We start from the raw sequence: 72,089 nt of genomic DNA, 5'->3' as shown, positions 1-72,089 counted from the left end.
ACTTAGGGAAATCGGTGCAGCAGCTGAGGGTTTTATTATTAAGCAGCAGTGAAACAATCTGAGTACAATCTGGATGTCGGATAATGGAAATCCTACAGAGAAAATATTGGCAGAAATCTAGTGAGGAATTTTCCTCACCCCATAGGCAATCTCCCAGCACAACTTGCCTTCAAAATTTTGACCCTCTGAGCCTCTGCATTAGCCTGCATATCTGGTTGGACGTCTAGCCTCATACTAGACTCTGATGAAGTTATTATGCCTTTTGCTGACATGAAATACACTTCTCTGACACTATGGGACTCCTTCCCGACCTCTGGAATTGAAAATGTTAATCTCTCTTAGAAAATCGACTTTGCCTCTAGAGGCTACTGTGTTGCCCCAGCATTAGCCTCTCTGTGGCTCTTCTGCCTCTCTGCAAATTCACTCACTGGATCTAGAATCCTTCCTCCATCTTCACTATTTATGTGCCTCTCTCATTGCTTCAATCTCTTGCTCTCTCTCTGGTAACTAATTGCTGCTACTCTAGAAATCGATCTGCTCAGAAATCGAACCTCTCAAGTATATTCTCCATCACCACATCGATATCCTCTTATAATCCTTTGTTGGAGCACCAACAGCCAAGATTAAAAATTAATCAATGGGTAGGATCATCTCTGGATCTATTTGTGTGAGTTTCTAGATGATTCACGCCTTGAATTAATTAGTACTGGTTAATTAACCATATTCCCTAAGTTTAGACTTGGGAAATATTTAAAAACTAGTTAGTAATCTAATTAAGTCATTTCTAGGTAGAATTTCCAGAAACGATTTATGGGTTTTGGATATCTCATGTATTCTAGCCTCTTCACAAAATTTCAAGGCTAGAAAACATATGATGTTATAAAAACTAACATAAAACCCTTGGAAACATATCAAATTCCAAATCCGAAGTTTCTGATTTTTTGAAACGACACAAAAATGTTTTTACAGCATTTTGGACAAGGATCCATTTCCATTTCGGAAACGGGGATCCGTGTTTCTATCAAATTCTTCAGGCGTTTCTGGTAACTTAGCTTTATAGACTTGTAAGGTAAGGAGGCAAAGAAAAAAAATCATTCTTCAACCCCCATTTTATTAAAAAATATTTTGTTTTCCTTTTATTTTATTTTGTTATTTACTAGCTTGCTGAAATTTCCCATCTTTCTAGCTTTTAAAACCCTTGCAAAAAAATCCTAAATTTAGAAAGTAACCAAGGGATAGATTATTTTTATTCTATGTGGATCACAAGCCATAGAGATCAGTGATCACTATGTCCATGAAATATTTTTCCTGGGCATATCCACTTGAAGGGATCTCTTCCTACCAATTTAACCACGAAGCCTGACCCCAAGAGTGTTGAGAGAATTGAACCTATGACCTCTTAATAGAAAAGGCACTTTAACAACAGAGACTCGACTAATTTATGTAACCCTTAGGGCTAGTAACCAAGGGATAGATATGTCTATTTTTCTTGAGTTTATTACGCATATTTTACATAGATATATCCAGTTTTTTGAGTGCATATCTGCAAGTATATATTGTTGTAGCAGAGTTCTAGATTGAACATTTAACTCAATAAGGCACTCAACAATACATTTTTTATGAGAAAAGAAATAGTTTCCATTTTTTGTTAGTACCACGACAGCCCACATGTATACTCACTTAATATTTCTCAAGGTTCAAAGCCAATACAACAATATTCATAGGCATGAAGCCAATGCAACTATATTTATCAAGGAATTATAGCTCATCATATCACTAACAGGGATTTGAACCTAGGTGAAGATAACACTCATTCAGCCCAATCACCCAAGATAACCCCAATTGACAACACTCAATAAGACATTGTATAACTAGTAGGTACATTTTGTTTGTCTTGTTTTAGGTTAGATTCAATTTCATAGCTTATACGTTAAATTTGTAAATTAGAATTGTTCATTTCAACCCTCTAAAAATTTGGTTATAAGCTTAAATGAATCTATAGGTTGCGTACCTAAGGTGTTTTGACCCCAAGTCCTCTAAAATTGAACTTTTTGCTTGCTAAAAAATTGCTTTTACTACAAGTCCAAGGCCTAAAGTTGGTCTAAATTGACCATCGTTTAGTGTTTTAGCCTCCACACTCCTAGATCTAAGATCTAGAAGTGTTCCAACACTTTTGGGTGGATTATTAAGGGTTTTATTGGCTAATTTTTATATTTTCTATAGAGAATACAATCCTGCTAAAAACAAGGTAGTAAGGAACAACCCCCTAACCGAGTGTTCAATCATGAATCACTTCTATAATCAGCTAGGATATCTAAAATACATCAAAATTTACTAGTCACATGCCATATCTAACACGATTTTGAGTATGATTGCTTGTTGTTAGTGATTTATTTGTTGCAACCTTGTAAAAAATAGGGCAATAAGTTGTTTTACATAACAACTCCATAACCAAGTGTTTAATTCATAAAAAAAGAATTACATATTTGGTTAGGTAATTGTCTATACACCAAATTTGATTGGTTGCACTATATTTAATCAAATTAGAGTGTCTCTCACTTGTTTAGTATTATTTTTGTTTATTTGTAGACCTATCAAAATAGTACAGTGAGCAAATTTGTATGGTAACTCTTCTAACCAGGTGATAAATCGTAAAAATAATTACATTTTTTGTTAGTATATTCTTAGTAGATTTAATTAGACTACTTACATGCTATATCTTTTCAATATTGGTGTACTTGTTTGTTGGTTTAGTACATTATTTATTTCAGATTTTTATAACTAAGCTAGCAAGCAAGTAGAATAAAACTCATCCCTTCAGCTATTAGACCCTATTATAAGGCATTAGTCTTGTAGTGGTTGGTTGCATTTAGTTCACAAGAAACCTCCCATATCCATGTGGCATGAGTTGGGCTTAAAGAGGGGGGAACTAAGAAGAGGTGGGAGTGGGCTTTTTTCTTGTGTGTGTTGAACATAAGGAATTATACAGATCTTCAACAACCCACTAAATGGATCGGTCACATGTTCTGGTGCCATTGTCGAAGATGAATATCTTCAAGCCCTAGTTGTACACGACATCACCTTAGTAATTTTCAATTTGTATTTGTATTTGATAAGATATTTCTTTTAAGACTAACTTTTTGGATCTCATTTGCCAACTAAACTTTAGAAAAAATATAAAAAGGTATAGTACAAAAAATTGCTCCCTAAGGTAAAAATTGAAGTAAATATTGTTGAATTCACATTTATGATTTTATGATTGGTAAGAATATTTTGAGCTTAAGAAATTATCATCCTATATGTCTGAAGTATGTATTCTAGTAAGATATATATATATATATATATATATATATATATATATATATATATATAGGGGGAGAGAGAGAGAGATTTATCATGCATTCCAAGATATCCTCATTCTCCTATTTCTAATTTGTGTATGCACATCCCTAAGTTTGATGGAAAAGCATGGTTAGCTCTAGATTTTTTATAATCCCTTATCAATTATATTGTAGATACTAACATTGCCTTTGAAGATTACTTAATAAAAGTCTTTGCATTGTTAGTGAAAGGGTATGAATCAAGGAGATGGTACAATATATTTGAGCCCAAACAAATGAAATCATTTCCTCAATGCATTAAAAATTGTAGTGGATCGATGGGTATGAAGAAGTTGAAGATATTTTGGTATGCAAGGGATATTTTAGGACGGGATTCATTATTTGATTATATATTATGGTGAGGATCCCTCTAATGATATTGTTTCATAGATAATGGAGAGAGACGATGCCTTTAGTTTCCCATCAAATTATGTCAAATGAAAATATGTTAAGTCTCGTGTGAAAAAGTTTGAGAAAATAGTGACCATAGAGGTTGTTCCCAATCCAATAACTCTTCTGACTCAAAAACTGAAATAATTTTAAATACCAATGAAACAAGCTATGAATAAAAGTCATTAATCTATGAAACAAACAATAAAACAAGATTAGATTGCATTGTGTCAAAGGCTCTTAGAGTTGGAAAAAGCTTATGCATGTGAAGAAAAAGAAGATCTCCATGAAGAAGTCCAACCATCTCCTCCCTCCCATGAGCCAAAAATTGATGATATGTGGACTTCTTATTTGAAATGCATTGAGGAGATGGATGAGACAAGTGGTAAACAGTATCCTATTGAAGAAGAAAATCAAGAAAACGTGTCAACAGAGTTGAATGTTTTTTTTTCAACAAGAGAATAGTAGTAAAGAATCCCACCTCTTTGAGGAGGATATATTGTTGGAATTGGAAGAATATACTTCTATTTTTATAGGCAAAGATGATGAATATTTTGAGGCTGAGAGTAATGAAAAAAAACTTTCTTATTTTCCCACCAGGATTCAAGAACCTCTTATTGATCGCTTTTCCTAATAGGGACCATAGTGAAACTCCTAGGGACTTATAAAAGTTTGCTTCATATTTTTATAGAGGTGGTACTCCTTTTTAATATATTTAGCTACTTAAAATAACTCAAAGCATAGAAATTTTATCATTCAACACATTAACCTATGTGTGGACCAGGTGGTTTTTCAAAAGAAATAAAGGAAAGGAAAGAAAAAAGCATAAATAAATATATCTCATTGATCATTCCATTGTGCACATACATTCACACAATATGAGGAGAAAATACTTGAAGCGGATTTATAGACATAATGTAAAGAAATGGTCCAAATTTTTAGAGAACTATAAAATAATTTCATTCATCCAAAGATCATAAAGAGTCATAAGAGAACATTCAAAAGATTTCACTGCTTATTTAAAATTCTAGAAACCAAAATGATATGTGTTCTCTGAAAATAGCTCTTTGCAATATTGTCTCTAATAGCCATTCAAGAAGCAAGGGACACAAATAATAATACTCATGAAATTAAGACATCCCCTAAGGGGAAACTATACTATAAAATCATATTCTTATGCATGTTTGTACTGTACAAATGGTCACTATATAAATGATATGTGGCCATAATAAAAGATGTCATAATTAGATTTTTGGTTCAAACCAATTCCTCGACATTCTCTGCAATATCTCCATGAATTTATCCTTAAATATTCATCCATGTTTTCACTCATTTCTCCCAATCTATCAATCTTCCTCTAGATTTCTATGTTTTGTCCACCACATTACATTTTCCATCACATAACTTAGATATTAAATATTAATCACAAGTAGGAGTTATCACTTCATACTCCTCCTCAATCAGTACTTGTGAATTGTTCAACCTTTTGCACTCTTCTTCTTTGGCCTTCTACTTTCATCTTCATTTGTATTGTGACTTTCAGCTTGTACCTACAAAACATAATTAATGTGTTTTTTTAGGTCCATATAAAAAAAAATTATCCACTATAATACATGGGTTGTCAGCCACTATATCTATCAATTCTATAAGGAACCTTTTCTTGGACATGGTTAAAGAACATATCTTCATACTTGTACCTTTAACTCCCCCTACAACATCATCATTCATCAACCTGGGTTCTTTGTCTTACCCATAATCATACCCTAGGTTTTCTGGATTACCCTTAACCACACAAACCTTAAGTGGCTTTTGTTTGCCACATCATGAACCATCACATCAGATCATTTCTAGCTTACCACAAACATACATTACATCAAATGGTTTCGAATTAAGGCTTTTAAGGCCTTTCTAGCCCTTTTCTTTCCATATCAATACAAACATTTCATTTCCATACATTGAATACATTAGGAACAATTAATCTTCTTAGGGATGTTGTTTTTCATGGATTCATTACATCTACATCTCAATTCTGAACATTATGAACACACGATACTATTATTTACCTAGCTCATGTCCTTTTGCCTATATCTACATCTTCCTTTTCCTTCTTCTTTTGCTTCTCTCACCTTCTTTTATACTTTCTTCTCTTCTATTGTTCCATTATGCCTCATTATTTTTGTCATTTTAATTTCAGGGGTCCATTCTCTTTATCCTGGTTTTCTTTCATCTCGCATCATCTTCTTTCTGCATCTTTCTTGCACTTTTCTCTCTTGTCTTCTGATATCATGAATTCTATTTATTTATCTCTTCCTCTATCTACTTCATTCATGGATTCTTCTTCTTCTTCTTGCATATTTTCCGTTGTTTTTTTTATTTTGTCATGAATCTACATCTTTCTCTCTCTTCTGAATGTGCTTTTGTCATTTTATTTCATAATTTTTCCATTGTACCTACATAAATTGTTTCTTGTAGGAGGGACACCTCCATCCAACAAGACATCTAAAATATTCTTCGTACATTTACAAGATGATAAAGTATGTTTATTGCTAGAGTTGACCAAGACCCAACAAGACACCTATGACCTTGATTTGGAAAACTTAATTGATCCACCAACGATATGACTTAAATGTTACATTACTTTGACTCCAAACTCTCAACTTTCTTATGCAATGATTTGACCAAATTTAAACTTGGGTATCAGGTAACACTAAAAATGCACCTTTAATGTTTCACCATAAACACTTTTAGCCCCTAAACTCGAATTCAACTTAGAATTGACTCCTTTTCATGACCATAAAATTTTGATATTGATAAAACTTCATAAATCGAGATAATCACCCAAAATCATTTCTAAGCATGCTTATTCTTATAAATTTTTCAATTTATAGTCCAAATATTTATAAACAAAATATTCAATCCATGACTCTCTTTAAGACACCCACTTTTATTTGTACATATCCCAAATATTCCTCACTTTAATGGATGACTAAGATCAAATACTTACCTTCAATTTCATATTTAAACTCTACACTACTCAATTTCATTTTACCAAACTAGTGAATCACCTTCAAAACAGATATCAATAATAACTATGGCACTTAGCACTCAGCCTAATGTGATCAGTGGGATGAAAATATCCAAAGTAGCACCTCTAAAAATGTACCCAATTCTAGATGTGGCAATAGTAACAATGGCACTTGTGGATTTAGTTATGATTTCAGGCTTCTTTCTTCATTCTTTATTGGTCTAGATCGATGCAATGACTCATAGGAAAACCACATAGTTCTATTTCAGGGGAGACACAAATAAGTGGTGCTCAAATCTTACCCATATCCATCAGACAGCAATTCCACTCAATCGAGCCATAAATCATCATCTCTCTATCACCATGATGTGAATGTACTTTGATCCTTTTCCTCTAGTATGTGCAAGAGAAGACAGATTCCCTCCACCTTGTGCTCCCCTCTTTTAAATCTTGTGTCACAAACACTATAACTTTGAGGCACAAACACCACTAAAGCATGGAACCTTCTCTCTACAATTATGAGGCCCCCAAGTTTGATCTCCTTGGGAAGTCTGCAATCCTATGGCATGTCTATCCTCTCTGTGATATGGTTATCATCGCCAACAATTTCATGGTCTAATGTTTCCTTATCTATGGTCTAATGGTACCCTTTTTTTTGTTATTTGATGCTTCTACAACCTCATGTTCTTTACAAGCCAACAATCTTCCCGATCTGTGACTTTAATGAGAAAATTTATCTTTATTGAAGCACATTTCTCCAATGCAATAATGAATATGGATTTTTACAATAGCTTATGGCTTCTATATACACTCAGGTCAATCTTAATCTTTGTCTTTCATGATCTCCCTCAACAGATCGACTTGCCCTAATTACATCTCATAATGTAGTAATACATACATTATTACTCTCTTTTCCAATAGATTCCACAGAGGTTTTCCAAAATTTATCCATTGTTCTAATGCTTCCATGAAAGTTCCAAAAAAAATTCCTTAGATGACTTCCACCTAGTGCCACATATATGAAAAGCATCACAACATAATTTGATATTAATGTTCTCAGCTCCTCTTAATGAGTATGCCAATACATATAGATAATTATTGACTTGGAATCACACTTTCGAGCACCTCAATAAACATTGAGAATGTAACAGAGACAATTTCTTCTATTCTACATGAAATTTATTTCTACAAGGACTTTGGCTCTTTCAATTTACAGTTGTCACACCATGCAAGTTAAAACTATAGTGCCCTTCTCTGGTTAACTGGCCTTGATATTACATTAGCCTTGAGATAGCCTTAGGGCTTATACTTTATTATTTGTGGACCTAAGGTCAAGGATTCAATTATTTGACTTTTACTATTATTGGATGTAATACTAATTGAAATATGTCATTTTGATGTTGTGATGATAACAGTTGTGATGGACTTGTTTGATGACTATGTCTAATCATATGATGGATTCATTATGATGTCTTATTTACATTAGCTTCTTGCTTACGATTATCGATTATGTTGATGATTATGTCATGGTGATGATTTAGCATACACAATTATATTGATGAATAACATTATGAATAGATATTACTGGTGATTATTGAGTGTGGCAAGATACCACCTACATACACTTGCATGTGTTGAGACAACGACCTCTGGTTTGATTGAACTACATACTATTGTCTCAAAAATTCAAAGTTCAAATTAATATTCTAATATGATTACTAATGGCATGTTAGTGGTTGCAGACATAGGTTAGTTTCTTGGTTGAACGACTTACACATGGGTGATAGGGTTGTACAGATAAATGGAACTGTATGGGAGGGATGGGACAATGTCCTGGATTTCACCCACTAGCACTCCCGTTGTGACTTGGGTTGAGATACCTTTGCCTTGAAGATCACAATGTCGTGGGGGCAAACGTCAGATTAGGTCGCTAATGAGGATTTACTAGGGGGTGCATTAAGGCAAATTCCCTGATCCTCGGAACCATTAATCTCACTATAGAGAGTGACATAAGAGAGAACAGTGGTCTCCATCGTCTTGCCCAATTTTTCCCCTAGTATTCATAGGATGCCTGAAGGACAAGCGGTATGGCACCCTTGGAAATTCATATGGAAGTTCTTGAAGGGAACAAACAACTTGGTCCCCTTGGCATCAAGAAGGAAAAGATGAAAGATAATTAGGATTTGATAATCATACAATGATGAGCACTAATTCACACCACGTAGTAAGAGAGGTATCAAAATCAAATTAACTAAATTAAGAGAAAACCTTGAGATAAAGTGAAACTAGGATGAATTATAAAAACTAGACCAATTGAGTAACTCTACCCTTCTCATGTTTTGAAAACCTTAGGTAGATAATGTGTATTAAACTAACTCCAAAGTATATAATTTTTCTAATAAGAAAAAGGGGAAGGGGACATAGAGTTAATTATAAAAATTAATCCAAGGGTAGTTTAACCTCATTAAGAAAAGAATGTGGTGTATGAAATTAAATAAAAATAATTTAAAATTAGAGAAATTTAGTTTCATGATAGAATCTCCATGTGGCAATAGCACAACACAAAGATCTCCATCTAAGAGTTCAACTTGAGATAAACTACGACATAGTTGGAGAACCAAATCTGAGACCTACTAGTTGACTTCAGTAATGAAGACAAAATAAGAAGTATAAAAGGGGGATTGAGATACAACTAGGAGAAGAAATAGGGATCCATGTTGGGGTGAGGTAAATTATGCTTTTTAATAATAATTTAAGTGAATAAATTAGTAGAGCCTTGGTGAGAAGCTAACACATGAATGGGTGAATAATCAATTTTTTAGATTAATAAAAATATTTTTTTTTGCATGAAGTGACAAATTTCACCTATGAAGCCTCCTATAAACGGAGAAATCTATGGAAGAGGGATCACTTTTTCCTTGTTGTTGAATGACTTGCATAATACTATTGTGATAGTGACTATTGAGTCTATAGTGAGTTTGGTGAAGTGGAAGCCATTAGATAGGGAACTCTTGAGCTAGGATTGTTCTCCTCCACTTGATAGTATTCTTCCTCTACTTTACAGCCCCATTGCAGCTCATGTGCGCCAATGGTTTTTGGGAGAGTTTATTGATTCATTTGATAAATAATAAAGAATTTGATGAGCTCCAACTTCACTGATCTGTTGGAAAATTAGAAAGGCAGAAATATTTTCTCTTGTTGATAATTACTTGTGATTTCTTTGAGTTATTATTATCTTTCTTATGTTCTTCTTTTATCTTAGTTCATCAAGAAATTACCAAAACCATAACATGAAGATCAAGGACACCAAATGTAGGCACATAACCAGGGTCAAACCCCTATATAGGGGAAAACCCAGTCAAGAACTCTTCCTTCAGTAATTAAAATGAGATAGACCAAGACCCTAGACCAAAATACCTTCCTCCTCCACCAAGTAAACTCTTCCTTCTGATAGATGATCTCTTCCAAAGTTACCAAGTTTCATCTTCTCAAATGCATCTTCAACCCAGAATTTTCGACCTCCAACTTCAGAACTTTGACCCAGCTTTAGGACTACAGTTTCGATCTAGCAACTTCAGTAGCTCCAGTCTAGTAGCTTCACACCTTCAACCTTGATGCGGTTTCGACGCAACTTCACAACTTTGATGCAATTTCCCATCTTCAATTCAGTTTCCCAGGTTTGATGCAGCTTCAGAATTTCGTTGCACATGAGTAGAAAGAGAGAGAGAGACCCAAAAAAAATCGATTCCAACTTCCTTCTTGAACTTCGCAGTTTTTCTGCTCCCAGCTATTTCAATTCGAACTTGTGTGAGATGAGTTGCTCCAATATATAGTGAGTTTGTGAGGATGACTTATCCTTTCAATAAAAACCTTCATAGTTTCAAAAGTTGAAAGTCCCCGAGTAAAAGGCTCTTTACATAACCCATCAACAATCATAACATTGATATCTATCTTATCATAGCATTTATATCCATCTTTTTTTTATCTTTTGGAAGAATCTATCTCATTATCATCTTTGAGTGTAGATATTTTCACTAGATTGATTTATTTCACTTTTCATGAGCCACCGAGTTTGTATTTTTAACATCCTCTTTATATTTCTATGTATCCTAGTCTCCATCTTGGGAGTGAACTTTTATGGACCCATCCCTTTTAACACAAACATCTATATTGTGTGTGTCTCTAGATAGTTTGGTCGAGAGCATGTTGTTTCTTTCCTTATTCACAGTTGAGTCTAACTACCAAATCAAACTTTTGTCCAGAAGTATCAAGGCCACACTTAGCCAACTCATTGTGAAGCTCTTGCATTTTGGGAGTATGTGCCATTGTCCCCGAGTCATCCGCTTTGGAAGTATTGGTATCTTTTTCATCTATGTCGAGGGATTTCTTATTTGAATGCTTATGGCTTTTCTCTCTGCCCATTGTTGAATCTGTATTGTCTTCATCGATGGAATGTTTTTTTTTTTACCGTTATTGTCTCCTGTTGAATCTGGATTGACTTCATCAATGTCTTTTTTTTTTACTCCTTTTATCCACATCCATGTCTAACGTCTTAATATGGGGAATCATTGCCAGCCTTTGATTTCAGTTCATCTATAAGCGCAACATTAAGTCGATATGCCAGTTCAGGCTTTCGTCCAGTGGTATCAAGAGCCACACTTAGGTGAGATTATCTTGAAGCTCTTGTGCTTTGAGTTTATATGTGGCTGATGGAACCGTCCAATTCATGGCAAGATTATGTACACTTGGGAGCTATTCTAAGTGTGATTTTTTTAGTTGAAAAAAAAAGGTTCACCCTTGACAATTCTCTCTACAGCAATTGCAATTTGTTTCTATAAATACAAAAAAAAAACTATTAGAAAAACCATGAAATTGCGTTATCCACTGGCACGCAGCTAAATGTAGCTATTTATACTCATTTCCCAAAAATATAGATTCAAGGGTATAAGGAAGTTAAGTGGCCGAGATTCAGGGCAGTGATATTACAGTAAAGTCTTGCAATATCTTTGTGATAATCAAAATTAGGAATGTGATTATCACATCCTACCATTTGAGCTTTATTCATTATAATCAATTAACAATCGACATACCCAATATCACACATATGAGTTAGCCTAAATTTTATTGTACAACCTGATAACTTCCATTAAGTGAGCTTATGATAGATGTATCAACTAGAACTAGATGTGACTTGATGTCGAATTAATGAGAACCACTTTGGAGATAAACTAAGCATTCTGAATTCAAGGTGTTAACTAAGAGTTTATGTCTAATACGTGAGATCAAATTATTAGTTGTCCTAGGTTTAGTGATTATCTAAGTGAGTGCAGTTACACTGCACATATGAGTTAGTCAGTGATAAATGTATTTAGCAATACATTCTGTGTGGAAAGGGTGTTCCTCAACCCTACGCTCATATATGTGAATTGTAATACATTGATGCAACTCTAGAATGGATTTCAATGATGGCCACACTGGTTAGAGTTTTACTGGTTACCCAACGATACCTAAGAGTTGCAGATAAGGATATATTTTTCATAATTATAATTATAATTATATATATATATATATATATATATATATATATAACCAAAACTTCCGTTGGATAAGGATATCGATAGTAATAAAGCTCAAGTGCTTTTAGTCAAATGGATCTCAAAGAAGATATAAAGATATATTTGTTACTTTCCTTTAAGGTAACACGACTGAGTTTAGATCACCAAATTAACTAGTCAAAATACAAAATGCATACTGAAGTTTATCTATCCACGAAAGGTCTGACCAAATGTTGCAAGTGTGTTGATCAAGTGATTGAGAGTCATTTTTGATACGTTTCTTATTTTCTGACCATTAATGATCAATGCACTAAGTTTTATTAAATCCAGTGGTGTCGTGAAGTGCTTTTAAGTTATTCTAAGACAAACAATGTTATCTCTTAGTTTCACAAATCCTTTTGTACAAGCCAATATAGGCTATAGCATTTTGGGTTCCAGATTTACTTTGAAAGAATAAAATTCACTTCCCTGGTCAGAGTATCCTTGTCTTACAACAATGCACCAATACTTCTTTCATCAATTCCAGAGATGGAAGAGGAACCACCTCGAAAGGGTGGAGGTGCACTGCTACTTAATGGGCTCCTTGATGAGATTAGCAAGTTATATGCAGTTTTCCCGGGTGGACAAGAAGAATCAAGGTCAATCCTTTTTTCCAAGCATTTCAATGTTGTTGATCCATTAACAATCTTGGACAAAGTGTAAACAAAGGTACTTTATTTGATTCACTTCCATATTTTTGTATAACATCTTAGTCAAATGCCTTTTTTCCTGGATGCCAATGACCAGAAAGAACAAGGGCATGCTCTTTGTCTTATTTTTCCACTTAAAATGTCATTTTATTTTTCAAAAAGACACATTATACAATTAATTATACTCCACTCGGTAACCTTTCCATTGTGAAGGTCTTGCCAATTGTCATCTAAATAAGTATATATAGACTTGGAAAATTGTCTTATGTCACTTGGTAAATTCATGTTTTTTTTCAATTGTTTTCCCTATTCACATTATTTGTGATTCCTTTCAATGTCTTATTTAACCAAATTATGGGAAAAACCACAGATTTTATAAAAATTAATAATCATAAAATGTAATATATTGTTGGGACCATTTATTTATTTTTGGAAATGGAAATGGATTAGTGAGATATCATGATTATAGAAGATCATATTGAAACATATCTATGTTGCACTAGTTTCTAGATTGGAGGTACCACGGTGGCACATGTGAATGGTTATCTTGAATGGTAAAAAGCAATTAAAATTTTAAAAGAAAAATCCAAAAACTTAAATAAAATGACTAAAGAATTTAAAAATTAACTCAAGCATGATGCATACACAATAAATATTGATACAATTTCTGATTTGTAAATAATAAATTAAAAACTAAAATGAAAATTTATTTTATCCAAAAGTTACTAGGTACAAAGATCAAAATGGAAAAATCCCGAAAATTGTAATGAAGTCTTTATTTGTAAGTTGGAGTGAAAAAATACCCAAAACGTGTGTTCAATCAATTATGATTCATATTTTCTCCATGAAGTTAGATTTGAAGGATTTTGTTTCCTTGTTCACTTAAATAAGTGCATAATCACAATTGCTCAAAACATGGGTAAATAATCTATTGTAGTTTCCCTAAAGATTGTGCAACCAAACCTTCATATTTCCATTTGATTGATGTAACAAATTCCATGTTCTTATTTTTATTTTGATGTTTTTTTTAAATATTTTTAGTTGTCATGCCAATTTGTCCCCTTTGGGGTCCATGCTTCGTTGACTAAGCATTGAAACAACCTTGTAACCTTGATTGGCAGGAACATTTCCAAACCTGGTTTGGAGCATAGTTATTGTTCCCAGTGTACTCATTGTCTTTCCTAGCCAACTGGTGATTTTATACCCATGCCAAAGCTCACTAGAATGTGGAAACCCTGACTATGAGCCCCACAAGGGAGTGGGTACACAGGTTCTTGGACTTCACTAAAAATTATGAATGTGAAAGTAGGGATGTTGTTTCAGTGATTATAATTTATAATTAAAATTCAACTTTAAAGTGTAACACTTGAGAGATTTGGTGCGTCAGTGCCATATTTTAATGAACAATAATAAATAGAAAACCATATTAATGACAGGAAAAAGTGGGTAAATTGAGGGAAAATGTTGTCCTGGTGTTGATAGCAAAAAATGACCATAATCAACATTGGGGAGATCACTCAGTCAGGACCCCAGTTAGGCCCATATCATTTTGGGATGGTGATTTCAACTAGTTAAATAGGTACAGTTACCCTTTGTCTAAAGTTATCCTAAATTAATGTTAATCTAATCTAACTAGTCTAAAATCTAAACTAACTCTAAATCTACCTTAAATTTCAATTGCTAGTGTTTAATAAGCTTTGTTTATACCAACAAACAAAAGGAAAGAATTTCCCTTTTGTAGCCACTTGAAAAAACAATCTTAAGTTAACACAAGGGCCCAACTAAGCCATGAGGAGTTTGCTCCTACGAAAGGAGAATTTCAAGAATGCATTTAACTAAACTAAATGCAAAGAATGCAATCTAGCCTAAATGTAAACAGCGCAAAGTAAATCTTAATCTATCTGGATGAGAAAATATATAAAATTATTCTTAATTAAGAGCAAAATAATGAAAGGGGAAAGGAAACAAATTGAATATAAAGTTTTAGATGTTATAGCAAATTATAGAAAGAGTTCTTAAAATTTGTAGTAGTTCAAACATATGTGCAATAAAGATGATTTCAATAAGTAGTTATTAAAACACTGCATGCATATACTTAAATTCAATTATTAACAAATGGATTTGATAGTAGATTAGTTATCATATTAAAGAAGTAGTTCGTATAACACAATAACCATTTATACAAGACATGATCATGATTTACTGATAAATAATTATCAGTAAATGCAAGCAAATCTCTTCAAATCCAGTATAAAAATCTAATTAAAACCTATTCAACCCTACAAAGATAGCTTTCAGAACAACAATTAGGATAAGATAAATGAGATTAACAACAGTGTGCACATTAATTAATTATTCATATACTAATTGGAATAGAATGAAATCAAAATTGAATAATAATGAAAGAAACAACAATAAATCTGGAAATCTAATACAAGCTTATGCAGACATTATTAACTCCAAAAGTTTTCTCTTATATAGTCCTGCAAATCTGGAACTCTTTCGGGAAGCAGACTTGCAACAGTGCAAAATCCTCTTCCTATCAGAGATCTAACTCTAAAATTCTATAGAGAAATACTCTCCTGCTACAACACTGCAATCGAAGGTTTCTCTACAGAATTCTCCCCTTTGATAGGTTGCAGAACAGGTTCCTTGCTTACAACAGTGAAATCAATTCCCTCTCCTATAGTCTGCAGATTGATCCCCCATTTCAGAACATTTACAATCCTATAAATAACATAAGAAATCCCTTCTCATCAATCGGTTTCTCCTGCGATTGTAACTAAAATCACAATAATAGGCACATGATTTGATTGTCGTGATTTTCAAAAAGTACTAGGGAATGTAATTGGGAAGGACTTCAAAAATTACTTGTGAATGTAATTGGGATGGACAGATGCATAGTTTCCCACTGATTGAACCACTGATTGCAACTCGGTTCTTTTGTTACAATCAGTACACAATCTCGTGAAGATAATATTCTATTTTTTCTCTTTTTGGTCTGGAGTCTAGACTACCATCTCTCTCTGGTCTATGTGAGTTCACACAAACAAATAAACAAACAAACAAGCAAAAATCTCCCCAATTAGTGTTTTTAGTAATGGTTTTCAGAAATTTTGCAAAAAAATTGGGAAATTTGGGTATAACTGTCAAAACTTAGGATTTTAGGTGCCTAAGAGATTTTTGATAGTGTTAAATATATTTCCATCATAAAAAAAAAGTAATTCAAACACTTCTATGATAATAAAAAAAAAATGAAAAAAATTAATCACTAAATTCCAACTAAGATAATTTTCCAAGCGAATTTGACATGTTTATACACTATTTATAAACTATCTCAGGTGTGTGAAGTATAGTTTCATTTCTAATGGATTTGTTTTTGTATTGCATGCTTGACCCTTGTGTTTCATGGTAGAGAGTGACTCTTGTTTATAGCTTTGTCATAAGGACGTTGTATGGCGATTATAAACTTCTGTGAGCTAACCCAAAAACGATTTGTTATGGCATTTAGGGGAGAGACTTCTATTGTTACAGGGACCAGTAGTTGTTATAGTACTGGTCCCACACAACCATCAAAACATGACAAAAAAAACATTCATAATTAAAACATAAATAGATAATATTAAGTTATATAAGTTATTCAAATATGTCCAAAATGGACCTATATATTGATTGGGCTTACATCTGTCCAACACTATCCTTTACTATGACAACTTGACAAGACATATTTTCCCAAGTACCTCCAGATCTATTTTAGAAAAAAAGACAGAATTAACAAGCAACTACTAGCCTCCCATACTATCCAACATGACACATATCACATCAGAACAACCCCAGTAACTATAAACTGGAGCAGTTATGCCCGAAGTTCATTGCTACCTGCACAAGAATATAGAATGTATGTGTCAGCCATAACTTCATATATGTTCATCAATGCAACCTGCTCAAAGCAATAAATGACACCAGCACACAAGATTCGGGAATTAAACATGGGATTCAGGAATTAAACACAAGAAAACACAAAGGAAAGCACAAGGATCAACCATAAGATTTTATCAGCCATTGGATGACATCCAAATCAATCCACAACACACATTTGAATTTGGAAAAAATCAATCCATGTCAATCCTCCCTTCCAACCAAATTCAACAACAGAAATATATAAAACCACCTCACAATTGCTTCATAAACTTTCATTCTACTCATCTGCGGCGAGATTCACTCAATCAGATATTGTGCAGATTGTAATGAGGTTGGAATAATTCAAGTATTTTCTTTCTGTGTTTTTACATCTTCCATTAATTTACAGTATAAACTTCATTTTTTCCTTTAGTTCATTTTGTTATTTTTAATCTTCCAAATCTTCAATTAATTTACCATATGAAAAAACTTTGTGTGCAATTTAGCTTTTGTGTGTGAAATTGCATACAAAAAACCATAGCATCTGAGTCAACGCAGAACAAATTAATCATGCCCAACATGTAATTTAGCTTTTGTGTGTGAAATTCGGCTTCTGTGTCATTCAAATGTTATACAAAAAATAATCCATCACATTTCGTCTTTGGTTACCTAAGAGAAAAATGAGGCTCTCTGAAGAGAGATATCTATCAAAGAAGTGGAAGAGGTAGTAAAATCTATGCCCCGGAACAAGGCTCCTAGACTTTCCAGTAATCTAACACTTATTTGGTACTGAATCCATAGAGAGCAACATAGGATGAAGCTCTATTATTCTCCATTAGATATGTGCATCGATCATAAGGTAATCCCACTTGATCTTTGAGAGAACGACCTTGTCATTCAACACAACTCAATAAGTAGTTGATAATATGTTGAAGTTAACAATTCGGTCAGCCTTTTCATTAGTATAGAATTTATGCTCCCGACGAACCTACATAACCTCCATCTTTCACTCATGTATACAGTATAACTAGACGTTGATGAATTTTTAAAAAATCAAGAATGTAGCCTTAGGAGACCATTTTATTTCATAACTGTCACCTAGGCATGGATTTAGCGTTTGGTATAGGCAATAGAAGAGATTTGAATCCTTAATGATTTTCACAGTCTTCATAATGAACAATCTTCTGTCATAACCTTGCAGGCCTACTATTCAATAATCGAATATGTTATCTAGCAAGGAATGTGTGAATCAAGGAGATTGAAAACCATCATGAAATCTCTTGATGTTACCTTCTACATTTTAGTTCCCAAAAAACACAAATTCAAGGGCCTCGCAGATTTTTATCATTGCTCCATGAAAGTTAATCTACAAAGTAATTCTAGACAAATTCTTACTTGTTGGTTGTGTGGGAAATTATGCCACCTAAGAAATAGATGCCCACAAGGAGAAGCCTCCAACAGAGTTAAAGGAAAAGCATCACAAGAAAGACTTTAAATGATCAATGAAAAGGTAGAAAGTTCACAACAGATATTCTCTGCTCACTACAATAGGTGTGGCTCGGACAGACAAAATAAAAATCACTGTTTGCATCATCTTTTTCATATTAAAATAGAAAAAGTCCATGTTCTAGGTGAATGATGTTGTTCTTCAAGTATAGAAACTTCAAACTTTGAAATAGATTATGAAGATAATATCTAAACGATTCAACAAGAAGCCATGTTGATTACTAATTATTGTTCTTGTAAATATCTCGATGTTTGTAACTGCAATATTGAAAGCATTAATTGCTGATGAGCCCCAAATTTGGTAACATTTTGGGCTCATTTGGCCTAACCACCCTTGCTCAATCCTTCATTTTTCATAACTTATGCATCATTTTTTTAGTATGTTTATGTCATTTGTACGAATAAGGGCAGTCACTATTCCTAGGTGGCTAACACGTGCTCATTTCAGGTTTTTTGACACATGTTGGAGCAAAACCGAGCAGATAAGGGCTAGGAGACAGCCAAGATGGGGTTGAGGATTCGTAGGAGGGTTGTCCACGGCATTAAATAGCCTTCCTCGGGATCTTCACCCCCAACTCCGAGCTCCAAAAGCCACCACAACCGGATCTAGAAGGCAGCCAAACAGATTTTGTGGAAGCAGTTGTTCACTCCCAGTTTGGTCAGCCAAGTCCCATAGATTTAGGAGGCCAGCTTGGGGCCTCGTGATGTATAAATGATAAGGCTTCAGCCTTCGAAAAGGAATTTTGGAAAAACTATTGCACATTCTGCACTACGAGCTGCCAGCTCTGTTTTTCCTCTTTTGTAGCCATCATTGGCATACCTCTTGACTTATGATTATTATTTTTTAATGAGAAGCAGTCAGATTTAATCCTAGCTCTGAGCTTCTAGAGGAGCCATAGCTCTCGGGGTTGGGCCCAACTTGAGAGCCTAGGGCCTCCTTCTTTGTATTGATATCTTTCCTTTTAGCATTATGATTTTCTTTACATGCATTTGAAACGTAGGTTGTTGAGTTAGATTTCGTTGCGTGGTTAAGTAGGTCGTTGTTGAAAGATAGAGTTGCTTCAGATGTCTAGAATAGAGTAGTGAGATAAGAATTGATAAGAGTTCCAGAAAAGGGTTGCCTGCACTCTCATTTTCACCTCTTTCTAGGGGCTGGAATTGCAGAAAGTGCTACCCAACAACAACACTAGTTTGCTTACTCATGAAATCTTTGGTGCAATGTTTCCATTTGTAATAGTTATTCATGCGTTCAGACCTCTTGGAATGTTTCTTTGCTTCAGTACTGTACATGGTTCTCTTTAGAAATAACATTGTTGTTTATTGGTTTCATTAACAGTTAGGATAGATTAGTTAATATTTTGATCATGTGCAGGGCGTGGATGATTTGGTTAAGTTTACACTGTGCGATGCATCTTCATCACCCTCTCGCCCATCTAAGCTTCGTCCAAGCCAACTGCTCATCTCCAAATTAGATCCCTCGTCTCACAACTACTCTTTTGCCCACGTCACCCTACCTTCTTGGCCTTCCATTTCCTCTGCCCTCTTTAAGACAAGCTATCTTTCCACACCCTCTCATCACCTCATCTCTCTGTCACTAAGTCATTACAAACCCCTCTCCTACCTCCCTATCCATCCATGCAGCCTCTTCCACTCACCCATCATCCAAAATCCAATCGTAGAACATCCTGTAGGAATTGCTGAACATCCTGTAGAAATTCTGAAACATCCTGTAGAACCCCTGCAGACTTCCTGTAGAAGCTCACAAATGAGGTTTCTTGATATCCAAACTTTGTGAAACTCTCTGGAAGGGTGTTAGGGACTCTTTAGACCCCCTCTGAACCTTCCCAACCTTTTCCAAGCCTTTTTCCTCCTTGATCCACCTCTGCACAGTCAAAATAGTTAAAAGCACATGCATGATAATCCCAACAACTTAATCAAAAATACAAAAAGACATTTTCTTCAGATAGAGGTAGTATAGACACATGTATTTTACCTTCATAGAAGTAATGGCATCTCTTTCAGTAGTTTGCATGCTCTCCTTTGCGTCAGTAGGACTAGCTGGTAGAATTAGGGTTTGCATTTCCTTTTGACTTTCAGTTTCCTTTTTGCAATTAGATCAGCTTCCTTCGAGTTAGCTTTCATCCATCAATTAAAAAAGCTTCTTTTAGAGCTCATAGAAGTTGGCTTAAGCTCCTAGTGTACTTGTGCCAGCTGACCAAGTGACAGCTGCGGCAAGAGCTAGTACTTGTGCATACAACACCGTCGCTTCCAAGTTTGTTACGAACTACCGGGTTGATAAGATTAAAGAAGGGAGTCCCGGGAGTTGTAGCATTATTGCTACAATACTGGAGCCCACCATATTTTTGGCGCCGTTGCTGGGGAAGCGTCAGAGTATTGGTGATTGTTGCTTTTCTTCTATTTTCCTACTCTCACCTTCTGCTAAGTAGTTTATTTCATTTCCATTCTGCAATTTCCTTTCCGCAAAAGTAGCATAGACATTTCCTGCTTTCATAGATTAGCATTTCAATTCCGCAATTTCATTTCTGCAAGCATAGATTAGCATTTCAATTCCGCAAGCGTAGCCTAGAGTTTCATTCGTGCAATTTCATTTGAGCAAAATAGATTAGTTCTTTCATGCTTTCATTTCAATTCCGCATTTCCATTTCAGCAAGATAGTTAGTTGCAGTTCAATCTATTTTAGTTTTGCAGGTACCATAAAAAAGAACAAAAGCAATCAAAAGTCTTCCCATTTCATGCCTCGTAGAAATCAAGATAAAACAGGCAAATTCTTACCCAACACCCCCACCACGTCACTGAGTCACCCTTCTCTCTTCTTTGGTGACAGTGATCCAGAAGAACCTATAGGCGAGCCTCCTGAGATATACGAAGATCCTATAACAGAAGAAGAGTTAGAGAACACTCCATCTGAAGCCATGGCTGACAATAGGGGAGAAGATGAGAGAATAGAAGGTGCCTTCCCCATCCGAGAGACCAATGGAGACATGAAAATGAAAAACATAAGCCCCTCTGCTTTACCTCACTTCCATGGACTGACTACTGAAGACCCTGATACCTTCCTGTTTGAGTTTGCCGTCCTTTGTCGAACCTATGACTACACCGAAGATGAGCAAAAACTGAAACTCTTCCCCTCTACCCTTAAGGATGCAGCATTACGCTGGTTCATGGGCTTACCTGGGAACAGTATCACCACCTGGGCTCAGATGCAGCAAGCTTTCAATACCAAATACCGGGACTACTATAGGTCCAAGGAAGCCAAGGGAGAAATCTTTCGGATGACCATGGGGAATGATGAGTCTTTAGAAGATTACGAGGAAAGGTTCCAACTTAGCTATAAACGGGCCAGGTGCACACTTGACCCTAAATCTCTCAAGTTGGTCCTACTTCGAGGAGTCCCTGAAGACCTCTTAGATACCCTTCACATGCTAGCTGGAGGAGATATTTACCAACTACCTTATGAGGATATAAAGACCGTGTTTAGAAACCACTCTAGGGCAGCCCGGAAAAGAGGTAGAGGAAACCTCCTCTCAGCTAGTATTCCTTTCTCCAAACATGAGTTTGCAAATCAATTAGAGGACCTCAAGAGTGAGGTGAGACAAACCATTGCCATGCAACTTGATACATTCCGAATCCAGCAGAAGAAAGAGGAAGCTGAGAGGGCTTTGGCTATCTTCTGCCCTAGGTGTACAAGGAAGCACCCTAAGAACGAGTGCCCATTACATTCGGTTGAGGTATGTTTCGTTTGTGAGGAGGACCACCCCACAAACCAATGCCCAACCTTACCTGGGCTTAAAGCCATGTACCAAGGAACGGAGGCACCCACTGAACCACTCTACTTCCTCAACCAAAGGAGGCCACATGGACCTAGACCTTACCAACAGGGGATGCAAGGGACATCCCAGGCCTATTATAGCCCCAACCAATCTGCTCCTATGCCTTCCTAGGGTCCCCCTGCTCATCCTTCCTGGTCTGTGCCTCCCCCATGGTCTTACCCACCTCAGTACCATACTCAGCCCACTACTCATTTGTTTCACTCACATGCCCAGCCGCAGCCTTAGTGGAATGCACCTCAACTGGGGTGGAGGCCCCAGTACAATACTCCTCCCGCCATTTTGCCTCCACCACCAGCTCAACCACAACCATTACCTCCTGCTCCTCCAAGACAACCCCAAATTCCTGCTCAACCGAACCCGAACCCCAACAATCGACAGGCCCAACAGGTATATACTGGGGAAACAACATGCCCTACCTATGCTGTGGAGATCCAGGAGATCAACCTGCGATTTGGAAAGACTCTTCCGGATCGTCAACCTCCTCCCCCAGAGGACGAGGAAGATAAACAGGAAAGTGAACCAAAAGCCATTCCACCCTTTCTTGTGAGACTAACAGCAACCACACAACCCAACCCAGAGGAGGATGAGCTTCTGGGAGAACTCAAACAGTTGTGTGTGAGAATACCACTTCTCCAAGCCATCAAAGATGTACCGATATACAACAAACTGGTTAAGGAAAAGTGTTTCAGACACCCAGGCAGGCGAAAAAGAGACGCCTCAACCATCAATGTCATAGGACAACTGTCTGATCTTATGTTGGGGCAAGTAATCTGCCCAAAGTATTTGGATCCTGGGAGTCCGGTAGTTGATGTCCACATCAATGGCACCATCATACCACACACATTGATTGATTTGGGGGCTGCCATTAATGTGATGACCAGAGATACCATGCTCAAACTCAACCTTCAGGGTTCCTTGAGAAAGACCTCGACAGTCCTGTAACTAGCAAATCGCTCCACCGTGACTCCCGAAGGGATTGTAGAGGATGTCTTGGTCTCGGTTGAATCTTGGGAATACCCTGCAGACTTCTTGGTTCTTCAATCGAAGGCAAAGCTTACTGGATACCCCCTTATTTTTGGAAGGCCTTGGTTAGCCACTGCGGATGCTTACATAAGCTGTCGTGCAGGAAACATGACCATCAAAAATGGTCCTATGTCCAAGCAGCTAGCCCTATACCCTCCTGCCCAACCCTTATTAGAGCATGACTTACCACTTTGGTTGGAGGAAGGAGAAGAGGATGAGGTGTACTCTGCACCCTATACACCACTAGGGGAGGCCCCCCAACCGAGGATGATTTGATTGAGACCTTGATTCAGAATCCACCTCCCAGTGCATTGTCCTTAGAGGAATTGGTGGAGGATGCCCAAGCCAGCACCTTAGTGGACCTTTGTGTGACCAACCTAGTCGCTCCCAGAGTCAAAAATGTGGAGTTCGGCCCCGAGAGAATGTTAAATATCAGCTCCTCTCTATCTCCTTCCCAGGAAAAGGAGCTGTGTAGTCTGTTGGCCAGTCATCTAGATGCTTTTGCTTGGAGTTATAAGGAGATGAAAGGAGTCCATCCTTCGGTCTGTACCCATCACATCTACATCAAAGAAGATTGTAAACCGGTTAGGCAACCCCAAAGGAGAATGAATCCATCCCTTAAGGACATCGTCAAGGAAGAATTGCAAAAACTGTTGGATGCCGGATTCATTTACCCCATCTCAGATAGCAAGTGGGTGTCCCCTCCGGTGTTGGTTCCCAAGAAAAAAGGGAAGTGGAGAATCTGTGTGGACTATTGAGAACTTAACAAAGCCACCAAGAAAGACCACTTTCCTCTACCCTTCATAGATCAAGTGTTGGATGGACTGGCGGGAAAGAAGTTTTTCTCTTTCCTAGATGGGTTTAGCGGGTATAACCAGATCCAAATTAGCCCAGAAGACCAAGATAAGACCACCTTCACTTGTCCTTGGGGTACCTTTGCTTACCGAGTGCTTCCCTTTGGACTATGCAACGCTCCTGCCACCTTCCAGAGAGCTGTCTTGAGCATCTTTTTTGAGCTGGTCCATGATTCAGTGGAAATCTATATGGATGACTTCACTCCTTATGGGTCCCACTTCCAGGAAGCATTGTCCAATCTGGGAAAAGTCCTAACCAAGTGCATTGAGATGAACCTGTCCCTTAGTCCTGAAAAGTGTGAATTCTTGATGACTGAAGGGACCGTGCTAGGACATACCATTTCTCGGCAAGGGTTACAGGTGGATCCTAACAAAATTTCTCTCATCAAGAAGGTTCCACCTCCTCAGAAGGTAAGAGATGTTCGAAGTTTCTTAGGTTTAGCAGGGTATTATAGGAGATTCATTAAAGACTTCAGTAAGTTAGCCTCGCCATTGTTTGGCCTCTTGGCAAAAGATGTTGAGTTTAATTGGACTGACGATTGTCAGAAGGCTCTGAATGAATTAAAGGATAAGTTGGTGTCCGCCCCAATCTTGAGAGGTCCAAACTGGGCCCTACCTTTCCACATCCACACGGATGCCTCGAACAAAGCCATAGGGGCAGCCTTAGGACAAGTTGAACAAAAACTTCCATACGCCATATACTTTGTTAGCAAAAACTTATCCAAGGCAGAACTGAATTATACTGTAACTGAGAAAGAATTCTTGGTCGTGGTCCATGCACTGAACAAGTTCCGACATTATATCACTGGCTATCAAACATTTGTACATACTAATCATGCTGCAATTATATATTTAATGAATAAACCTGATGTGAATGCTCGTATTATTAGATGGTTACTTTTGTTGCAGCAGTTTGATTTGACTATCGTTGACAAACCAGGTAAAGAAAATTGTGTTGCTGACTTCTTGTCTAGATTGGATTTACCTGCAGGTGAGGATGGGACAGTGGATGACCAGATGCCAGATGAACATCTGTTTTCTATCTCCGTACTCTCTCCATGGTTTGCCGATATAGCAAACTACCTTGTCTCCGCACAGTTCCTTCCGCACCTATCCTCAAGAGAGAAGAGCAGAATCGTAAGGAAGAGTGCCTCATTCACTTGGATTGGGGGCAACCTATTCAAGCTTGGCCCCGATCAGATCTTAAGGCATTGTGTAAGGGAGGAGGAAGTCTTTGATATCCTCCTAACCTGTCATGACGGGCCTTGTGGAGGACATTTTGCAGCCAAAAGAACTTCCTTCAAAATCCTATAGGCAGGCTACTATTGGCCCACACTTCATCAAGATGTCAGAAGGTATATCAGCCAATGTGACCGATGCCAAAGGATGGGGAAACTGACTCCAAGGGATGAAATGCCTCTCCAACCGCAAGTGACTCTTGAGCCATTTGAGAAGTGGGGTATGGATTTTGTGGGTCCAATCAATCCTCCTTCGAAGCAAAGGTCTTACATCATTGTGTGCACAGACTACCTGACCAAGTGGGCAGAAACCAAGGCAATCAAAGCAGCGACAGAAGAAAAGGTGGCCGAGTTCTTAAGAGAAAACATCTTCTACAAATTTGGCTACCCAAGAGAGCTAGTCACTGATCAAGGAAGCCAGTTCACCTCCAACTTAATTGAAGAGCTACTCGCTCATCACAAAATCAAGCATAGGACTTCCACCCCCTATCATCCTCAAGAAAATGGGCAGGTGGAAGTCACCAATAGAGCATTGGAAGGGATCTTGACTAAGGTGGTGAGCAGTAGTAGAAAAGATTGGGCAGATCGCCTGGTTGAGGCCATGCGGGCTTACAACACCACTTGGAAGACCACAACCGGCTTCACACCTTATGAGTTGGTCTATGGGAAGAGAGCTTTGCTGTCAATTGAGTTCGAGTACAATACCTTGAGGATGGCAACTCAGCTGGACCTGGATCTCAGCCATGCCCAACAAGAAAGGTTATTGCAGATGAATGGGTTGGACAAGCACCGAATGCAGGCCCTTCTCCACTCAGAAGTGGTTCAACTTCAGAGGAAGGTATAGCATGACCAACACCTCAATGACAAGCAATTTCAGCCGGGAGATTGGGCGTTGTTGTATGATTCCAGGCATAAGGATTTCAAGGGGAAGCTGAGAACCAGATGGCTGGGACCATATGCAGTGGAAAAATGTAATGAAAATGGGTCTGTTCTTATTCGGACCATTGATGAGGAAGCCATCCCCATGCTCGTCAATGGGCATCGACTAAAGATCTACTAAAAACCTCTTTCAAGGCAAGAATTCATCAAAACTGTGGAAAAATCAGTGCTGGTCATAGAGAAGGGTTTTGCCTCTGTTTTGGCCATACCATGAACATTAAAAAAAAAATGTATATAATAAAGATCCTTGGGTGAAAACCTTTCTGAGGCTCCCAAGGCAGATGGTAGGGGTGAAAACCTCATTGAGGCGTCCCTGCTGTCTTTCTGAAAATGTTTGAATAAAAAAGACCCTTGGGTGAAAACCTCTCTGAGGCGCTCAAGGCAGATGGTAAGGGTGAAAACCTCACGGTGGCGCCCCTGCTGTCTTTCAAAAAAAAAAAAAAAGGAAAAAAGGAAAAAACGAACAAAGAAACAGGAAAACAAGTTCAAGATTTGACAATTCATGCAGGTTGCAGGTATTCCATGCAGAAAAAGAGGTCCCTCAACTCAAGGACAAGGGTCCCTACTATGCTACCAGGTGGCCTCACCAGCACTCCCTCCAGAAACACTCATCTCTTCCAAGGTCTGGGCATGATTTGATCACAGTTTAGCCTTCTACGGGAAGCTACAGGACTTTCTACAGGAAGTTCTGTATTTCTACAGGAAACTTCCTGTAGAGTCTTTGGACGGCCCAGGACCGACCGTGTGGGAGAATTTGAAGCCCGAAGTCCAATACGGAGGCATGCAAGCCAATTTTTTTCTCCATCACCCGCTGCTGTCGCCTCCTCCTACCACCCCTGTTGCCATGCAATGGAAATACCTGCACAGTCAAATCAGAATGTTGGATTCTTAGAAGAAACAATTCTCAAATGGAATGAAGTACGCAGAGGCCCCATGCGCTACTTATCAAAGCCATCCGAGGACCCTGCGACCGTGACCGTGATGCCACTGTTTCCACCGTTTCGGCATGCACCTGAGGAGGAGAAACGGCTACAGGATATCCTACAAGAATCCTGTAGCAGTTGATCCGGCTAGAGCATACACCATGAAGGCACCTGCAACACATAGAGCGGGCACATGCACCATCCGCAGCCAGGTAACAAGCCTCGTAACCAGCAGAGGCGGCAAGAAGGAACCCCCGTGCCTGTGCATGAAGCAGCGGCAAGCGGATCCATCACCCTCGTCCTGAAGCCTGAAAATAACATCGCGACTGCACAGGCAAGTGCCTCACCCTTTTTCGTCAAATTACATGAACAATGCTCTAAAATGTGTGCGAGTATGAAAATGAATGGGTTGAGCCAGTCGGGTAGCCATTCAACTGGCCACCACGACCAGTCCGATGGTCTCGTCCGATTCGGAAAGTGTTGGTTGTGTCAAGCAAGACAGGAAATGGACACGTGGGAAGCGTCCAGTCGGGGAGAAGCGGCGATCTAACAGAAATGGCGGCGGTAGATATGCAGGGAATGATGCGGCAGTCAGGCAGACTTACAGTGGAATGATAATAGGTGACGTCGTCCAACGGTCCGGCAGGGACAGCTCACCCCCGCGCCACGAGTTCCGCAGGGATTCAAATCCACCGGCTAGATCGTGTATGGCACTCCACTCATTTATCATCAACCGCTTTGCAGTCGAGTAAGCGTCCGAAATTCCCTGAAGACTGTTACTCCGAGTCCTCGGCTTGTTCAAACGTCTGGTGGCTGCACAGAAGGCCCAGAACCACTGACGCGCTCTCTAGAACCCGTGCATGACTTCTACAGGAAGCTCACAGCTACGGAGGAAATTAATCTATTCACGTCAAAGGTGGAAAATTGGAATGAGGTAAGCCTGAACCTGGTCCTCCCATGCAATTGGTTTAAAGGGTGGCGAATTCGACGTCCTAAAAAAGTAGAACTACAGTCTGCGCATGAATTTGCAAGCGTCGTCTTCCTTCTACATGAGAATTGTCGTCGTAGTGTATATGCGAGGTTTTCTATAGGATTTGGTTCGTAATTGAGCCCCTGTCAAGGCTCACCTGTAGATAGCCGTGAATTCACGAACCGTGTGCTTGACAAAGGCGTAATTCTGCGCTCTGTCTAAGGAAATCCCAAAGGCCCATCTTTTGATACGCGCCAGCCACCTTCGACTAACACAGCAAGCTTTCACCATGCCGGGTGGGTTCATTAGGAAAGAACCGACAGACTCAAAGAAGCTATGGGAAAACCCTGAGGTGGTAGACCTGTTTTCTCGTGCACGATGGATGTCGTTCTGCGACAAGCTTCAAGGTTACGATGATGAGGTGGCAGAGGAATTCCTGCGAGCTTTGAAGCCAAAATCAAAAACGCTGGCCGTTGTCAATTTTAGAGGTTTGAATCTCAGACTCACCCCATAGTTCATCAGCAGAGTCACTGATCTCCCGATGGGGGTACCGTGGGATAAGGAGGAGAGAAAACTAGGCCAGAAGGCTAAGAAGGAGTTCTTTCTGCCGGAGGAGCAATTCACAGAGGATAAGAATGGAGTTCGTAGAGCTAGCCTACAGCCGCTCTGGAGTGAGTGTTGGAAATAATACTGAGAGGGGGGGGTGAATCAGTTTTATCACATCAATAAAACTTTTTCATTTCCATATTCAGATTCATATATGCTACTTCCACAACTTCTTATGATTCAGTTATTTGATCCTTAATGAGTGCATTAGAACATTATCAACCATATTAATAGTAAACAGGTGCAGTAAAATAGAACAAATCATCACACATAAGCCACACACATGAACACCATGATATAAGGTGGAAACCCAATGTGGGAGAAAACCACCTGCTGCAAGTCAATCTCAATCTTCTTCTTAATAAGAAAATCCTTTTACAATATTTCTGTACTGGTGCAGTCTTATACCAGTACGTAGGCTTCTACCTGCAGAGAGCTACAACCCCCATAGTTCTTGTACTAGTCGATCCATTTACTAGTACGCAGGCTGCTACCTGCTACAATGCTCCAAAGTTTTCAACTGCTACTGGAAGGGAGCTACCACCCCCGTAGCTCTTGTACTAGCTAAGATACTAGTACGTAAGCGCCGGACTACAATTTTCTCTCCTCGGGGTACCACGTTTCATATATTTTCAGACTGGATACACCTGAAGCACAACACATAATCTGAAAGGCCACGTTTCATCCAATTTTCATACTGGACCCATAAAAATCAATCAATCTTCTGAATCACCCAATCACCAGATCAATACATATACAAGGATAATATGAGTGTTAGCAACCCGATCTAGTCCATTAGATCCATTACTAGATCTCATCCATCAACACAATCAATCAAACTGAATATGTAGAATACTGACACCATTAAACAGTCATCAGAACACATCAACAACCTGAACCACCTGTAACTTTAAACATCATAGCTCAAATGGTATATGCTACTACAATGAACCAAACCTGCGTACATACGTGCTTTCACCAAAGCCAACCCACCTACAGATCTATAAATATTCAATCATGACTTGCAGCGATTTCAAACTTAAGTTATACCCAGTTCAGAGCATTACAAGCGTCAGTATACAGATCTAGAATAAGCATAATCAACTATATAGAGATAGTTCATTTCAAACCATTTGATCTCGATCTATCCTTAGATCTTGTTCTCCATCAGCTCAAATCCAGATCTGCACCATAACCCAATCACAGTATTCCAGATCTAGATATTCAATAATTCAGATGATGCTTTGCCAAATGATCTCCTTCCTCTTTTATAGTCTTAGGCCTTTCACAATACCATGGGCCAAAACCATAGGATCAAAAAACTGTTGGACTAATACCATGAACCAACCATGAAAGTGCGTGAGATCAACACTTTTGGATGCAATACCATGAGCCAAAACCATAGGATCAAAAACTATCGAACTAATACCATGAACCAACCATGAAAGTGTGTGAGATCAACACTTCTGATGAGGTACCATGGTCCACAACCATAGGTTCAAATACCAAGGACTAACTACCATGGACCAAAGGTAAGTTCTCCAACATATACACGCTTTTCTTTGCATGAAAGTGCGTGAGATCAACACTTCTGACGAGGTACCATGGTCCAAAACCATAGGTTCAAATACCAAGGACTAACTACCATGGACCAAAGGTAAGTTCTCCAACATATACGCGCTTTTCCTTGCATGAAATACCAAGGACTAACTACCATGGACCAAAGGTAAGTTCTCCAACATATACACGCTTTTCCTTGCATGAAAGTGCGTGAGATCTTTTCTCTACATGAAATAAACTTTTCTCTGCATAAAAGTGCGTGAACTTTTCTCTACATGAAATAAACTTTTCTCTGCATATAAGTGCGTGAACTTTTCTGCACTATAATTTATCATCTAAGATGAGTGGGTTGCCATCAAGTACAACACTTGTCTCATAATGCCAACAATCTCCCCCTTTGGACTTGTCATACTGAGAATTGTCATCTGATATCTCTTCCGTAGATTCATCTAGATATATATAAGTGAGTTGATCTTCTATGAGTTGTTTGCCATCAAGTACAACACATGCATCATAATGCCAACAATCTCCCCCTTTGGACTTGATGGCAACAACACCAAATCACTCTCCCCCTTTGACATCAAGGGCAAAGGGCGAACCAAGATATTCTCTTTCCTAGATAAACATTCCGCTGTCCATACTCCCCCTGAGTACCTGCTGAAATCTCTGAATGAGCTCCCCCTTTGTATATGCCAAGGTGTACCAATCGGTCCATGCCACATGCTGAAAGCTCTGCTCTTGTTGAATTGTGTTGTTCATGCTCCCCCTGTCTGTAAGCAAAGTCTGCAAAAAGGTGTTCTACAAGAACATGACTCTATACATCATATGTGACCTTCCTAGCACCAAATACTCATACATACGTCCATCCCCCAACCAAGTGGGGATATACCAGAAAATGACAACCAAGTACATTACATCATTCATCCCAGGCACAGTGGGGAAACCAACATAGGCCGTTACATGACCTTGATATGACTGAAATAATTCATCAAATGACTACAATAGATAGAGACACACTGTTACATCATGAGTCTTGATATGACCTTTACATCGAATGATATACATGACATTTATAACAGAGACCAAACACCTAAATAAGATCATGATAAACATCAGCAACGACACTGAATGATCTGCTCCATAGCATCTGTCACCAGCAACTTGTATCAAGGTATGTCCGTATCAACTCATCCTTTTGAACAGAATTCTGTATATACAAAATCATTCTATCATATGTGAGAAACACCATAGCCATCCAGATCTGCATGGACCAAGTATCATCAATTGGGAATATCAATCAACATATGTACGAAACAACCTGTCATCATAAAGGTAAGAACTCATCATCATCAAGCCTCCAACAATGCAACTTTGAATAATCATCCATGTATCTAGCCAACAATCCTCATCCATATATGTGCCAAGAACAATATGAATCCTGCATCAAACTGTAATATATGATCTTTATGCATATGACGACAACAACATATGAGTGACTCATCATCAAGTAAAGAAGATGTGAATTCAAGCTAAGTACTTCTCCTTATCCTTATGAAGATCACCATGTAAGCACCATTAGAGGATCAACCACAAATCTGATCTAAATATCAACTATGTAACCCCAAGAATCATCTGAACAACTCATAACCATATCATAGCAAGATGAATCATTTATCCATATAAGCATCATCACCAAGGAATATTAACCATAATGCCAACAATGCATTAAAATCATATGCTCCCCCTAAACCTGTGCCATCTTGTTTACTGTCAGATCTGATCATTCATATCAGCAAGAAGTATCAATACATCATCATTATCAAGTTAGAAACAAAACACTTCTAACCATCAAGTCATTTCCACACATCATCAGCAAATTGTAACCATTATCAAACAGCGCAAATAATAAACCGAGCCATGACTGATCCTTTTCCTGAACCTGTCCCTACTGCCTTTCCTCAAACAATCATATACGCGACTATGCCATAACCAACTCGCATATATACATGACTTCTCTTTAAGAAAATTGTGTATGAGATTTAGGACACTGAAGTTTTACAATTCCAGCTCCCTCTAATTCTATTATGTATGTATGTTGTGCTGTGCCGCCTCTTTCTGTCTGTACTTCTTTCTTCTTCCACATCTTCAAGTGTGATGATGATGTTTTCTCCTTTTGGTATGGTGCCCATACTTTGTTCCTGCATTCCTTAGCTATATGTCCAAGCTTGTTACATGCATAACATCTTACATGTTTCATATTCCTCCTGTAGCAATCAGCAGCTTTGTGACCAAACAAATTGCAAGAAAAACAATATCCACTGAAGTACCTGGAATGTGATGATCTTTCGGTGTGATGATCTTGAACCATCCTTCTTCTGCATCTAGCTGCAACATGTCCAAGATTATGACATTCATAACATTCAATATTATTCATCTGCGTAAATGGCCGACCATAGTTAGGAGTAAGATATTTTCTTTGAGGAGTCTCTTTCCTTGATTGTTGATGGGGTTGACCTTTCATCTCCTTGTTGATCATTTTAGATTTCTCTTTAGAGTTCCTTGCCTCACCTTGTGAACTAGATTCACCTTCAACAGATTCATGAAAACCAAGACCAGTCTTGATAGTAGGAGACCTTTGACTACTAAGAATATCATCCAAGGCTTTAGTACTATCTTGAAATCGTAATAGTTTATCCTTTTCTTCTAATTTACCTTTCAAGATATTTACCTCAACTTGAAGTTGTTCCTCCTTTTCTAGACATTGCTTCTTCATGTCTTCTTCAACTTTCCTTCCTTCTTCCAACTGATGCCTTAGTTTGAGAATCTCCTTTTCTTGTTCTTCATTCAGATCCTGCTGCATTTGACGAGTTTTGAAGGCACATTCCAGTTGAGATTTTAAGCTGATATCTTTGTTTACCTATTTTTCAATAGCTTGGAGTAGATCTTTATTATGCTTCTTTGATTCTTCAAGATCTTCCTTTAGCGAGCGGATCGTGGCTTCAAGACTTTCATAGTAACTGGATCTATCTCTGAGTTTCTTGATGGTTTTGCTTCTTTCATTGACTTCATCTCTTAATGATGTCACTTCACCCTGCAACTTTTGACATTGATTTTCCTTGTCCTTGAGTAAATTTATTACCTTGTTTCCTTCCTCTGATTGAGCTTTTAGTTTGGTAACTTCTTCTTTGAAAGCACATTCCCTTTTGTTCAATAGATCTTGTTGATCTTTAATTTTGTCTGTAAGCCTTCTAAATAATTCCTCTATTTGATACTTTTCTTGCTCACCCATAAAAGCAAATTCAGTTGCTTCACTATCACTTTCATCTTTTCCAAATGGATAGATAGCTGGAACATCAGAGGATAGCAAATTCATACCTGATAGTTCATCTTCATTCTGAAATGATTATGAATCTGATTCTGAATCTGAAGAGCTTCTTATACCTAATCCCCAATCGATTCTCCCACTGTCATAGTTCTTCTGAGATGTCTTCTTCTTCTTAGGTGCTTTCTTCTTAAGCTTCTTTCCCATAGTTCCACGGATCTCCTTCAAGCGATCAAGCTTCTACCAAAGGACCTGCTCTGGTACCAATTGTTGGAAATAATACTGAGAGGGGGGGTGAATCAGTATTATCACATCAATAAAACTTTTTCATTTCCATATTCAGATTCATATATGCTACTTCCACAACTTCTTATGATTCAGTTAGTTGATCCTTAATGAGTGCATTAGAACATTATCAACCATATTAACAGTAAACAGGTGCAGTAAAATAGAACAAATCATCACACATAAGCCACACACATAAACACCATGATATAAGGTGGAAACCCAATGTGGGAGAAAACCACCTGCTGCAAGTCAATCTCAATCTTCTTCTTAATAAGAAAATCCTTTTACAATATTTCTGTACTTGTGCAGTCTTATACCAGTACGCAGGCTTCTACCTGCAGAGAGCTACAACCCCCATAGTTCTTGTACTAGCCGATCCATTTACTAGTACGCAGGCTGCTACCTGCTACAATGCTCCAAAGTTTTCAACTACTACTGGAAGGGAGCTACCACCCCCGTAGCTCTTGTACTAGCTAAGATACTAGTACGTAGGCGCCGGCCTACAATCTTCTCTCCTCCGGGTACCACGTTTCATATATTTTCAGACTGGATACACCTGAAGCACAACACATAATCTGAAAGGCCACGTTTCATCCAATTTTCATACTGGACCCATAAAAATCAATCAATCTTCTGAATCACCCAATCACCAGATCAATACATATACAAGGATAATATGAGTGTTAGCAACCCGATCTAGTCCATTAGATCCATTACTAGATCTCATCCATCAACACAATCAATCAAACTGAATATGTAGAATACTGACACCATTAAACAGTCATCAGAACACATCAACAACCTGAACCACCTGTAACTTTAAACATCATAGCTCAAATGGTATATGCTACTACAATGAACCAAACCTGCGTACATACGTGCTTTCACCAAAGCCAACCCGCGCACAGATCTATAAATATTCAATCATGACTTGCAGCGATTTCAAACTTAAGTTATACCCAATTCAGATCATTACAAGCGTCAGTATACAGATCTAGAATAAGCATAATCAACTATATAGAGATAGTTCATTTCAAACCATTTGATCTCGATCTATCCTTAGATCTTGTTCTCCATCAGCTCAGATCTAGATCTGCACCATAACCCAATCACAGTATTCCAGATCTAGATATTCAATAATTCATATGATGCTTTGCCAAATGATCTCCTTCCTCTTTTATAATCTTAGGCCTTTCACAATACCACGGGCCAAAACCATAGGATCAAAAAACTGTTGGACTAATACCATGAACCAACCATGAAAGTGCGTGAGATCAACACTTTTGGATGCAATACCACGAGCCAAAACCATAAGATAAAAAACTATCGGACTAATACCATGAACCAACCATGAAAGTGCGTGAGATCAACACTTCTGACGAGGTATCATGGTCCAAAACCATAGGTTCAAATACCAAGGACTAACTACCATGGACCAAAGGTAAGTTCTCCAACATATACACGCTTTTCCTTGCATGAACGTGCGTGAGATCAACACTTCTGACGAGGTACCATGGTCCAAAACCATAGGTTCAAATACCAAGGACTAACTACCATGGACCAAAGGTAAGTTATCCAACATATACTTGCATTTCCTTGCATGAAATACCAAGGACTAACTACCATGGACCAAAGGTAAGTTCTCCAACATATACACGCTTTTCCTTGCATGAAAGTGCATGAGATCTTTTCTCTACATGAAATAAACTTTTCTCTGCATAAAAGTGCGTGAACTTTTCTCTACATGAAATAAACTTTTCTCTGCATATAAGTGCGTGAACGTTTCTGCACTATAATTTATCATCTGAGATGAGTGGGTTTCCATCAAGTACAACACTTGTCTCATAATTCCAACAATCTCCCCCTTTGGACTTGTCATACTGAGAATTTTCATCTGATATCTCTTCCGTAGATTCATCTAGATATATATAAGTGAGTTGATCTTCTATGAGTTGTTTTCCATCAAGTACAACACATGCATCATAATTCCAACAGTGAGGTCAGCCTCCAAATTATGAAATATATCACGTGCGAAGGATGATTCAGCATCGTATATGGGTACCATTTCCGGCTGCTCACAGAACTTAGGCACCAAATGGACCTACCTTCAGAAAACAAGTTAAGTATTCTTTACTTCCTCCTGCAGTCCATGATTGAATGTGCCACCAAATTACAAGAGGGCACGCCAGACCAGGTAGCCCATCATGGGCTCATTAAGCTCCTCGTGGAGGATGCACTCCACACATACACCGTCCCTCTCTCGTGGGAAGCCTTTCAAAATTTGACTAAGGATGGCGACATCAAAATGTTGGCTGAGGAGCTCACCTCCTCCAGCAGCGAGGAGAAGGAACCAATACAAACAGAGAAGAAAGGAAAAGGCCAAGAAACCATGGCCAAAGCACCAAAGAAAGAACAAAAGGGGAAACAAGAGAAGCACCGGGTTGCCGAAACAGAGGATGACAAACCCACATTGACACCCAGGGAGAAAAGGTTACAAAGCAGGGTGGAAAGGACTGAACGAGTCCACGTCAGTGAAGGCACCTCGAAGGCAGCCTCAGCAAAGTCAAAAGACAAAGCACCCTCAGCCAAACAGGCTAAAACGGTGCCACCTGTTTCTACAGGAAAATCAAAAACGGCTTCTACAGGAAGCCAGAAATCAGCCGCTACAGGGCTTTCTACAGGAAGTCCTGAGAAAGGAAAACAGAAGGGGAAGACAGCTGAAATCCTTGCAAGGGAGGCAGCAGCTATGCTGGCCACCCTTAGTACCCCTCCCAAGCCGAAGGAAAAATGAAAGAGGGAGATCCCTCTGTATTTCAAAGCCAGCAGAAGTGTGAGAATCAAAACAGGCAGGCCCCAACCTCCATCCAGCAACCCAATTACCATAGAAGACACCCCTACCTCGCCAAGGGAGAGGTCCCCCTCAAAAATATCGGTCACTTATGAGTGGGGGAGCCCAAAGACAACTGCCTGGAAGGAGAGAATGGACAGGTTGGCTTCAAAAACCCCGCTACAGGATGCTGAGGCCGTTCTACAGGAAACATTGGCCGGGTTCAAGGAGACCGAAAGAATGGAGGGAGAGGCAGCCACATCACCACTTAGGGAAGACGGAGTAGAGCCACCGAGGGAAGAAGAGGTAGAGCATATTCCGAAACCTAGTCCCCAGCCAAGCTTGAGCTCGTATTATAACTTTTTGGATGCTGGAAAAATTATTCCACAGAAATTCACAATGTCGCTTTTCTTTGCATTGGAGGAAGAAAGAGTGAGAACCCACACGTGGATGAAGATAGCTAAATCTAAAGGAGTGGCAGATATAGGCCCCTTGGAGGAACAACTCAAGGAGGCACGAAGAGAATTAGCTATGGCCAAACACGTGGGAAACTGCCAGCGGGTATTCCTACAGGAAGAGAATGAGAAACTCAAACTGCAGCTACAAGAACAGAGGAAAGAAAGGGGCACATCATCAGGGGACACTACAGCAGAACCTCAAGGCAAAGAAGAACTGCAAATTGGTCTTGGGGAGCTAACCTCGCATCTACAGGAAAGGGAACTGCAAGCACAAATCGAGATACAAGCTCTCAAACAGCAGTTGCAGCAAAAAGAGGCACAACTGGCCTGGATGGCCAGTTGGGCCATGGATTCTCTACAATGTAGACAACCGGCCAAATCTTAAGGCCTATACCTATGGGACCAGTGGCTGCAATTCCAAATTAATGCATTGGCACAGAGGGGTATCTCCCAAATCCAAGACCCCCAGCAGTTCACAAAGTTATGCAATAGCAGTTCATCAGAGGACAAGGCCAAGCTATCGGAGTTCTATCTCCATAATTTGGCCCTTCCTAATGTGACTTCATGGCATCCCAACACATTCGTAGGAGATATGCAGTTGATGGCATTTGCCTCATGGTTGAACCATGAAGAAAAGAGAGCAGCAGAGGTCAAAGAGGTCATGAACCGAGAGTTACATGAGCCACTGCTGATTAGAGCAGAGCCAGGGGAACCCACTGCATTGATATCGGCCCACCAACACTTAGCAACCGACTCTCAAGCTTTATTGAAATACATGGATCAGCAGGCTCAGGCTATAGCACATTTCGAGGATATGGAGCAACTATTAGGGGACAATTGTGTTCATGCTTGCACTCGTCGATGGAACACATTGTCCCACAGCCTCAAAATCAGGGAATATCACACTCCAACTCGAATGAGGGAAGCTCTAGTATGGGTGCCCCTCTACAAGAAGTCCATATAGAACCTCCAAGCCAGCTGGATTGGCCTCAAGCTAAGCCCACCTTTGCTTTTAGGATTGATGGAAGGCAGCACAGAAAAAGAAGAGCATAAGCAGTGGGAAGAGGTGGAAAGGAAGGCTGGGTTCCATGCCAGTGAGGAGGATACTACTTCAGAAGCCTAGGATGTGAGAGTGGCGGTGAAAGCAATGAAGGACGAGGCACTGGATTAGTTTCTCAGGGATGAGCAATCATTTTAGCTGGGGGGTGATGATGAGCCCCAAATTTGGTAACATTTTTGGCTCATTTGGCCTAACCACCCTTGCTCAATCCTTCATTTTTCATAACTTATGCATCATTTTTTTAGTATGTTTATGTCATTTGTACGAATAAGGGCAGTCACTATTCCTAGGTGGTTAACACATGCTCATTTCAGGTTTTTTGACACATGTTGGAGCAAAACCGAGCAGATAAGGGCTAGGAGACAGCCAAGATGGGGTTGAGGATTCGTAGGAGGGTTGTCCACGGCATTAAATAGCCTTCCTCGGGATCTTCACCCCCAACTCCGAGCTCCAAAAGCCACCACAACCAGATCTACAAGGCAGCCAGACAGATTTTGTGGAAGGAGTTGTTCACTCCCAGTTTGGTCAGCCAAATCCCATAGATTTAGGAGGCCAGCTTGGGGCCTCGTGATGTATAAATGATAAGGCTTCAGCCTTTGAAAAGGACTTTTGGAAAAACTATTGCATATTCTGCACTACGAGCTGCGAGCTCTGTTTTTGCTCTTTTGTAGCCATCATTGGCATACCTCTTGACTTTTGATTATTATTTTTTTAATGAGAAGCAATCAGATTTAATCTCAGCTCTGAGTTTCTAGAGGAGCCATAGCTCTCAGGGTTGGGCCCAACCTGAGAGCCTAGGGCCTCCTTCTTTGTATTGATATCTTTCCTTTTAGCATTATGATTTTCTTTACATGCATTTGAAACGCAGGTTGTTGAGTTAGATTTCGTTGCGTGGTTAAGTAGGTCGTTGTTGAAAGATAGAGTTACTTCAAATGTCTAGAATAGAGTAGTGAGATAAGAATTGATAAGAGTTCCAGAAAAGGGTTGCCTGCACTCTCATTTTCACCTCTTTCTAGGGGCTGGAATTGCAGACAGTGCTACCCAACAACAACACTAGTTTGCTTACTCATGAAATCTTTGGTGCAATGTTTCCATTTGTAAGAGTTATTCATGCGTTCAGACCTCTTGGAATGTTTCTTTTCTTCAGTACTGTACATGGTTCTCTTTAGAAATAACATTGTTGTTTATTGGTTTCATTAACAGTTAGGATAGATTAGTTAATGTTTTGATCATGTGCAGGACGTGGATGATTTGGTTAAGTTTACACTGTGCGGTGCATCTTCATCACCCTCTCGCCCATCTAAGCTTCGTCCAGGCCAACTGCTCATCTCCAAATTAGATCCCTCGTCTCACAACTACTCTTTTGCCCACGTCACCCTACCTTCTTGGCCTTCCATTTCCTCTGCCCTCTTTAAGACAAGCTAGCTTTCCACACCCTCTCATCACCTCATCTCTCTGTCACTAAGTCATTACAAACCCCTCTCCTACCTCCCTATCCATCCATGCAGCCTCTTCCACTCACCCATCATCCAAAATCCAATCGTAGAACATCCTGTAGGAATTGTTGAACATCCTGTAGAAATTCTGAAACATCCTGTAGAACCCCTGCAGACTTCCTGTAGAAGCTCACAAATGAGGTTTCTTGATATCCAAACTTTGTGAAACTCTCTGGAAGGGCGTTAGGGACTCTTTAGACCCCTTCTGAACCTTCCCAACCTTTTCCAAGCCTTTTTCCTCCTTGATCCACCTCTACACAGTCAAAATAGTTAAAAGCACATGCATGATAATCCCAACAACTTAATCAAAAATACAAAAAGACATTTTCTTCAGATAGAGGTAGTCTAGACACATGTATTTTACCTTCATAGAAGTAATGGCATCTCTTTCAGTATTTTTCATGCTCTCCTTTGCGTCAGTAGGACTAGCTGGTAGAATTAGGGTTTGCTAGGGTTTGCGTTTCCTTTTGACTTTCAGTTTCCTTTTGGCAATTAGATCAGCTTCCTTCAAGTTAGCTTTCATCCATCAATTAAAAAAGCTTCTTCTAGAGCTCATAGAAGTTGGCTTAAGCTCCTAGTGGACTTGTGCCAGCTGACCAAGTGACAGCTGCGGCAAGAGCTAGTACTTGTGCATACAGCACCGTCGCTTCCAAGTTTGTTACGAACTATCGGGTTGATAAGATTAAAGAAGGGAGTCCCAGGAGTTGTAGCATTATTGCTACAATACTAGAGCCCACCAATTGCAGTAGTGAAGAAGAAAGCTCAGAAAGGTTTGTATGGCTCAAGGAAGAGGAGATGGAGATGCACAAATGATGTCTCAAATAAAACCTTTGCTTGAAGGAGATATGAAGACAACTCTTTTGTATTCCTTCCTTAAAACAATGGAAAAATCTTATAAGTTCTCATAAATTCTTGGCCCCATAGGTAGAAAGCCTAATTTTGTTGATGCAAGCTTTGAAATAAATACCAAATCATTCATAAGACATAATAGAAATGAGAGAACACAACCCCTTACATTGAATGATTTAGGCAAAGAGATAAATATTCTAAAGAAAGAAGTCGCAGTACTCAGAGTGAAAATCAGGAGGATAGAACAAAAGAATCAAACAGATCTATGGGTCAGACAAGAGAAAAATGAATTAAAAGAACAAATCAGATAACTTGGACAAATGCAACATTCATTGGAAGATTTTGATGAAAAGGGAAATCCAAACATTAATACATTTGATACTCAACATATGTAAGGACTTAATTCAATGAGGATACTTTCCATACAACGTCAAAAGCATCACATCCTCATAAAAAATAAAGATCAACGACCAAAGTTTTAAAATGAAAGATTTGATAGATTCGAGCTCTAACCCAAACATTGTAAACAAAGAGATCATCCCCAGTATTTACTGGGTTCATACAAATCATTTTTCTATTGGGTTAGGGAATAAGTTAATGTGGATGGATTATGAGGTACGTAAAGCAACTATATGCATTAATCACTACTATCTAGATATGAACTTTCTACTTGCAGATATCCCAGTGGGCTGCATTTAGGAATGCCATTCCTTGTATTAGTAGAATCTCGTGGATCTATGAGAATAGAAGATGGGAAAGTAGGGTATTTTATCACAATCCCATCCATCCCTGGAATCTTCTAGACCAAAACCAAACCTAAGATCATCCTTCCATTTTTATCCACTCCACAATTGTCCACAATAGTCCAAATAGCAAAAACTATAAAAAGAAAGCAACAAAAAAAGCTAGGAGCTCAAGCATATCAAGGCTAATCTGAAGATTGAAGAGAATTTGTAGAGAAAATAAATCAAGGAAAAGGTACAAGAACTACAGAAACAATTTGAAGATCAGGTTTCTTCTGAAAACCCAACAACATTTTGGAAGAGAAAAAAAACATTTTGTTGTATTTCTCATACAAGTCCTCCTATAAAGGAAGACCTTGTAAAAGTAGGGCTGTTGTGATGAATTCCAAATCCTTGAAGGTCCTATAGGAGCTAAGTCTATAACCTTGTGCATGTTAGCATAATGAAACGATGTTAAGGAAGGGGAACAAGAAATTTCAATTTAAAGCTAGCTCATCCAAGTGATAGTTTAAGAAATCATTTTAGTAGGATGATGAGATCATGTGCCATTATGGGAAAATATAGAGTTCATTCTCTTTAAAAACTACTCCATCACTAAATATGTATGTTCATTCTCTTTATGCAACAAATGTGGGCTCAACATAGGCACTTCATCCTCTATCAAATTATACCCTTCCCTACAAGGGCCACAACACATCACTAGACAAATGTCATGATAATGTTTGTCAACTTCCACTATAGATTCTACATGGAAAGAAAATATGAGGTGGCTAGCATTAAGTAGGTTGTCAAGTTAAAAATACAGTAACTCTCCAATGAATATCTAAAGGTAAAGTTTAATGAATGGGCCCTGGACACTAGTTATTTAAGAACCAAAGACACCAAGAGTTTTAAACTTATTGAGTTATATTGGTTGAACAAGACCTTTGTTGCTCAAGTGGTGGAGGACTAAGGTAGTCAACATCAATCCATAGTGTAAAAGTAGAATGTGATGGACTAGAAATTTGATGTGTTATGCAAAGAAGTTTTTAATATCAATATCACAATCAATAGCTATTCAAAACCTAAAACAACACAATGGAAGAAATAAACAATGATACTTAAATTGACAAATTATCGGCTGACACCATGGAAATGGCCAAGTTAAATCTCCATGTTTAACTTTTAAGAAAGGAAATAGCAACCTCCTCACACATGTTATCTATTCCCTTTTTTCTTATCAATAGGACAATGAAGTATAATATAGACCTATAGATACTAAAAAAAATCTATAAAGATTCTTGTGAAGCACAAATTTAAACAAATCCTTATCTCCAATTTTGACAAACATTAAGCTTATGTGTGTGAAATTCATCTTTTGTGTGTAAGTTCTATCCTAGAATAGCAGGGGACTAGGGCACCCCTCCAAAATAGTTTCCCTAAAAGATCTTATAATACATGAGAAACCAAAAATTCTATTGCTACAAGAAACAAAACAAGGACATCAAGAAATGAAAGGAATCATTGGTCAGCTAAAACGGTATAATGGATGCATAAGCGAATCAAGGGGTGCCTCCGGGAGAATTGCAACCCTCTGGAACCACAGCATTTGGAATCGCATAACAGATACAGTCAGCCAGTACTGGATAAAAACTGCTCTAGAAAATACAACAGATAACCAAAGGATAGTCATCTATAACATTTATGCACCAAACCATTACAGAGACAAAGAGCAGTGTTGGGCTACCCTCAAAGCAAACATAGACGAAGAAGGAAGCAGCAATATTATTCTCGGTGGACACCTCAATCTCATACCCCATTCCAATGAGAAAAGATGAGGCTGCTTCTCTCCTGACCCTTTCAGATCACAGTTGGAGACCATCATGCAAGATCACGATCTTGTTGATGTTGTTCTGAAAATTCGCAAGTTCACGTGGAGCAATTGCAGGTTGGGCAAAGGTAATATCATGGAAATTCTTGACAGGATTATGGTGAATGTCACGCTCCTCTCTTTTTACTCCACTGCTTATGCCACCATCCTACCCTACTCAGCTTCTAACCATTACCCCACAACTCTTGTTCTCGAAGCCCACTACCCCTTAGGGCCCATTCCCTTTAAATACAGCCCTCTGTGGAACAGCATTCCTATTGTCAAAGAGATCGTCCAAAGCACATGGTGTCAGCACATAGAAGGATCGCTGGGATACATATGGGAAAACAAGCTAAAAAGGACTAGTTACGCCTTAAAGGAATGGGCAAAAAACTACTACCAGGAACCTGAGAAGGACAAAAAAGAGATAAAAAAACAAATTGGAAAAAATTCACAGCATAACACAGGAACGAGGACTCTCCCAGGAATACAAATTATTTGAAGGCGATCTCTACTTCTAGCTATATCGTGCCAATAGATCGGAGGAGACAAAAATTCTGCTTTCTTTCATAAGCAGGCCACCGTCAGGAAAATTAGGAACAATGTTACATCTATCATAGATGTAGAAGGCAATCTCCAAACCACTCAAGGTGTTATTAGAAAGGCAGCCTCAGATCATTACAATGCTCTTTTAACAGAAACAAAAGAGGAGGAAGATTACTCAGACCTACTGCAACACCTCCCCACTGAGATCAGTGAGGAAATCAATGATAACTTGATCATGGAGATCGAAGAAGAAGAAATAAGAAGAGTTGTTTGGACACTCCAACCAGACAAAGCTCCTAGTCCAGATGGTTTCCCCGTCTGCTTCTACCGAGCTTATTGGGGAATAATCAAAAAAGATCTTGTCAAAATGATAAAATGGACTCAATGCAAGGGTAAAATTGGAGGTCTCACCAATGCCACCCATCTTGCCCTCCTTCCTAAAGAGAATCGGGCTTCATCTTTTTCCCGATTTCGACCCATTTCTCTTTGCAATTCATCTTACAAAATCCTAACCAAAATCTCTCCGGGAACCCCCATAACTCTATTGGAGAAGTTTTGCCCCTTTGGAAGAAGAACTATCCGTGGCAACAAAAGAAGAACAATATTGCCAAAATAGTTTGAGATGCTCTTCCCTATTCTCTTCTGTAGAACATATCATTGGCAATAAACCACATGGTCTTCAAAGTCAAAGAAACCATCATAAGGAAATTATGTAACTAGGCAAGGAGTCTTACGTTGGAAACCATCTCAGTCAATAGTCAAAAGAAAATTAACATCGCTGACCTTTGTGTTGAAGAAAGGAATTTCATAGGCTATTTGTTGGATAAAAGTAACAGCAGCCAAAGCAGGAGTAACATCAACAGCCAGCTCAACAACTCTAATCACAGTTGGAAAGTAAGATTGAAAGATGAGGAGTTCTCAACTTGGCTCAGAAACAGCAACACCTACTATCTCTTCTTCGATGGGGTCTCCAAATCTAATCTTGGAACGGCAGGGGCTGGTGGAATCATCTACAATGCCAACGGAGATATCAAAATGACTTATGAATGGGGGTTAGGCCCCCCCTCCAACAACAAGGCTGAAGCTCTCGCAATACCAAGGCCTCGTCCAGCTTCAAAAATGTGGCATAAACATTGCAATGGTCCTTGGAGACTCAACCACCATCATTAGTCTAATGGTTCACAACCGAAATGCCTCCAATGTGCTCCTACAACAAACTATCAATCGATGTCAAGCTCTCACACAACAAATGACAGATCTCCGCTTCTTCCATGTTCTTCGAACTTTCAACAAGGAGGCTGACACGTGTGCCAATAGAGCTTGTAACAGATCCATAGGCTATCTCCTATGCAACTCAATCGAATCCCAACAATATCTTCCATGAACAAAAACATATCAATGCTCAGAACGGCCTGCAGCAAATCAACTGACACTGACACTCGCAGCGTCCTCAAGAAGACTCAGGTCCTGGTCGCTACTAAAATGCACCTTGATATTCGCTAGCATTATGATTTCTTCACCAAATCTCTGGAAATGATCTGCCTAACTCCTTTTTGTCCCATCACCCATGCTACTCTGCTCCGCCCACTCCTCTCTCGTGATCCTTCTCGTTTTTTTCCTGTGATCTCCACTCATTCTCCCTTAACCCCTCGTCAGAGCCCGCCTTCTTAACTGCACTCTCCTTCTCTCAATTTTAAATCTCCTTTTCTCCTTGGCTGCATTAGCTCCTTCTTTCATTTGCTCTCGGCAGTTCCTCTACTCCGAGCCATCGCTCCCCTTCTCTCTACACTATCATTGCTCCTCCAAGCTCCCTCTTCCCAGGCTTGTTGGTCCAGCATTATTGCAACACTCTAACCTCTCAGCGCACTGAGAACATAGTTTAGCCTTCCGCAATGGGGAGAAGTGAAGACTGCCTCCACTGTGTCGATCTGCAAGCAGAATTGGAACAAATCCGTGCTCATCAGAAGATTTTGGACACCAAAATCGACACCCATTCCCGGATCAATAAGGAGAAGCATGAGGTCGACCTTAATCTTTTTCTCCACAGAGTTTCTTCACTTTAGGAGCAATTCACTGATCTCTCCAATAGATGCAGCCATGTCCAGGAGTCCATCGACATTTTGAAGTTCATTATGGAAAAAAGAAACACTCCCAGCACCAGCTCTTCAAATCTAAGGAACGCAGAAGTTGATGGCAATCCTAAAGAATCTACAGCCCACCAAATCAGTCATATAAACATAGACTAAGCATGCCTTGCAAATTATGTTTCTTGTTATTTCAGTTCATTAGAATATATACTTGTTAAGGTTTTCCAAAAGTCAAGAATGACAGAAGCAAAGAGGAATTTTGTCTTCCCTGTAATATTTCCTTACTTTGCTTCCCGGGCATAATGCCTTGTAATAGACGAGCTTAGCCTCCCCAATCTTTTTTTGGAATATAAACAACGACCGATTATGTAGAAAAATAAATTAATTAATTAAAATAAATTAAATAAATGTTCATATTTAAATTTCAAGAAATAAATAAGACTGAGTTTCTATTAGGCAGGTTGCAATTATTGATTACCATTTTCATATTTAAATTCATTATTCAAATAAGACTAAGTTTCTATTGTTGAAACAACTTCCACTGACATAAATAAACTTTAACAATATGCATGTTGTTGCAGCCATGCCATGAGTTTCAATTGTAGATCATATAAGGAATAGGTGGAGGCGAGGGACCAAGGGTGCCCAATTGCGATGCAATTCATTGGAAGAGGAAGCGGTCGATGATTTCATTGTTGCAAATGCTCCATGTAATGATATTGAGAATGCCCCTGTGGTGGCAGATCCTATTGTCCAACCATCTACCACAAAGCCACCCTCAAACACAATACAAGGTGCAAGCTCAACTAAGAATATCAATGCCATAAGAGGGTGGGAAAAGGAAGACATGATAGGTGCAAATGATGACATAAATTTCATGAGATATTCAGTACGTGCATCTGCAAAAAAAGTGGAATTTCATCCTCAAGCATACATTATTGGATTAATGGTATAACTAATACAAAGCGTAAAGGGCATGTTATTGTTATGACTGAAGAGGAGGAGGTCGAGGTGGTTGTGTGGTGTAAGAAGATGGCCCAAATGGGAAACGGGTTAGAGTTGATACAACTCAAATCCATAGTAGCTCAAATCTATCAGGGGAGGCCAAACCCCTTCAAATATGGATTTCCTAGCAAATCTTGGTGGAGTGGGTTTAAAAAAAAGGCATCCAGACCTTGTCTTATGAACAACACCGGCTCTTGACAGAGACAAGGCTTTAAATTTAAGCCCTACAATTATGTCTAAGTTCTATGACATCCTTTCCCGTGCATATGAGAAACACTCTTATGCCCCATACCATATCTGGAATTGTGACGAAACAGGCTTACAAATTAGAAGGAATTGTGGCATGCAGGTAATTTCCAAGAGAGGGAGCAGAAATGTGCCAAAAATTTTGCCTAGAAGTAGGGAGTGGATCACTATACTTTGTTCTATCAATGCAACTAGTTCTTCAATCCTAGGATTTTATTTATTCAAAGGAAAAACACAACTTAAAAACTATATACATAATTGTGAACCAAGTGCATGCATGGATGACAAAGGAACTCTTCCTGAATTGGCTTTTTCACTTCACTGCATCTATGTCAGGTGGTGTCTCACCTTAAAATAGACACCTACTAATCTTAAATGGCCATGGAAGCCACATTGTTGTGCAAAAAATCAAGGAGGCCAACCGTTTGAGCATTGACCTATTAATACTGCCAGCTCATACCACTCACAGATTGCAACCCCTTTATGTTAACGTGTTTGGGCCTTTCAAGAACTATTTCAAGGCAAAGCGAGCTTCATGGATGGCAAAGAATCTATGGGTGGAGGTAAAAAGGTTTGAGCTACCTGAGCTTGCAAGTAAAGAATTTAAAAGGGCTCTAACACCTTCTAATATCAAGGCTGGATTTAGGGGGAATGGAATTTGACCACTAAATGTTGATGTTCTTATTTATTATATTAGTTGCAGCCAGGCACTTGTTGTGGAAGGTCAGGAAGTAGAGGACTTACATGACCAGGTTGATGCCCAAGAAGATGTGGATTGGCAGGAAGATGCTATTGTTGTTGAAGGTATGATATCCCTTTCTCAAGGGAACCTCTATGATGATGAACATGTATGTGAGACACAATTCAATAATGAACCAATTGTCAATAACATGGAGGCTGCCACACCCACTGAAGCACCTAGTAATTTTGCATGTGATATTCCAAATGAGGTAGTTGATCATGAAAATGACAATGCAAATGTGCTTTCAAATAAGAATGTAACAAGAATCAACAATGACCAATTGAGTATGCCAACCCAAGTAACCCCACCATCATGGTTGGCAGAGGCGATGATGAATAACAACAAACATAATGTGTCGTCCACTAATGATGAAAGCATGGAAATGCCTTCTCAACCAGCAGAGTTGAGCACCGAACTTGTTCATTATTTTGTGGACAATGGATCACTAGAAGAAGAGTATATTCATAATGAAGTACCAAATGAGGACAACAATGGGGTTCAATCAGGGTCCCGTGAGGTTGAAAGGCAAGTTTCAAGCCATCAGGAGCATGTGAAAACAAACCAAACAATACTTGGTAGGTTCATAAAGCTACCAGTAGAGAGAGTGAAGGTCTCATCAATGCATTCAGCAACATATTATCTTCGGTTAGAGAGGAGTTCACAGTTACTCACCTCTGAAGAATATATGAACCTAATGTTCAAGTCTGAGTGTAGAAAAACGAAAATTCAGGAATCTAAACATAGAAAGAAGGATTTGGCCAAGGAAAAGAAAGATTCAAGGATTGCAGCAACAACAGCTCAAGCAAAGGAAAGTCTTGAAAGACAAAAAACACAGGAAGAGAAGGAACATCAAAAATAGTTGCCAAGGCAAGAGAGGGAGGCAAGAAAGTCTCAACAAGTGCTGGAAAAAGAAGGGGTCACAGGCAGAGAAGAGTATGGTGCAAGTCAATTGGAGGAAAACGGGATGATGTCCAACACTTTGGACCGCATTGCAGATCATACACCATCGTACCAAAACCTGATTAACATCCAAGTCCCCCACTATAAGCCAGGGGTTATACCCACCCCCTATACACCTACCAGTGCAGGGGTAAATCCTATGTTTTATAGGCCACCTCCAGTTAGTGTTGGGGTTAGTAGCACAAGTAGATAATTCAGCTATTCAATCCCTCCATGGTTACAAGGAGTAAATTAGACTCAAGCATATGGTAGAAACTTAGCTCGGGGAGGCACTTCAAAAAGTTTGGGCAATTCAGAAAATAGAGGCCACCAAGCATAGGGGTGGCATGACTTTTTGTTTGTAACCAAATTACAATGTGGATGAAGTTACCATCTCTTTTTGGTATGTTACAATGTAAGTTCCGATGTGTATTTGGATAACTATGAAATTCACCGAAACCCAAAATAAGCATAAATCATAACTTTGTTCAAGAGATTAGAAATCACCATATCAATTTTTTGGTATCTTTGAGAATGCCTTAAGAGTGAATAAAGTGCACAAAGTCATTCTTCTTATGAATTAAGACTAATTAGAAGCAACATATGAGTCCTAAGATACCATGATATTTGTGCCAATATATCATATCATACATTAAATGTGATATGATATCAAATTTCTGGAACATCAACTTAACATGAAAATATTGAAAAAACTATCAATATTCAAAGTGGCTTAACAAAAGACCTAAAATCCAATCTTTTCTACGAACATTGAGATTGCCTAATGTACCCAAATCAATTCAGAGATATTTTTTATCGATCAAATTCTAATCTCCATGATCCTAGGGGAAACATGGCAAATAAACATTCAAGTATAAAAAAAATGATCTTATATGAAGCATAACCATTCATAAAAACTGAAAACATGCTAAAGCTAAAATCTTTGTTCAAGATCAACAGATCACCATATGTTGCAGCTTTTTGTATAGCTATGAATGTCTTACAAGTGGACAAAAGTACATGAACTCATTCCTCTAGTCTTAGTCTCCAAAATAACTTCCATATAAAACTAAGACTAATTGAAGGCAACACTCTAATCGAATGTAGCACATAACGCCCAAAATGTTGTGATCCTTATGTCAATGTATCGTATCACAGATGAAATGCGATATAAATCAAACCTCTGAAATATCCAACTTAACATGAATATATTGAATAAATTGTAAAAATTCAATGTGATTTAGCAAAGGACTTCATATCAAATCCTTTCTCAGAACTTGAGATGGCTTTAAGTACTCCAAATCATTACAATATCTCTTTTGTCACTTGAACTCTAGTCTCAATGATCATAGGGGCAATATCTAACTAAACATGAATATATTGAATAAACTGTAAAAATGGAATGTGGTTTAACAAAGGACTTCATATCCAATCCTTTCTGAAAACTTGAGATGGCTTCAAGTACTCCAATTCAATTCCGAGATCTCATTTGTCATAAGAATTATTATCTCAATGATCCTAGGGGCAATATCTATCTCAACATGAATATATGAAATAAACTGTAAAAATTCAATGTGGTTTAACAAAGGACTTCATATCCAATCCTTTCTGAGAACTTGAGATCACTTTAAATACTCAAAGGGAAATTTTTTTCAAACTAAGCCACAAAAATTCCCAATTAAGCCACAGATACTCCACAGAAGGAATTTGTTTTTCAAACTAAACCACAAAAATTCCCAATTAAGCCATAGAAGTAACAGATACTCCACAAAAGGAATTTTTTTTTCAAACTAAGCCACAGAAATTCCCAATTAAGCCACAGAAACTCCACAGGAGGCAACAAAAATTCAAACTAAGCCATAGAAATTCCCAATTAAGCCACAGACACTCCACATAAGGAAAATTTTTTTCAAACTAAGCCACAAAAATTCCCAATTAAGCCACAAAGGCAAATTTTTTTCAAACCAAGCCACAAAGATTCCCAATTACGCCACAATTACTCAACAAAAGGCAATTATTTTTCAAACTAAGCCATATAAATTCCCAACTAAGCCACATAGGCCAAAGATAGTCCACAGAAGGCAAATTTTTTTAAACTAAGCCACAAAAAATCCCAATTAAGCCACAGAAGACACAACTACTCCATAGAAGGCAAATGTTTTTCAAACTAAGCCAATGAAATTCCAAATTAAGCCACAGATACTTCACAGAGGCAATTTTTTTCAAACTAAGCCACAAAAATTCCCAATCAGGCCACAGAAGCCACAAATACTCCACAAAAAGCAATTTTTTTTCAAACTAAACCACATAAATTACCAAGCCACAAAAGCCACAACTACTCCACAAAAGGAAAATTTGTTTCAAACTAAGCCACATAAATTCCCAATTAAGCCACAGATATAGGCTGGAAGGCAATTTTTTTTCAAACTAAGCCACAAAAATTTGCCAATTAAGCCACATAATCCACAAAGGCAATTTTTTCAAACTAAGCCACAAAAATTCTCAATTAAGCCACAGAAGCCACAAATACTCCACATAAGGCAATTTTTTTTCAAACTAAGCTACAGAAATTCCCAAGTAAGCCACAAAAGTTGCAACGACTCCACATAACGAAAATTTCTTTCAAACTAAGCCACAAAAGCCATAGATACATTGTTGTAAGGAAAAAAAATTCAAACTAAGCCACAGAAATTCTGAATTAATCCATAGATACTCCATAGAGGCAAATTTTTTTAAGCTAAGCCACAAAAATTCTCAATTAAGCCACAAATACTCCACATAAGGCATTTCTTTTTAAACTAAGCCACAGATATTCCCAAATAAGCGACACAAACCCAACTACTCCACAGAAGGAAAATTTCTTTCAAACTAAGCCATAGAAATTCCCAATTAAGCGACAAATACAGATTAGAAGGCAACTTTTTTTCAAAATAAGCCACAGAAATTCCCAATTAAGCCACAAAAGGCACAAAAAGCCAGAGATTAACACAAAGAAGACGAATGGTGTGAATATTGAGAAAATAGATGTGTTGACAAACATAGTTGTAGGTATGGCTGGCAGGATGAGGAATCCTACCAGGGAACGACGACGCTGACGCAAAACTTGCAGGGAGCCAACCATGGTGTCCATTGTCGGGTTCAGGTCAAACAGGGTCCAGCGAGCGACAAAATTTGAAGAAACGTCTCTCTAAAACCATGCAACATTCTGCAACATACAACCCTGCAGCAAACCGAAAGCATCCAAGGGTTGAAACCCTTTACTGCGCCCACACCCCACCTCTACGGTCGAACAACACATTGCAGCAGCCGAACAACACAACACATCATCTGACGAACCAGCCATGACAATCGATAAATCCCCCCTCACCTCACAACTACAACGATGTGTGCAGACAACTACCGATAGAGCAGAACAAGGAGCTATGGCGTGTGCAGACAACTACTGGCAGAGTAGAACGAGCAGCAATCAGCCTAGGACAGAAATGAACTAACCCTAAGCGCTAAATAACAATAAAACTTTGCCGCCAAAACACAAGTAGGGTCCACGTAGGAATGGGGAACACGTAACTACAGTTAATGAACATGTGACATACCGCCACCTCGGACCGCAAACTGTTCAAATTCATCCACATAAAGAGGCCACACAACTACTGGCATCCCTTCCCTACTTTATGGTAAATAAAACATCAAACAAACATATCAAACAAAAAATTATACATTGTGTCGATGTTTATATGAGTTTTATTTTATTAATCTAGTGAGAGTCCACAGTCTCATGACAATATTTGTGGTTACCCTTCGTAGTGAGATGTATGTTTTATTTACAAAGTGTGTTTTATATTTTTGTTATGTTTTAGAATATATATATATATATATTGTAATAGATTTCATGCATACGTTTGTTTCGTTTATTTGTTTGTATTTTATATGGTTTAATAATAATAATAATAATAATAATAATAATAATAGCATTCGTTTATAGATGGAAATATGGATACAATATATTAGGTTATGTGCAAATAATAATATGTTTTATCCATGAAATATTAAATAATATGTTTTATCCATGTAATATTAAAGGTTTACATTGGTGTATAAATTAACTCTGTATATAATTTATAATGTATATAACATGTCTAATATATTATAGTATAATATTAAGATATATAATACAATATATATAAAGTTTATTTTATATATATTAAGAGAAATGAGTTTGAATATTAAGATATATAATACAATATATATAAATTTTATTTTATATATATTAAGAAAATGGGTTTGAAAATGCTACAAAAGCAATGTCAAATCAAGACTTATTAACTAAGTTATCTTTCAACAAAATTCAAGCAAACAGTTCTTTGAAAAGAGAATCTTGTCAAATCAATTTGTCAAGATAATTTTCAATCCATATGTCAAAGTCAAGTGGGATTTATGTAGTCGAGAGGTTCTTGGAGAAGTAGAGGCAATGAGAAAATCGAAATCGATGAATAATGAGCATTCAAGATCAAGCACCCAAAGTGTGAACTTCAAAGATCATAACAAAAGGCGTGTCAAAACATGATGTTGTAAAGGAATGAGATCCCCTCTATAGGACATGTCACTCGTTGCAACATTTACACATGCTAATGGTTGGCAAGATTCTATCAAATTTAGACACAAGCCCTCAACCATGATAATTTATTGGTTAGAGTTATGTAATGATTTAAAGCAAATCCATTGAACATAAATAATCAAAATAAAGGGAATCATATGGCAACATGCATGATGAAAACATCTCTCTCATGATGCAATAATCCCATGAATATGAAAGAAACTTCACCAAATTATGTGACCAAAACATCGTGCTAAACTCTGAAGTGTTAAGAAGCATAAAAATCCTTACAATGGAGATACGAGGAAACATCAACCATTCTAGTGAGATGAAATCAAGTGCAATTTGAAGGGATAAGTTTCCAAAATTTTAATGGGGGCCTCATCATTTTAGCTAAAATGTAGGGGTGTTGTTGGTAGATCAACACATGGGATGTTTATGTTTACATTAGGGACCTTTATTATTGTTTTTCTCATGTCCCTTTTTCTCTTGTTTTTATTTTGGACTAAGTTTCCTCTTCTCATACTAGGTCTAATGCTTCCAGATTTAGCATTATAGGGGATCTACTAGAATCATTTAATTTGGTGGCTCTTTGGCTTCACAACTGCAAGTGGGGATATCTTTTCCACCTGTATACCCCACTCTTTGTCGTGTGTGCTAGTGTGCATCCACCCATGCGTGTGAGCTCAAGCATAAATGTCTCACTAGTATGACTTCCACCCTAGTGTGGTCTATATTAGTTATTTGATTTCGCCGACCTAGCAAGCCACCTTGAACAATGTGTTTTTTTGTTTATATTAATTTCTTAATTTCACCTTGGTTTGTGAAATCTTCTAGAATGACTAGGAAATGAGGACAGTCTATTTATTATTGTATTTTTCATCTCTTTTTAATTGTTTATTTTTACTTTGGGTTGTGCCCTCCTAAATAATGGCTAGGGAACCACCATTTCTTCATGCTTGGAAGAAAGTGGTGTAAAGAAATGGTTTCCAAAGTTGAGAATTATCAGAAATTGAGATAAAAAGAAAAACTAGCAAGTGAAGAAAAGTAAAGACTATCATGTTAAACAAAATATTTGAAGTCTTTTTAGGGATATGCAATGAAGATATCATTCACTTCACTTATAATTTTGAGGGACATTATTTTTTGTGGATGCAAGGTTGGATAGTAAGGAAGTACACATCTACATGCAATCAAAGGTTCATTTATGAGTATGGGGTTGGGGGGCGATGGGGGAAAGGGGGGTGTTATTTTGGCAGCTCAGAAATAAATTTCCTTCATTGGAAAATATTCCTCATTTAAAGAGGCCCAAAATTACTCTTGGAAGCGCTCAATTTGGATAAGGAAAAATGTATTTTTGATGGAAAACCCACATTGGCAAAATTGTTCAAGTCGGCCTAAAATCATGATTAGTTGTCCTCCAACGCCTATAAATACAAGTCAAGGCACCACATTTGGAGACATCACATCAAACATCTCTTCTCTTCTCTTATTGGTTCATACAATCTGAAATTGGAGGGTTTCTCTTCACATGTGCAAGGTAGGAGGAAAGACAAATTACAGGTGGCCGAAAATATGATTTATCCAACACTTTGACTAGCATTGACCTTGATATTTTGAGTTTATTTTGACTTCGATATTTTTGGAATATTTATGTCTTTCTAGATCGTATTCATTGGCACAAGAACTGAGGCATTTTGGGCACTTTGACCTACATTCAATGTAAGCTTGATTGTAGACTTTAACTGCAGGATATCTCTCTCCATTGACCAGGTTTGACCACTGGGTTAGGACTATTTTTACCTCTATTTTACCAGCATTGAAGGCTGAATTTGTGGACTGTTGACAGAGCTCTTGGAGATCTATTTTGACCATGGAATATTGACTAGTTAGGGCACACTTTGATAGTTGTTGATTTTGCTGACTTGGACATAATTGCATATGCACCAGAGTTTACTTTTGCTGACTCTCTCTCTCTTGTCTCTCATTTATATATTAGCTTGGCATATTAACTTATTTGGATACTTGATATTGGTTGTGGATATTTGCTAGTCAAAGAGTTGACTTTGACTATTGGATGATGTACTCTCTCTTTCTAAGACAATCTAATATAAGAAGAATTGCAAAGGGTTTCCCCCTTGTGGGGTTTTCCCCTGGTCATTGAACAAATTTTGTGTCTCTTGTCTCTTGGTTGTATTTCATTGTGTATATTGTATTATTGTTCTATCTATTATTGCTCTACTGTTATTGGCTAATTAAATAATTGGATATTGGATATTGGATGCTATTGGAAATTGATGAGTAATGGTTGCAACATAAAACAATCTTGAAAATTTAACATGGTTTTAGAGCCAAGGTGAAGACAAGCCCAAGAGACATGGAGCAAGAGCATCGATTTTCGCTAAATATGATTGGAAGAAGCCTAATTTATTTTGTAAAGATGTTTATCTCATATTTCAAGGATGGGGAAAAGTTTACTGATGATCTAACTTTACAGTTTGGACGACCACAATTGTTGTCACCCTAGATGAGCATGATGTCTTAGAATATGTGGAAGGAAATATTCTAATGCCGCCAGAAAATTCTCCTCCAATTGTTAAGTCTAAGTACAAGAAAGGTGGGATTAAAGCTAGAAATATTATTATTGATTCTTTAATAGATCATCTACTTGTTTATATTTCATCATTGAAGAAATGTATGATAAGATTATTGGCATGTATGAAGTAAACAATATGAGCCACATCATGGATTTGAAAAATAAACTCAAGGAATCTAAGATGCACAAGGGATATATTATGCATCATTCTTCATGAGGATAACTCAAATTAGGGTTCAGCTTCGGTCTACTCAAGAAATTGTGCCTGATAGGGAATTAGTGATGACTACACTTAGTGGCCTTCCTTCATCATGGGATATGTTTATTTCTTATATCAACAATAGGGAAACTATCCCTCATTTTAATGAGTTTCTTTCTGTATGCAATCAAGAGGAAAGGATGGTGATCTCCACATGCAGAATTCAAAGGTCCAATGAAGGAGATCATACTGCCTTCATTGCCCAAGATAAGAAGAAGAAGAATAAGAATAAAGGAAAAGGGAAGCCATCTAATGTAATAAGACCTCCTCTAGCCAACCGGGACTACAGGGATTCAAGAAGAAGGGATAGAAATGCATAATGCTACGGTTGTCATCAAAAATGACATTATGCTCAAGATTGTCCTGAAAGAAGAGATGCTCCCAATGATCGTGAAGAAAGCACTCATATGTAAAAGAGATCAAGGAATTCTAGATAGTGGGACTTATAGACATTTATCTAGATACCAGGAAATCCTCGCAAACCTAGTTAAGAGGGACCTATGAGCCTCCTCCAATCTACATTAAAGATAAGTACTTTTAAAACTTATGTCATTTCTTTGTGTCATAATTTTTTTGAATTTATTCTTTCAATTATTAGTGATTTTTTTGCATGAGTATTTATTTTCACTAACTTCTTAGATGAGGATTTGATCCATCTTGAGAATCGTCAAGATATTGAATAGTGCAGAAAGAGCAACCTCCTATAGGGAGCTAGAGATGGAACAAAATAATGCAAAAGCCCCTCTTACATCTAGAGAAGGATGAGAGTCCTACCTCATATCTAGGTACACTTTTATTATTATTACTTACCTGGCTATTATTACTTTTGCTCTTGTTCTGGGATCATAGGTACATCTGATATATGTGAGGTCCAAGCCCTCTATATCAAAGTCTCAGGAAGATTTGGAACCATCCCCTAATTAGAATGGCACTCGAAAATATGCAAGAACTTTAGACCTCAAAATAAGGGTTGTTGTAACCCTGGATTGATAACTATGAGAAGCTTCCTATTTAGTAGGAGTAGATTGAGTGAAATAGTATAATATGATGATAAAAGAAATATGTCCATGCAAGGACTATTATTGATATCTAAAATGTAGTCATGTTTGATGCTTCCGTGATATGGTTCAAACTATAATAAGAAACATGAAAGAAGGGCATCGTTGATGATCCCATGAATCCTGTAAGTGATCCTTCTACCAAGAATAAACCATTGTGGCTTTGTATTACATTACATGATGCTAAGAGACATGTTCTTATCAAAGGGACCTTTATCGAAAGCAAGAAGCCATTTCGATATTAGGATACATTGTAACTATGAGGTCCATCATACAAGTTGAACCTCCAACTTTCAAAAAAGTTGTGAAGCAAAAAGTTTGGAAAGATGTGATGGCTCAAGAGTTTGAATCAATTATGAAGAATGATGTATGGAATGTTGTTCTGAGACCTAAAGTAGCATATGTTGTGACTTCAAAAATAGATATAGAAAATCAAACATGGGGATGATGGAAGCATTGAAAAATATAAAGCAAGGTTTGTGGCTCGATGTTTCTCCCAAAGAGAGGGAGAATACAATGATGATATGTTTGCTCTTGTTGCACAGTACGCTACTATTTGATCTTTTTTTTTCCTTGTTTCTAGTCAAGGATGGACCCTTCACTAGGTGGATGTGACGAAAACATTTCTTCATGGCCTACTACAAGAAGAGGTTTATGTTGAAAAAACTTAGGGATTTGAAGTAAAGGACAATAAAACTCATTGAAGAAAGCTTTATATGGCTTGAAGCAAGCCCTCGAATCCGGTTATGTCCACATTAACAATTACCTGGTGAAGATTGGATTCACGAGAAGCAATGTTAACATGAACCTCTACTTCAATATGGTCCAACGTGTCCCTTTGATTTTAGTTTTATATGTTGATGATCTATTCTTAACAGGTAGTGAGCCCTTGATATTTGAGTGTAGGAGTTGGCCTATTCAAGATGAAGGGCCTTAGACTCATGCATCATTTCCTAGGCCCTTGAGGTGTGGCAAAGTTTTGGTGAAATTTTCTTCTTACAAGGAAAATATGTTGTGAAGTTGTTAGAAATATTTGGGATAGTTGAGTGCAAGTCCCTGGCCACACCCATGGAGATGAACTTTAGGAAGTTGTGTGGATAAACTGCAAGATTGATCTAGTGAATCCTTCTAAGTATATACAGTTGATCAAGGCTTTGATTTTCTTTGTGAACACTCATCTAGACATATTCTTTGCAGTGAATGTTTTGAGTCAATTCAAGACTGAGCCTCTACATGCGCACGGGGTCATTGAAAAACATATGTTGAGATATATTCATGGGATGATCAATCTTGGTTTGAAGTACTCTGGTAGAGATGTGAGAGTTCATGGATACACTGATGTTTACTAGGTCAAAAATGTTATTGATAAGAAGAGCACATCAGGGTGTTGCTTTAGTTTGGGCTCCGCCATGATATCTTAGATGAGTAGGGAGCATAATTCTGTAGATTTGATTACGAATGAGTCAAAGTACATTGTTACCAACATGGCTAGTTGTAAGGCAGTATGGTTGAGGAAGCTCCTTGGAGAGTTGTTTGAGCAGGTCTTGGACACGACTATTAGATATTGCAGCAAAAAGTGTGGGATCTGATTGGCAAAGAATCTTGTATTTTATGACAAGTCCAAGCATATTAAGAACATGTATCATTACATTTGACACTAGTGTAGAGAGGAGCCGTGAGACTCCATCATATATCGACTGATGAGCAGATAGTGAATATAGTTACCACGACTTTGGTCAAAAGGGAATTTCTTGGTCTTCAGGGAGCAGCTTGGACTAATGGATATGACCCTCCTAGGTAAGGGTCCCAATTGATTAAGAACAGTGAGTTATTATCTTCCCTCCTCTGAGATCCTAGATAGAGGAATGGAGCCAGAGAGAGCTCCTGGGGTTGACGATGTTAGGGTGTGTTTGATCCTTGTCACTTATGACAAGTGGTATCTATCCCCTACTACTCTACTTTCTTTGGAGGGATGTATGATCCTTGCTACTCATGGCAAGTAGTATATGTTCCTAAGCCATGTTTAATCCTTACCACCCATGGCAAGTGGTATTTGTTGCATGTTGTAAAGTCCCCTAGTTAGCATCCTGGCCACTTTGTGAGATAACCTCTCCATATGGACAATGGGATGAGGGATAGAGTGTGATCCATACCCCTTGCAATAGGCATATCTCACCCAAGTTGGTGGATGCAGGTGTTCTACCATCTGACTTTCTATGGTCAAGATAGGATGATCAGGGACAATAGGGTAGAGTCTGATCCTTACCTCTGGTAAGTTGATCTTACCTACTATTAGGTATGTTGGGATAGAGTTTGATCGCTACGCACTGGGGACGGCTTGATCTCGCCCATTGTATTTAGGTTTTGGGTGGTAGTTGAGGCCCCCTAATGGTGATTATTCTAGGTGGTAGTAGAGGCTCCCCGATGATGCTTATTTTGGGTGGTAGTAGAGGATCCCCGATGGAGTCAGAGTGGTAGTCGAAGCTCCCTTACAATGATTATTCTTTCTTTATATTCGAGAGTGTTCAGTACGAGATGAGCAAGACAAGCAAAGATGAGCAGAGATGACATCGAGACATTTGAAATGGGATACATGATGCGGTTGGTAATTTCTCCCTAGCTGAGAGGGAGTTTTATTTTGGAAGCTCAGGGATAAATTCCCTTCATTGGACCATATTCCTATTTCAGAGATGCCCAAAATTTCCCCTGGAAGCAATCAATTTGGAGAATAAAAAATGTATTTTTGATGGAAAACCCACATTGGAAAAATTGTTCAAGTTGGCCTAAAAGCCTAGTTGGCCCTCCTCCAATTCCTATAAATACAAGTCGAGGCACCTCATTTGGAGACATCACATCAAGCATCTCTTCTCTTCTCTTCTCTTATTGGTTCATACAATCTAAAATTTCAAGCTTTCTCTTCACATGTGTGAGTAGGAGGAAGGACAAATTACAAGTGGCCAACAATACGATCTAACCAGCACTTTGACCAGCATTGGCCTTGATGTTCTGAGTTTATTTTGGCTTCGATATTTTCGAGATATTTCTTCTTCCTATGTTGTATTCCTTGGCACAAGAACCGAGGCATTCTGGGCACTTTGACCTGCATTGATCGTAGGCTTGATGGCATACTTTCATCGCATGATATATCTCTTCATTGACCAATTTTGATCGCTCAAACTAGGATTGTTTTGACCTTTGTTTGACTAGCATTGAAGGTTGAATTTGTGGACTGTTGACCGAGCTCTTGGAGGAATATTTTGACCATGGACTATTGACTGGTTAGGGAACACTTTGGCATTTGTTGACTACCAATGATTTGGACATAATTGTAGATGCACTAGAGTTGACTTTTGTTGTGACTCTCTCTCTTGTCTCTCATTTGGATATTAGCTTCGTATATTGACCTATTTGGATACTTGATATTGGTTATTAATATTAGCTAGTCAAAGAGTTTACTTTGACTGCTGGATGATATACTCTCTATTGAACATTTGAAGACAATCTAATAGAAGAATAACTATAAAGAGTTTCCCCCTTGTGGGGTTTTTCCCTGGTCATTGACCAAACTTTGTGTCTCTTGACTCTTGGTTGTCTTTCATTGTGCATATTGTATTATTGTTCTATCTATTATTGTTCTATTGTTATTGGCTAATTGAAGAATTGGAAATTGGAAATTGGATGTTATTGGAAATTGATGAGTAATGGTTGCAACATAGAAAAATCATGAAAAATTAACAGGAGGGAACAAATGCAATGCAAGAAATTTATGTATTTATTGTTAATTTTTCTTAATTTTTTTAGGCATTTTAATTGTTCCCTGTGATAATAATGTCATTTTACTATCTATTTCTTTTAAGGAACTCTCTTATGTCTCTCCAGTTAACTTAATGCACTCTCCAAACCACCCTTTATAAAATGTTTCAATAAGGTCATATGAAATAGGGTTGGGGAGTGAATGATAAAAACCCATCAGTCTAATTTTGGTTTCCATGAAGTTTTATTACTAAAAATAATTCACCGGGTTAATAATTATTTGAGAAATGATCAAGTAACCAAAAAGGATAGAAATGACATTTCTTGATCATTTTTCATGATTGTATTCATGCATTGTGTGAAGGAAGCTATGCTTATGGTGATGCCGTAAATAGAATTAGTGGACTCATACTTAGGATTTTAAAAAAAACAAACTTTAAATCGAGTCTTCTGAATATCTTTGAAATTGTGAGACCACTGCTATAGTGGAGGGAATGGTGCTTCTAGAGGCTCAAAATCTTGGATAGGTGGTTAATCTAAAGACTCATTATAGGGACCTTCCCTATGATGCCATTTTTTTTAATCTACAATTTAGACTCAAGATATTGTTGGGTGCAATATTTAAGTATATTTCATGCATCCTTTTCCCCATTTTGGCCATTTTCCCTCATTTGAACCTACAATCTCCCTAGTACAATGTCACTCCCTCTAATAAAGAAATAATCTTTTCTTTGATGTATTATTATGTTATTTTCTACTAAGTATTGAATGAAATGATGCTTTCTTTTGGATGAATAACTAGGATATCTTTGGAAGAGTTCTTCAGAATGTTTTTATTTCAGGTGTTGCCATACTTACTGATAGCCATGGATGAATGGTTGTCATTATTCCTTGTTGTTACGTGGTTCGAGTTGCTGTTACACCCCGGGTATGTCATTTTCTATTGTACATGGTTCAAGTTGTTGTTGCACCATGAAGTTATTGTTACATTGCGAATTATCAAGATTGTAGTTGTTATTTTCAAAGACAACTGTCAAGGGTCGCATAAAGTAATTCCACATAGACAATTAAGAAGATCTTAGCAATTACAATCGTGTCTAAACAAGATTGATGTAACCACAACAAATCTTTATTGAAACAACTTGTAACAATTTATATCTTTTTATTATTTTTGTTAGCTTAATCAGCATGAGAATCATAGATTATCATGACTAATCTGTTTTTCTAATTTTGGGACTCTGTAAAGACTTTTTAAAAATAACTTAGTCTCGTGTGAAGGGGGATGAATAGAACACAGACAATACCAAAATTTTTATCTTGTACTCTTAAGTTATTTTTAATATAAGTATATCTGGTGATGTTACTGCAATTTTTGTGTTGAATTCTTAACTAAGTTTTTGTTTCCTTCGTGAACCTTGCTAGGGAGGAAGGGCCTTTCTCTTTAGCAGGGATCGCAGTTTTGTTAAGATATTTATTTCTTTCATGTGTTAAGTGTGGATTTCTTATTATTGTTGTACATGTTCATTGTGGGATAGATACACTTTTGCTTCCAGATTTATTGTGTGTTTTTACACAGATTAATCAATTCCATGTTATTTAATTCATGTTATATATGTATCTAATAGTGTATGGTGTGCCTATCTTTATTCTGAAGTTTTTATGAAGAGTGCATTCTTTCCTTGCTGAGTGTGTTTCATTTCTACAGTGTGCCTTTTAATTCCTGTAAGTTTTTATTTCCATTCTATAAGGGTATTTTAATTTCTCCAAGCGTGTTCAACGGCATCTTCTTTGTTTTACCTGGTTGTTACATCTATCAACACAGATAGTGCAAACACCTTTGAAATAAAAATATCTATTATGTTTGATCATTAATGATTGTGGTTTAGTTACTTTAAGAAGTGATAAAATTGACCAAACATTTTGGCGTTGTTGTCGGGGAAGGCTATCAATTGATACAGTCAGCCAATGCTTTCTTTTGAATTTCCTTTTGATAGAGTGTTTCTAATTTTACAGGCGTTTGGCAGTAAGACGAGAGGTAATAACGTGCGCATCGCTCTAATATACCTGAGTAGGCTCACCACTGTAATAATTAGAACACTTAGGGTGTGTAAACTTTTGAATTTTCTTTTGATAATGTGTCTTTATTTTTAGAGCCGTTGGGAGGTAAGACGAGAGGTAAGAACCTGTGCATCGCTCTAATATACCTGAGCGAGATCACCACTATAATTAGGACACTTAGTGTGTGCCAATAATTACACATAGGGTCCATGTGTAGAATGTATGAGTGAAGAAGAAGCAAAACGTAGGAACTCTAATAAATCTACAGGCAAAAGGGGTCACAAAAAGAAAAATATCGATCAACAGAGGAAAACATTTATCCAAGAATTGATCTCAAAAGTAGAAAGAGAGTAGTCCACACCACATAGGGATGTGATAAAAATAAGCCCATGGGAAGCTTCTACTTCTACATAAAAAACAAGAGCATTTGGTTCCTTTGTTTTAGGACCCAATTTTCCTCAAACTAGCCTACAAAATCCAAAATCTATAAACTCAATTCAGGAACAACAAGGGGAAACTAGTGGCCAAGATTTTGGATTAGAAGGATAAGGGGACCAATGGGAAATATCAAGAACAAGAACCATAAAAACATTATTTTACTTTCTAATACCTAGATTTAGGCAGTGTAGTAAAACAGCCAGCCCCAGAACAATCTGAGCAACTATCACAAGAATCCTTATCTACAGAACATTTGTCCAAACAATATTTAGAAGGATACTCACCAGAACAAGAATCAGGAGAAATTCCAATGGGGGTAACAACAATAATAATAGGACAGAGGCCACTATTACCACTTTTGAATTTCCAATAAGTGATATAAGAGGAGAAACCCCTATGAAAAATATCTCTCTATCAGCCCTTCCATCTTTCCAGGGATTGATTGTAGAAGATCCTAATACTTTTTTGCTTGAGTTTGATTTTTTGTGTAGGATTTATGATTACACGTCATATGCTCAGAAGCTAAAACTATTTCTTGCCACTCTGAAAGGATCATAATTAAGATGGTTTATGGGACTAGGTTCTACCATTATCCGGACATGGGGAGATATGAATACTATGTTTCTGGAAAAATACTAGGACTATTGTCGAATGAGAGATCTAAGAGAAGAGATATTCAGAATGACACAAAGGGAAGAAGAGAACCTGGAAGATTATGTAGAGAGGTTCCATTATAATCTACAAATGTCCAAAGATAGCGATTTGAATCCAGAGATTTTGAAAATAATATTCATCCGAGGAATGAGAAATCACTGCCTTGACATGTTGAACCTTTTAGGAAAAGGAGATATGCCTCAGGAGCCATATGATGAGATAAAAAATATTTGTTCATGAGGAAGAAGTATGGCAAAGGATGCCTTTGTTAAAATATAGAAATCCGCGGATGGAGATGTGACCAGAGCTAAGATTGGACACTTGTTTGAAAATCTCAAGACCGATCTTCTCAGTACCTTATCTGCCCAATTGATGACAGCATAGGTGAAAAAGGCACAGGATGAAGTTGATAAGGCCTTGACCGTGTTCTGCCTAAAATATAAAGAGAAACATTCTCTAAAAGAATCCAGAGTCAACAACATTAACTTGTGCAATCTTTGTGACCTAGAGCATTCTACAGGCTATTGTCTGGAACTCCCAAGACTGAAGGCATCACTTAAAGAATCAAGTGAGGAAGTTCAATCTTCTTACTTTATAGGTACCAAGAAGCCTTGGTAACCACTCCCACCCGGTATGTCTCAAGACATTTCTTTCAATCCATTGAATAATGTATATAATGCTCAACAATTTCCATAGCAGTACTCCACTCCTCCTCCAGCTCAATTTCCTTCACCGTGGAAGCAATGGTCTCCTTCTCCACCTTTTTAGTATCCTCCATCTCAGTCATATTCTTGGCCCTAGAATTGGAGGGGGAAATCTTTAGGCTTGGTCCCTCCTGCGTTACTAGTGCAACAACAATTGCAAATTCCACCTTTCTCATCATATGTTACCACTCCTCCCATAAATCCCGAATTACCTGTACAGTTTAACCCTAACCCCAATAATAAGGCATCTCAAAATATAGAAGCCTCCACTTCTTTCCAAACTTACTATATTACCATTGTTGGATGCAATGAGATCCACCTTTGATGAGAAGAAGTAGTAAACTCAAAAACCTCCCCTGTTATTACTGAAGAGGAATGTGAATCACCTAGGGATGATCTTGTGGATTTTGACGAAACTGCTACTCCTGTAACAATTGATTCAAATAATGCTGACACATATGTAACATGCAATCCAACTGTTATAGTAACCAAGGATCCTCCATATCCAGAAAGACTAGCCGAAACTAGGATGATTCCGCAACCTCAATCTCATTTTCTCAAGGAGTTAAAGAATCTACACAAAGATTCCCTTGTTGCAAGCCATTAAGGATGTCAGACTCTTTTGGCCAAATACAATGACCCAAGGAATTCTACAGTCATTGTTTATATGGATGGGAAGCCCATTCCGAAGACATTAATTGATTTAGGGGCAGCAATCAATGTAATTACTAAAGAAATCTTCACCACTTTAGGATTTCACGTGCTGAGGCAAGCCCCTACAGTGCTAGAACTAGCAGATAGGTCACATGTTAAACTTGAAGGAGTGGTAGAGGACGTAGTCATCACAGTGGATTCTTGGAGGTATCCAACAGAATTTCTTATTTTTCAAACCAAATCATATCTGGGGGGACATCCCCTGATATTAGGAAGCCCTTGGTTAGCCACCACAGATGCATTCATAGGTTGTAAGTCATGCTTCATCATGATTTCATATGGAGAAAACACAAATAACCTGAGCCTTTATCCTCTTGCAAAACCAAGTAAGGATCTAGAAAATACCTTATGGGATGAATTTGAACCTGAATCAAATCATTCTTAACCACTCCTCACTCTTGGAAAAGCCTAGTATTTTAAGAATGAAACTAAGGATCATATTATCAGTGGCTTTATCAGTAATTCTCTTATTGTTACTTCTATTGATGATTTAGAGGCAGAAGATACCATGGAAGACTTGAGTCTAGAACATATGAAAACCACCCCTAATCTCAAGAGCATCCTAGTTCAAATAGATCAGGACAAAAATCTAAATGTTAATCCTAATATGACTCTCGAACATAACAAGATGCTATTATAGTTGTTACAGAGACATAAAAATGAATTTGCATGTGATTACACAGACATGAAAGGCATTCACCCTAACCTGTGTACCCGCCACATCTACTTGAAAGGAGATTGCAATCCAGTTTGGCAGCCATAATGATGCATGAACCCAACACTTAAAAAAGTAGTAAAAGAAGAATTGCAAAAAATTCTAAATGCCAAATTCATTTATCCCGTTTCCGACAGCCAATGGGTATCTCCACTTGTTATTATTCCTAAAAATAATGGCAAGTGGAGGATCTATGTAGATTAAAACGAACTTAACAAATCCACTCAAAAGGACCATTTCCCATTGCCATTTATAGATCAGGTCCTTGACACCTAATTTGGAAAAAAGTTCTTTTTTCTAGATGGGTTTAGTGGTTATAATCAAATACATATTTCCCCAGAGGATCATGATAAAACCACCTTTACTTTCCCTTGGGGGACTTTTGCATACAGAGCTCTTCCTTTTGGACTCTGTAATATGCCAACAACCTTCCAGAGGGAAATATTGGGGATATTTGCGGATTTGGTAAATGACTGTTTAGAGGTATTCATGGATGACTTTACACCTTATAGTGACGATTTTGAACCAGCATTAGCCAATCTCGAAAAAGTGCTAGAACGATGTGAGAAAACTAATGTTGCTTTATGCACTGAAAAATGTCACATGATAATGAATGAAGGAATTGTGCTTGGGCATTATATTTTTGTTGTAGGAATAAAAGTATACCCTGCTAATATAAAAGTAATTATGAAAATTCCAACTCCCAAAACACAGAAGGAGGTACGTAGGTTTTTTGGAAATGTAGTGTATTACAGGAGGTTTATAGATTTTTTTCAAAGATTGCATATCCATTATTTTCTCTGCTAACTAAAGATATGGAATTTTTTTAGACAGGGAAATGTGAATGTGCCTTTACATAGTTAAAGCAGTGTGTATCAGTTGCCCCTGTTTTGCGAGGACCAAACGGGGACCTGTCGTTTCACATAGCAACAGATGCATCCAATACTCTCGTGGGAGCTGTGTTAGGTCAACTAGAAGATAAGAAGCCATTTTCCATCTACTACATCAACAAGAATCTAACTCCAACAGATTATACAGTTACAGAAAAAGAGTTTCTTGCAGTAGTGCATGCCATTAATAAATTTAGAGACTACATTACAAGTCATCAAGTATTTGTGCACACTTACCACTCTTTCATTCGTTACTTAATGAATAAACCTATCACTAACGGTAGGATTACATGTTGGTTGTTGTTGTTACAATAATTTGATATAACAATCTTAGATAAACCTGGAAAAGATAATGTAGTCGTTGATTTTCTTTCTAAGCTAACTCTCAATAGTGATTGCATTCCTGTTGAGGATTCTTTTCCAGATGAGTATCTTTTTTATATTTCAACTCACTCACCATGGTATGCATACACAGCTAACTACCTTGTTGCAGGGAGATTTCCACAACATCTGCCCTCAAAATAAAAGAAGAATATTGTTCAGCAGAGTGTAATATACTCTTGGGTAGAGGGATACCTCTACTACACAGGGCCATATCATCAGATCATGCATTGTGTGAGAGAGGATGATATTTTTGACATCCTCAAAGCTTGCCATGAAGAACCTTGTGGTGGAAACTTTTCTAGACAAAATGACAAGGTATAAAGTGCTTTCAATGAGATATTATCGGCCTACCATATTCCAGTGTGCAAAGAAATTTGTAAAGGGATGTGACAGTTGCAAGAGAATGGGTCAACCACTCTGGTCAGATGAAATGTCGTTACAGCCTCAAATAGTCTTTGAACCATTTGAGAAGTGGGCCTTAGACTTCGTAGGACCAATTAATCCTTCATCTCAGTAGAAGTCCTACCTTCTAGTCTGTACAGATTATGTCACAAAATGGGTTGAAGAAAAGGCACTAACCAAGGCAACTAAACACATTGTTCTATATTTCTTATTTGAAGACATTTTTGTTCTCTTTGGGGTACCTCAAGAAATAGTGATAGATGGAGGACCACAATTCACATCTTATTCGATCTAGAGGTTAGTTAAGAAATTCAAGATCTGTTACAGAATTACTTCACCATATCATCCTCGGGAAAATGGTCAAGTGGAGATCGCTAATAAGGTTATAGAAGAAATTATCACTAAGATTGTAACCATCCACTAGAGGAACTAGACTGATAAAATTCTAGAAGAATTATGGGCATATAGAACTACATGGAGAAATACTACTAGATTTTCACCATACGAATTGGTGTATGGTAAAAACCCATTATTTCCCATTGAGTTCAAAATAAAAACACTCAGAACAACATTACAAGTGAACCTGGATTTGACTACAGCTCAAAAACAGCGGTTGAACCAGTTAAATGAACTAGATGAGAAGAGATTGGCTGCCAACCAACAAAAATACAACATCTAGTCACAGAGGGCTAAGTGACATGACAAGTTTATTAAAAAAAAGGTGTTTCAAAAAGGCAATTGGGCTCTACTATATGATTCATGATTCAAAGACTTCAAGGGGAAGCTCTGCACCAAGTGGCTAGGTCCTTATGAGGTAGATACAGTCTTTGACAATGGGACCGTGAGATTAGTTACCATAGACAATGCCAAAGTGCCATTGCTTGCCAATGGGCATCATCTTTGATTATATCATAAACCAACCTCAAAGGATTCATTTATCAACATTGTCTCAAGATCTGATCTCCAAGTTATGAGACCAGGGGAAAATTCTCTTGTGCTGTCAAATTCTTAACTTCCAATAAGTGCAGTAGTTGAAAACCATCTTTTGTTGACAATTGATACACCAAAAAAAAGAGAAAAATAAATAAATAAATCTACCGGTGAAAACCTCTTGTGGGGCACAGCCAGATAATTGTACCAGTTGAAAACCACTTTTTGGCAACTGATACACAATTTCCTTTTAATAAACTTTGTAACAACATGTTGGTTACAAGCCCATTTTTATTTACTTCAATGTATTATTTTGACAATTATTTTGTAGGCACAAAACTGTAATGTCGTCAAAGGAATACATTGTTGTAATAAAGTATTGTTGCAAACATTATTCAACCATCATGGAGAAATTCTTTTGATGTTACATTTGTAACAGTCAGTCCGATGAATATAGTTAATGCATGAAACTAGTTGCATTTGTCCGCTTCAATAATCACCATCACCAACACTCTATTTTCGGCATCAATCAAATCACCCTCCAGTAAGTCATTCGAAAAAGGAATATTGTTTTTTTCTTTATTTAGAAATTATGGCAATTAATAAGTCATTTCATTTTGATGATAGAGGATGGCCTTTTCATTTAATTTGGGGGGTGAAAAATCATGTTGTGATCCATGACATAACTCGATTTAAAGTGACAATACCCATTAAACATTACCACCTTTCATGATTGTTTACCTCATTAATTCCAACTGTATCTAAGACGGATTTTCACACCTTTGAATTAATGATGAAATGATAACCCACGTTGCACAACTTTCTGACTCGATATCCTTTCCTATCGCCCTAATATCCACCTCGACATAACTCTGCACCCTCATTGCACAAACTTTTCAAGAATTGTGATGGTAAGTAGGCGAAAAATAATAAGTGATTGTGAAGGGTCCGTAACAGTGAAGGATGGGGGGAGCAGCGATAATGCATGAACCAAATTCCATTGAGGCTTTGGAAAAAACCCCGAAAACATATCAAATCCTTAGAGAAGCAGGGTGGATCAAATTCTTCGAGCGACTCAAGGGGTCAGATTAAAATGTTTGTTTTGAATTTGATCGAAATTTGAACAAGAATCAAATAGAGGTTAGAGGCCTAAGACTGGAGGTTACATAGGAAGTGATTTCAAGAGTAACAACACTTCGACCCTAAGGGAAGAGGTGGTTCAATTGGAAAATTAATGACCCAGATCTTAAAGTTGAAGTCTTGAAGGGAAGAGGAATTAATTTCCTTCCCCTTCCTCATTCATGGAACGATGTTGCCCTGTTCATTATTAAGTACATTGCATATGAAGGGTGCTCGATGGTAGTATTTAACTATCATTTTCTGTTGCTGAGCCATCTTCGGCATTGGAAGTTGGTCAATATTCCCTATTTCCTATTGGAAAATTTGAAACATATGGCTGTAGTGGTAAAGGTAGCCTTGCACCTAGAGAGTTGAATTACTAATCATGGTCTCATAAAGTTGTTCATGATGGAAGCTCTGAAGCAGCAAGGAAGAAGTTGGGAAAATTTTATCAGTAAAGGCGCAGAAGCCCCACACCAGGGACAAGCTGAAATTCCTACAGATGCTCCGGGGGGAGTTGATACCGCTGAGCAGTGACAGTATTCAATAGTTAGAGTCAAGAAAAGGTCACTTAAGAAATTGGTGGGTGACAGAATATTGAATAAAAGGGTTAAGGTTGTTGTTTTACCAGAACCCTCGCCACCATCCAAGAAGAGACCAAGCGGGAAAAAGAACAAAAGGAGAAGCAGAAGAAGAGGAAATAGACCAAGAAGGAAGATGCTTCTTCACTTGGTAAGAACGAAACCCGACCTTGCTACTTAAAATTGATAAATTAGAAGAAAAAAATAAGAAATTAAATCAACAATTGGGAGGTAGAAAAATGAAAATGAAGGTTCTAGGTCTCGATACATTGGCTAAGGTTGTTGATAAGTTAGGATCAGAAACCACCCATGGGCCTTTATGTATAGCATGTGCAAAGGGTTTGGCAACAACAGGGTATAAGATTTGCGTTGCAGACACCATCTCAGAAGGAACCCAAACAGAACCATGGGAGGCTGACACACAAGAACCTGTTGACGATGTTGTTGATACACAAGAACCAGTAGTTGAAATGGAGCACCCCATGAATTTTAACATAGAAACCGACACACAAGAACCTGTCAACAATGTTGTTGATACACAAGAACCAACAGTTGAGACAAAGGTTTTTAAGGAAGAATAATTGAGAGTTGTTCCATAAGAACCTGTCAATGAAGTTGTTGATACACAAGAACCAGCAGCTAAGGGAGAGTATCTCGAAACATGAGATGTCTTTACACCCTCTACTGCTATTAAACATGAAATTGCATAGGACACTGAAGCAGGGTGGCATTCAGAAAAGAAAAAAAATTGTTGGTATCAGAACTGTAGAAGTGGAAGAAAATGGCACTTTCTCTGAAAAGGGGAATGATTTATTTGGAAGAATATCAAAAGGTTATTCATAACCTTAAGGATCATTGGGTTGAGGAATCGCTAACAGAAAACTTGATAAAATGGGAAATGAGGAAAGATGAGATGGAGAACGCAAAATAGAGATAACAACTACAACAATAGGTCAATAGGTTGACCAAAGAGAAAGGTAAAATATATGAGTTATCCCTACACCTTTTAGGTTGCAGGTCGCCATCTCCATCCTACCCAATCTTGTTATGGGAGAAATCTTATTTTTTCCAGTTAAGAGTTATCCATGAGAATAGACCCTACAAGAGAAATTCCACTAAAACTTTTCTAGAGGTATTTAGTCATGCAATTTCAATGAGTAGAGTTTGTTATGTGAACTCTTTTTACATTATATATTTATTGAGAATTCTAGTTTACAGATGGTTGTAAATATTGCCCCCTATGTTGGAGATTTACAACTACGGGCTTTCATATTTTTTATGAGAAATCAAATTGATTGGCACCTTGCCACAAAATCATCTACTATAAATGAAGAAAAGGAAACCTTGATGGTAAGATCAGAACCTCGTATGGCC

This window comes from Pinus tabuliformis, chromosome 8 (genome assembly GCF_031772625.1).
Source record: "Pinus tabuliformis cultivar Carrire ecotype Pingquan chromosome 8, CPIR1, whole genome shotgun sequence".
Lineage (NCBI taxonomy): Eukaryota > Viridiplantae > Streptophyta > Pinopsida > Pinales > Pinaceae > Pinus > Pinus tabuliformis.
The sequence above is the reverse complement of the archived record's forward strand: the minus strand, read 5'-3'. Positions refer to the sequence as shown.